The sequence below is a fragment of the Loxodonta africana genome, chromosome 11, assembly GCF_030014295.1.
Source record: "Loxodonta africana isolate mLoxAfr1 chromosome 11, mLoxAfr1.hap2, whole genome shotgun sequence".
NCBI classification, from domain to species: Eukaryota; Metazoa; Chordata; class Mammalia; order Proboscidea; family Elephantidae; genus Loxodonta; species Loxodonta africana.
The window spans coordinates 22,056,046-22,128,134 of NC_087352.1; the positions used below are offsets into that span (position 1 = coordinate 22,056,046).

At 40.5% G+C, this 72,089-nt stretch overlaps 2 protein-coding genes and 1 pseudogene across 2 annotated transcripts in view; 2 read left to right on the top strand and 1 right to left on the bottom strand.

Annotated features, from left to right (window-relative positions):
- The window catches only part of LOC135227218 (zinc finger protein 677-like), a 17,213-nt gene extending 9,916 nt beyond the window's left edge, over positions 1–7,297 (top strand). The window contains 2 exon segments of the mRNA XM_064294211.1: positions 4,078–6,129; positions 6,132–7,297. Of these exon segments, the coding sequence (XP_064150281.1) occupies positions 4,078–6,129; positions 6,132–6,214 (2,135 nt within the window). The 3' untranslated portion in view covers positions 6,215–7,297.
- Positions 7,298–28,129: 20,832 nt separating this feature from the next.
- Positions 28,130–56,171, top strand: LOC100657900 (zinc finger protein 160-like). Its single transcript, XM_064294212.1, has 6 exons — positions 28,130–28,189; positions 31,672–31,854; positions 32,844–32,929; positions 39,491–39,617; positions 40,237–40,332; positions 50,303–56,171. Exons 3-6 carry the CDS (start codon positions 32,876–32,878, stop codon positions 52,069–52,071), a joined length of 2,046 nt encoding a protein of 681 aa, XP_064150282.1. The 5' UTR covers positions 28,130–28,189; positions 31,672–31,854; positions 32,844–32,875; the 3' UTR covers positions 52,072–56,171.
- A 12,451-nt stretch (positions 56,172–68,622) lies between these two features.
- LOC100671163 (vomeronasal type-1 receptor 4-like) lies at positions 68,623–69,804 on the bottom strand (annotated as a pseudogene).
- Positions 69,805–72,089: the final 2,285 nt, after the last annotated feature.

Here is a 72,089-nt window from a genome sequence, read left to right on the forward strand (position 1 = left end):
CCCATGAAGGCTGTTTTGTTCCTGTCTTCCTTTTAAACTGGATACTGTAAAAATTCTCCTGATCCTTACTGATTTAGATCTCAGTGCTCTCCTGTTTTGCTCTGACTGTTATTGGCTCCTTACGTGGCTGACCACCTCTCTGCGTAACAAACTCTTCCATGGATCTCTGTGGAACCACCTGCAATTGTTTCCACACTTCACTGCTGCTGCTAACACTGCCCTTCAAAAACAAGCCATTTCGCACTCTGGGTCATTTACCTGCCCCTGAAGTTTATTTACATTCTCCTTACAATCTTTGTGAAGTCAGAATTTATTAATTTTGGAAAAATGCACAGTAATTCCCATTTATTCATAGTAACTGTTGATTTACTAATACATATAGTCAGGACACCCTTCCCCTCTTATCTCTTTTATGTCAGGGATTGTGTTAAGAGTTCCAAAGACATGATTTCAGATAATTAGAGGAGCCAGCAAAGGTTGTTACTGTTGTTAGTTACCATCGACTCAGTGCTGACTCATGGCGACCCTGTGTGTGCACAGTGGAAATGTTCCATAGAATTTCCAAGACTGTGACCTTTTGGAAGCAGATTGCCAGACCTGTCTTCAGGGTGCTTCTGGGTGGGTTTGAATTGGCAGTCTTTTGGCTAGTAGTCAATTGCTTAACTATTAATTTTTTTCCTTTTCTCTTTTTTTCTTTTTTAATACGGTATGTAATAAAATTTTTTAAAAAAGTGTAATATCCACGCAGTACAGCCCAAGAATATAATGAACACCCTTGAACCTGGACCTGACACAAGGGTATAATATCACTAAATCTTGCATATATCTATGTGTGTAAAAATGGCATGCAGGGGCGTCTGACCTCCTCTAATCTCATGAGGGGAAAGGAGACTCAAGATCTATAGCCCAAAGCTGATTCCTATAAGGTGAAGGCCAGACGCTGTCTTAGTTATCTAGTGCTGCTATAACAGAAATACCACAAGTGGATGGCTTTAACAAAGAGAAATTTATTTTATCACAGTCTAGTAGGGTAGGGTGGAAGTCCAAATTCAGGGTGCCAGTTCAGGGGAAAGTTTTCTCTCTCTGTTGGCGCTGGGGGAAGGTGCTTGTCGTCAGTCTTCCCTGGGTCTAGGAGCTTCTCTGAGCAGGAACCTCAGGTCCAAAGGATGTGCTCTGCTCTCAGTGCTCCCTTCTTGGTGTTATGAGGTCCCCTGGCATCTCTGCTCTCTTCTCTCTTTTCTGTCTCAAAAGAGATCGGCTGAAGACACAATCCAATCTTGTAGATTGAGTCCTGCCTCATTAACATAACTGCCGCCTATCCTACCTCATTAACATCATAGAGATAGGACTTATAACACATAAGAAAATCACACAATACTGGGACTCATGGCCTAGCCAAATTGATACACATATTTTTGGGGGACATAATTCAATCCATGACAGATACCCTCCAACCATTTTACCAATTCAGACACCAGTGGTCCCTCCCACAGCACCTTCTACTACTCTGCTGAGTTCAGTAATTCACTGCAATGGCCACGGAGGGCTCACAGGCAATACTCATGATTATGGGGTTTATTAGGGAAGTAACAAGTTAGACTTCAGGTTGAATAACGCTCAGAATACAGTTCTTTGATCAGGACAGCCTTTTCTAACCTTGGCCACAGGCATGCCTCTCTCTGGCCCTTGGCTCCTTGGCCTGGTGTTACAAAACTCTTTTAGCTCTGCCAATTAGTACCCAGAGGCACCTTACTCCGACAATAATCCTTGGCCCAAAGATGCTTAGCTCTAGTTCTGTGGGTTGGCAAACCTAGATCCACCAAGTGCCCTGAGGCACCCTACTCTGCCAGCAAGCCTCTTGCCCGAAGGCACTCAGCTTTCTCGCTCCTTGGGCTCAGAAGCCCACTGCACCGCCTTGAGCCGGTTTCCTGCCTCTGCAGTTGCGGTTTCTCTGCTGCTGTTTGGTATTGCAGCTCTCTCTATCGGTCTCCTGGCTCTAGGAGCTTCTCAGTGCAGGGATCTTGCGTCCAAAGGACGTGCTCCACTCCTGGTTCTTCTTTCTTGAAAGTGATGAGATCCTCTCCTCCTGCCTCTGGGATGGCTCATTTGAAGCCTAGCGGGATGGCAAAACTGACCAATCCCTTTGTTAGGGTTCCATACACTTTATTTGCATAGTCCCACTCAATCACTGTGTGTGAGTCATGAAGATTATGGCTAGAAGGGCTATATTAAATAATTCATTGTACCACAGTGTGCTCTTTGCTTCCAACTCAGTCATAATCACCCTCCTCAATTCTGGGTTGATCATTCCCTTTATTAATTTTTCTTAAGTGCTTTATAGCCTATATACACCTGTTTATTTTAATTTACCATTTTAAGTGTACAATTTAGTGGCACTTAATACATTTTTTGCTATTGTTGTTAGCTCCTGTTCAGTCATCCCCCGACTCATGGCAACCCCAAGTACAATGGGGTCAGACTGTTTTCATGGAATGACCTTTTGGAAGTAGATCACCAGGCCTTTCGTCCTAGTCTGTAAACCATTTATTAGTTTCCAGTATTAAAGAAGTTGATTTTGACTTTTTTTGGACTAGTTTATTCACTATTTTTGTGGAAGGATGTATTTTAGGAGTTTTCCTACTCTGCAATTTTTGCTGATGTAACCTTTCCTCAATTCTTAATCTTTATAATACTTTTTATAATACTATGGAGGAGTCTGGATGGTGCAAGCAGTTTGCTGTCAGCTGCTAACCTAAAAGTTGGTGGTTTAAACCCACCCAGTGGCTCTGTGGAACAGAGACCTCGTGATCTGCTTCTGTAAGGGCTACAGCCAAGAAAACTCTATGGTGCAGTTCTACTCTGTAACCCATGGGGTCGCCATGAGTTGGGGGCTGACCTGATGGCAGCTTACAGCAGGACAACAATAATACTATATATTTACCTGAAATTGTTATTTAAAAAATCAGTGATTCTGAACATATTTCCCAATTCTAATTTTGTGTGCTCCTTCTGGAATGTAAGTCTTTTGTACTTAAGGAAGAATTATTTAGAATTTTACAGGCTGTAATTTTGAATAATTTGGTTACTTATTATTTACCTGTTGGATTCATTTCCAGTTACTAAAGTGTTTTATTTATTAATTTTTATGATTTACATGTGGATAGGTTTTTCAGTATCTGAGTTGACTGCAATGGGTTTGGTTTTTTTCTTTTTTTTGGTTATTATGGAATAGAACTGCAAAGCACCAATTGTTAGTGTTGTAAAATGTCTAAACTGCATGGGTATAGGTGGATTTCTAACATGTTTAGAAGAATATTTTGCTATTTTTCCAATAGTGTTAAATTCTTCTTGACTTTCCTATTAGAATTTTAGCTTTACAATTCTGAACTGCCATTTATCTTATTCATTAGAGAAATTTCTTTGTGAGTTATTTACCATTACATCATATAGTGCTGTGCTTTAGCATTTATGTACGAAAATTATACAGTAAATACGTGTTAATGTTTCTTCAAATATGAAGCATCCATTTGTGTACTGCCAATTAGAGTGTGTTTTGGGGTGGTGGAAGGATCCCTGGTGGCACAGTGGTTAAAGCACTTGGCTGCTAATTGAAAGTTTGGTGGTTTAAACCCACGAGCCACTATGTGGGAAAAAGATGTGGCAGTCTGCTTCTGTAAAGATTACAGCCTTGGAAACCCTGTGGGGCAGTTTCACTGTGTCCTTTAGGATCACTGAGTTGGAATTGACTTGATGGCAGCGGGTTTGGTTTTTGGGTTTGGGCTGGTGGTGGAAAAATCTTCCTTCTTTCAAGGCTTACGTGTGTCTAAGCAGTGTGAGTGGTTTAGTCAGAGTCTTTGAAACCAAGTTTTTCTTAAAATAATATGAATTACATGTACTCACCCTTTATTAAAGAATCCTATTTCTTTGGTGTTCCCAAACATTTGAAGGCCGTGGTCGAGAAGTTTTATAAACTTGTTCGTTATGAGTATTACTTTTGGTATAATATTGTTTTTCAATATAAAATATTCATCTTCTAACTCTAGTTAATAGAAAGTTATGCTTCTTTATATCTTTCAGGTATCTTTGCTAGAAATGTTGTAAAGAAATTATTACCAAGACAGGACAATAACAAAGGAAAATTATATCATCCAGTGGTCTTAGAAAGACATGAAATCCATGGTATTGAGGATTTTGACTTCAGGGATGTCTGGGAAAATATGCATGAATTTGAAAGTCAGTGGGAATATGATGAAAGGAACTATAAAGGAATGACTGCAACTGAAAAGAAAAATCTCACTGGTAGAAAAGAACAACATTACAAATCCTGGAATAATTTACATCTAAAACAGGATATTTCTGTAAGAAAAAGTACATACGAATATTTGAAACATGACAAATCATTTATAAGAAATCTGTTAAAGCTGAAATATAACATAGGCTATGCAGGAAACAAGTCTATAAAACATTTTGAAAATAGGCTTGAATTAAACTTTCCATCACATTTGGCTGAACTGCAGAGATTTCAATCTGAAGAGAAATTTTATGAATGCAGTCAAGTTGAAAAGTCCATCAAAAATTGTTCCTCAGTTTCATCACTTCAAAAATTTCCTTCTAGTGTTGAAACAAACATTTGTAATAAAAATGGGAATGGTTTTATGTCTCCATTGCTTACACAACTCCAGATGACACACATTAGAGAAAAACCTTACAAATGTAGTGAATGTGGGAAGACTTTTAGCCAATGCTCAGTGCTCACTAAGCATGAGAGAATTCATTCTGAGCACAGGCCTTACAAATGTAATGAGTGTGGCAAAGCCTTTAAGCAGTTCTCCAACCTCACGAGACATCAGAGAATCCATACCGGAGAGAGACCATATAAATGTAATATATGTGGTAAAGTTTTTAATCAGAATTCCCACCTTGTAAGTCATTGTAGAATTCATACCGGGGAGAAACCACACAAATGTAACGTGTGTGGCAAGGTCTTTAATCAAAATTCCCACCTTGCAAGTCATTGTAGAATTCATACTGGAGAGAAACCTTACAAATGTATGAAATGCGGTAAGGCATTTAACAAACGTTCATACCTTTGGGATCATGAGAGAATTCATAGTGGAGAGAAACCGTACAACTGTACTGAATGTGGCAAGGCCTTTAGGCAGTGGTCTAGCCTCAGGATTCACCGAAGAATTCATACTGGAGAGAAACCTTACAAATGTAATGAATGTGGCAAAGCCTTTAAGCAGTGCTCACACCTCACTAAGCATCAGAATATACATCCTGGAGAGAAACCACACAAATGCAATGTGTGTGGCAAATCTTTTATTCACAGTTCAAATCTTGTAAAACATCAGAGAATTCATACTGGAGAGAAGCCACACAAATGTAGTGAATGTAGTAAAGCTTATATGCAAAGTTCAAGCCTTGTGGAACATCAGAGAATTCATACTGGTGAGACACCTTACAAATGTAATGAGTGTGGCAAAACTTTTACTGTACATTCAAGCCTTACAAAACATAAGAGAAATCATACTGGAGAGAAACCTTATAAATGTAATGAATGTGGCAAAACCTATACTCAATTTGCACATCTTACTAGACATCAGAAAATACATTCTGAAAAAAACCATTGTGAATCAGATGTATGTGGCAATACTTTCATCCAAAGCTCAAGCCTTGGGGGTCATCAGAGAGTACATAGAAGAGAGAAACCTTACAAATGTAATGAGTGTGGCAAATCCTTTAACTGGTCTTCACGCCTTACTCGACATCAGAGAATCCATACTGGGGAGAAACCATATAAATGTAATGTATGTGGCAAGGCCTTTAGTCAAAACTCAAACCTTACAACTCATCAGAGAATTCATACTGGAGAGAAACCATACAAATGTAATGAATGTGACAAAGCCTTTAAGCAGTACTCAAGCCTCACTAGGCATCAGAATATACATCCTGGGGAGAAACCTTACAAATGTAATGTGTGTAGTAAGGCTTTTATCAAACGTTCACACCTTTGGGGTCATGAGAAAATTCATACTGGAGAGAAAACCTACAATTGTATTAAATGTGACAAGGTCTTTAGGCAAAGGTCTGACTTCAGGATTCACCAAAGAATTCATACTGGAGAGAAACTTTAGAATGTATGGAGTGTGGCAAATCATTTAACCAAGTCTCCAATGGACTACACTTCAGAATTCGTACTAGGGAGAACTAAGTCTACTTCTCAAAGTTTAATCAGCCTCAAATGTTAAATCCTACACAGCAATTAAAAGTCAAAATCATTTAAAACTCATAAATGATGGGTGTCAATGGAACAAGATCCCTGGAAAGATACAATTCCTGCATTTTATAATGTATTTTTTTCTGTTATTTGATATTTCTTAAAAAGGCTACATTACTATTGATGACTTTCAGCCTGAGGTTTGAAATCTGTTGATGTTATGCCTGTATCACAAGCCTTTCATATGTCACCCTGATGGTCTCTGTGAAGGGATCAATGAGATGAAAGGGCCTACTTCATTATGTGAGGTTCAGTGATATCCATGTTTGCTAGAAGAACAGGGGCACTTAATTTTAAGGTGCAATATTGTATGAGTTTGAATGAGGGCATGGGGAAACGCAGGAAGTATATGTAAAACTAAGATGTAAATCATGATAATTAATGCATTCAGGGTCCTTCTACTCATTTGACAGAAAGCCAGTAGATTACTGAAACAGATCGCTCTACCAGCTGACCATGAAACAGTGGAAAGGCCAGGACATTAAGAAATTGAGATTTTGATGGAAGCAGAATGATAATTTGTCTGGGACTGCTTGTGTGGTAGAAATAACAGAAATGTTCATAATCTCCTTTAAAAGAAACTAGCTTTGTATATCAAAGATTATTATATTTGGAAACTGAAGAAAAAACAATTATCAGAAAGGAGAGCTTAATCAAAAGAACCAGGATACAGTGTACATTTGTAGAATTCACATTTTGTCACAGATAAATATGCACTTGGGTGTATTCTTATATGGAATGAATCATAGTTAATCATGTTTTAATAAAATTTAATCATATTTTTATAACCAAATGAATCATGTTTCTTCTATCAGTTCAACTCTATCCTATCTCATTGGGGTACTTCATAACACTGTTGTTGTTAGGTACCAGCAAGTCAATTTTGACTCATAGTGACCCTATGTGTCAGAGTATAACAGCCGCATAGGGTTTTCTAGGCTGTAATCTTCAGGACAGCAGATTGCCAGGTCTTTCTCCTATGAGAGCTGCTGGGTGGGTTTGAACCTCCAACCTCTCACTTAGCAGCCGACTGCTTAACCATTGTGTCACCAGGGATCCTATAACAGACACCAACAATACATCTTCAGGCTCTCAAAAGTTGAATGGCATCCGTAACCACTTCTTTGTGTTGTGGAATCAAATAACATACAGTTTGAGGAATGTAGACTAATAATTTGCACTTAAATTATTCTCTGTTCATTCTGCCCCTTTGGGTATTTATGTAGCTATAATTTTTTTTGTTATAATTAAAATACTATAAAATTAGTGCTGTTGCATTGAATCTGACTCATGGTGACCCCATGTGTGTCAGAGTAGAAAAGCTCTCCATAGAGTCTTCATGGCTGTGACATTTCAGAAGAAAGTCACCAGGCCTTTCTTCCAGAGTACCTCTTGGTAATCTAAACTGCCAACCTTTCAGCTAGTAGCCTAGCACTGAACCATCTGTACTACCAGGACTCCTTAAAATACTATACTAGTGCAACTTTAGACTGCCTTCCTAACACCTGTGTCACTCTTTGACTATATTCCCACATGCTCTCTTTTGTGCCTAAATGAGACTTATGGTTTGCACTGGCCTTGATTTACATGAGGTTCAAAATACAAATACATTTAAGTATATAAAAAGTGTTTGGGGAGGCGGGGCCAAGATGGTGAAATAGATGCTTCCGGCGAGCCCTCTTACAACAAAGACCCGAAAAAACAAGTGAAACGTGTATATTTATGACAAGCTAGGAGCCCTGAACATCAAAGGAAAGGTTAGAAAATGAACTGAGGGGCAGGGGCAGAAAGAGATGGTTCAGAGGCGGAGAGGAGTTACCAGACTTGAATTGCTGGGACCCCTCAGGCACCATTCCTGGGAGCGGCTGTGCCAGAGTGGTACTAGCATTCCGCAGCAGTTTCCTCAGAAGCAGCCAGCCACACAGCCTACGCACACCTCCGGAACCAGAGAAGAACTGCGCTCTCAGCAAAAGCTAAGTACTTGTGTATATTTTATCATGCCCCCCACCCCCAAGCAGGCTTCAGCAGCTGTTGATTTCCCTGGGCCTGAGAGAGGCCCTGTTGAGTGCCTACAGCCATCCTCCAGGCCCTGGAGAAGGAATAAATTTGAAACTGGTGGGAACAGATAATTTGCCAGTTCCACTAACCAGGGGAGCTCAGGACAGAAGTGGATTCTGTCCAGCCATGAACACTCTGTGCACTTTGAGTACCTTTCCCCTCTGCATGGACTTATGTGGGGTCTATTTCAGGAGAACAGACCCTTGTTGGCAGACTACAACTGTTTCAGTTATGCAGTGGAGAGGTGGGTGTTTGATGTTTGATACCGCTTTGCCTATTAAACAGGGTCCTCACCTACCATATCAGGGGCCTAAGGACTGATGGCTCCACTCAGGTCACCAGACACCCAAGAGAGGGGTCCAAGGATAACTGGTACCTCCCAGTCCTTACAACCAAAAACATTGGGTGCCCATCATCCGTCTGCAGAACCCACCCACCTGTATGCTCTAGGGAATAGGGATACGCTTTCCTCAGAGACACTTGGGGGACAATTTTCAGCTCCCTGCCTTGTTCAGAGTGTGACCCCCTGCTGCAACCAGATACTGGTACCTACACCAATCACCCCTGCCCCTCTAAGAATGTAGGACAGAGCCTGTATCATACACTTGATGATCAGCTACCTGGACACCCGAGCTGAATTCATACAAGAAAAGTGAATGGACTCCTAGACTGATATACCTGATAACAGCTCTAGACACCTGGGGACAGGACGTCAGAGCTCCAAAGGCGAAAATAATCAAGGTAGCTCACTCAAGCAACCCATTTGGGCATATCAAAACAAAACAAAGCAAGAACCTACGATACAGTAAGCAAATATAAACTAATACAATAACTTATAGATGGCTCAGAGACAACAGTATCAAGTCACATAAACAGACCATGATTGCTTCAACAAGCTCTCAAAACAAAGAATCAAGGGATCTTCTAGATGAAAGTGCCCTTCTGGAATTACCAGAGGCAGAATACAAAAGATTAATATACAGAACCCTTCAAGACAATAGGAAGAAAAACAAGCAATGCACAGAACAAGCCAAAGAACACATAGATAAAGCAGTTGAAGAAATTCAAAAGGTTATTCAGGAACATAGTGAAAAATTTAATAAGCTGGAAAAATCCATAGACAGCAATCAGGAATTCAGAAGGTTAACAATAAAATTACAGGATTAGACAACTCAATAGAAAGTCAGAGGAGTAGAACTGAGCAAGTGGAAGGCAGAATTTGTGAACTTGAAGATAAAGCACTTGGCACCAATATATTTGAAGAAAAATCTGATAAAAGAATTAAAAAAAATGAAGAAACCTTAAGAATCGTGTGGGACCCTCCTATCAAGAGAAATAACCTACGATTGGAATACCAGAACAGAGAGGGATAACAGAAAATACAGAGAGAATTGTTGAAGATTTGTTAGCAGAAAAGTTCCCTGATATCATGAAAGATATCTATCCAAGATGCTCACTGAACTCCACACGAGGTAGATTTTAAAAGAAAGTCACCAAGACATATTATAATCAAACTTGCCAGAACGGAAGATAGAGAATTTTAAGAGCAGCTAGGGATAAACGAAAAGTCACCTACAAAGGAGAGTCAATAAGAATAATCTTGGACTACTCAGCATAAACCATGCAGGCAAGAAGGCAATGGGATGACTTATATAAAAAACTGAAGGAAAAAAATTGCCAGCCAAGAATCATATCTCCAGCAAAACTATCTCTCAAATATGAAGGTTTAATTAGGACATTCCAGATAAATAGAAGTTTAGGGAATTTGTAAAAACCAAACCAAAACTACAAGAAATACTAAAGGAAGTTCTTTGGTTAGAAAATTAATATCAGGTATCAACCCAAGACTAGTACACTGGGCAGAGCAATCAGATGTCAACCCAGGCAGGGAAATCACAAAAATAAATGAAGATAAAAAAAGTTCAAAACAGGGAAACAGTGATGTTACGTAAAAGAAGACAACATTAAAACAATAAAGAGGGACTAAGAAATGTAGTCATAGATCTTTCATATGGAGAGGAAGACAAGGCAATACAAAGAAATAAAACTTAGGTTTAAATTTAGAAAAATAGGGGTAAATGATAAGGTAATCAAAAAGGAAACAAAATGGCCAACACATCAAAATAAAATACAAGAAAAAAAGAGACTCAGCAGAAAGAAAATCAACAACAATGAATATGAGGAAAAGTCAATATATGAATATAATCTAAGCAAGAAAAATTAAGTGGGAAAAAGAAAGTGTCAACACACAAAAAAAGACATCAAAATGATGGAACTAAATTCATACCTATCCATGATTATGCTGAATGTAAATGGACTAAATGCACCAATAAAGAGACAGAGAGTGGCAGAATGGATTAAAAAACAAGATCCGTCCACATGCTGCCTACAAGAGACACACCTTAGACTTAGAGACACAAACAAACTAAAACTCAAAGGATGGAAAAAAATGTATCAAGCAAACAACAATCAAAAAAGAGCAGGAGTGGCAATATTTCTGATAAAATAGACTTTAAAGTTAAATCCATCATAAAGGATGAGGAAGGACACTATATAATGATTAAAGGGACAATTTACTAGGAGGATATAACCATATTAAATATTTATGCACTCAGTGATAGGGCTGCATGATACATAAACTCTATCAGCATTGAAAAGAAAGATAGACAGCTCCACAATAACAGTAGGAGACTTCAACACACCACTTTTGGTGAAGGACAGGACATCCAGAAAGAAGCTCAATAAAGACAAAAAAAAAAAAAAGACATGGAAGATCAAATGCCACAGTCAACCAACTTGACCTCATAGACATATACAGAACAGTCCACCCAACGGCAGCCAAGTTTACTTTCTTTTCTAGTGCATACGGAACATTCTCTAGAATAGATCACATATTAGGTCATAAAGGAAGCCTTAGCAGAATCCAAAACATAGAAATATTACCAAGCATCTTCTCTGACCATAAGGCCATAAAAGTAGAAATCAGTAACAGAAAAAGGAGGCAAAAGAAATCAAACACTTGGAAACTGAACAATACCCTGCTCAAAAAGACTGGGTTACAGAAGACATTAATGATGGGATAACGAAATTCATAGAATCCAATGAGAATGAAAACACTTCCTATCAGAACCTTTGTGACACAGTGAAAGCAGTGCTCAGAGGTCAATTTATATCAAAAAACACATACAAAAAGAAGAAAGGGCCAAAATCAAAGAATTATCCCTACAACTTGAACAAATGGAAAGACAGCAACAAAAGAAACCCTCAGCCACCAGAAGAAAATAATAAAAATTAGAGCAGAACTAAATGAAATAGAAAACAGAAAAACAATTGAATTAACAAGAACAAAAGCTGGTTCTTTGAAAAAAATCAACAAAATTGATAAGCCATTGGCCAATCTGATAAAAACAGGAGAGGAAGCAAATAACCTGAATAAGAAATGAGATGGGCGATATTACAAAAGACCCAACTGAAATTAAGAGAATCATATTAGATTGCTATGAAAAATTGTACTCTAACAAATTTGCAAACCTAGAAGAAATGGATGAATTCCTAGAAACACACTACCTACCTAAACTAACACAATCAGAAGTAGAACAAATAAATAGACCCATAACAAAAAAAGAGATTGAAAAGGTAATCAAAAAACTCCCAACAAAAAAAAAGCCCTGGCCGGGACAGCTTCACTGCAGAGTTCTACAAAACTTTCAGAGAAGAGTTAACACCACTACTACTAAAGGTATTTCAAAGCATAGAAAATGATGGAATACTACCTAACTCGTTCTATGAAGCCAGCATATCCCTGATACCAAAATGAGGTAAAGACACCACAAAAAAAGAAAATTACAGACCTGTATCCCTCACGAACACAGATGCAAAAATCCTCAACAAAATTCTAAAAAAAATTCAACAACATATCAAAAAAATAATCCACCATGACCAAGTGGGATTTATACCAGGTATGCAAGGTTGGTTCGATATTAGAAAAACCATTAATGTAATCCACCATATATATAAAAGACAAGAATCACATGACTCTATCAATTGATGCAGAAAAGGCATTTGACAAAGTCCAACACCCATTCATGATAAAAACTCTCAGCAAATAGAGAAAATACAAATAGAAGGAAAATTCCTCAACATACTAAAGGGCATTTATACAAAGCCCACAGCGAACATCATTCTAAATGAAGAGAGCCTGAAAGCATTCCCCTTGAGATTGGGAACCAAACGAGGGTGCCATTTATCACCACTCTTATTCTACATTGTGCTGGAGGTCCTAGCCAGAGCAATTATGCTACATAAAGAAATAAAGGGCATCCAGATTGGTAAGGAAGAATTCAAAGTATCTCTATTTGCAGATGACATGATCTTATACACAGAAAACCCTAAGGAATCCTCCAGAAAACTACTGAAACTAATAGAAGAGTTCAGCAGAGTATCAGGATACAAGAGAAACATACAAAAATCAGTTGGATTCCTCTACACCTACAAAAAGAACATCGAGGAGGATATCACCAAATCCATAGCATTTACAGTAGCCCCAAAGAAGAGAAAATACTAGGAATAAATTTTACCAGAGATGTAAAAGACTTATACAAAGAAAACTACAAAACACTTCTGCAAGAAATCAAAAGAGACCTACATAAGTGGAAAAACATACCTTGCTTATGGATAGGAAGACTTAACATTGTAAAAATGTCTATTCTACCAAAAGCGATGTATACATTTAATGCAATTCTGATCCAAATCCCAACGACATTTTTTAATGAGATGGAGAAACAAATTACAAACTTCGTATGGAAGGGAAAGAGTCCCCGGGTAAGTAAAGCATTTCTGAAAAAGAAGAAGAAGAAAGTGGGAGGCCTCACTCTATCTGATTTTAGAACCTATTATACCGCCACAGTAGTCAAAACAGCCTGGTACTGGTACAGCAACAGACACATAGATCAATGGAACAGATTTGAGAATCCAGACATAAATCCATCCACCTAAGAGCAGCAGATACGTGACAAAGGCCCAAAATCAGTTAAATGGGGAAAAGACAGTCTTTTTAACAAATGGTCCTGGCATAACGGGATATCCTTCTGTAAAAAAATGAAACAAGACCCATACCTCACAGCATGCACAAAAACTAACTCAAAATGGATCAAAGACCTAAATATAAAATTTAAAACAATAAAGATCATGGAAGAAAAAATAGGGACAACGTTAGGTGCCCCAATAGGTGGCATAAACAGTATACAAAACATTACTAATAATGCAGAATAAAAACTAGATAACTGGGAGCTCCTAAAAATCAAACACCTATGCTCATCCAAAGACTTCACCAAAAGGGTAAAAAGATTACCTAAAGACTGGGAAAAAGATTTTAGCTATGATATTTCCAATCAGCGCCTGATCTCTAAAATCTACATGATACTGCAAAAACTCAACTACAAAAAGACAAATAATCCAATTAAAAAATGGGCAAAAGATATGAATAGACACTTCACTAAAGAAGACATTCAGGTAGCTAACAGATACGTGAGGAAATGCTCAGGATCATTAGCCATTAGAGAAATGCAAATTGAAACTACTGTGAGAATCCATCTCACTCCAACAAGGCTGGCATTAATCCAAAGCACACAAAATAATAAATGTTGGAGAGGTTGTGGAGAGACTGGAACACTTACGCACTGCTGGCGGGAATGTCAAATGGTACAACCACTTTGGAAATTGATTTGGCTCTTCCTTAAAAAGCTAGAAATAGAACTAGCATACAATCCAGCAATCCCACTCCTTGAAATATATCCTAGAGAAATAAGAGCCTTTACACGAATAGATACATGGACACCCAGTTCACTGCAGCACTGTTTACAATAGCAAAAAGATGGAAGCAACCAAGGTGCCCATCAATGGATGAATGGATAAATAAACTATGGTTTGTTTATATTCATACAATGGAATACTATGCATCGATAAAGAACAGTGATGAATCTATGGAACATTTCATAATATGGAGGAAACTGGAAGGCATTATATTGAGTGAAATTAGTTGCAAAAGGACAAATATTGTATAAGACCAGTATTAATGGACCTCGAGAAATAGTTTAAACAGAGAAGAAAATATTCCTTGATGGGTATGAGAGGGGGAGGGACGGAGGGAAAAGGGTATTCACTAATTAGATAGTAGATAAGAACTACTTTAAGTGATGGGAAAGACAACACACAACACAGGCGAGGTCAGCACAACTGGACTAAACCAAAAGCAAAGACGTTTCCTGAATAAACTGAATGCTTCGAAGGCCAGCATAGTAGGGGCGGGCGTTTGTGGGCCATGGTTTCAGGGGACATCTAAATCAACTGGCATAATAAAATGTATTAAGAAAACATTCTGCATCCCACTTTGGAGAGCGGCGTCTGGGGTCTTAAATGCTAGCAAGCGGACATCTAAGATGCATCAATTGCTCTCAACCCACCTGGACCAAATGAGGAACACCAAGGACACAAGGTAATTAGAAGCCCAAGAGACAGAAAAGGCCACATAAACCAGAGACTACATCAGCCTGAGACCAGAAAAACTAGATGGTGCCCAGCTACAACCGATGACTGCCCTGACAGGGAACACAACAGAGTACCCCCTGATGGGGCAGGAGTGCAGTGGGATGCAGACCCCAAATTCTCATAAAAAGACCAGACTTAATGGTATGACTCAGACTAGAAGGACCCTGGTGGTCATGGCCCTCAGACCTTCTGTTAGCCCAAGACAAGAACCATTCCCAAAACCAACTTTTTTAGACAGGGACTGGATTGGACAATGGGGTAGAAAAAGATGCTGGTGAAGAATGAGGTTCTTGGATCAAGTAGACACGAGACTATGTTGGCATCTCCTATCTGGACAGGAGATGAGAGGGCAGACGGGGTTAGAAGCTGGTGAAATGGACATGAAAATAGAACGGAGGGAAAGAGCAGCCTGTCTCATTAGGGGGAGGAATTAGGAGTATATAGCAAGGTGTATATAAATTTTTGTATGAGAGACTAACGATTCATAAACTTTCACTTAAAGCACAATAAAAATTTAAAAGAAAAATGCAATAAAAGAGAAAAAATTTTTTAAAGTTTGGTTATATATTATATATGTATTCTGGGTATTAGGTCTTTATCACGTACATTATCTACAAATATTTTCTCCCATTCTGTGGAAGTCTTTTCACTTTCTGATAGGGAAAGCCCAAAAAGTGAAGCACAGATTTTTAATTTTCATGGAATGCAATTTATTATTGCTTTGGTTTTTTGCTGTTTTGGTGTCTTAGCTAAAAGACCATTGCCTAACCCACGGTAATGGAGATTTATACCTATGTTTTCTTCTGTAGGAATCCCTGGTGGTGTAGTGGTTAAGTGCTATGGCTGCTAACCAAGAGGTCGGCAGTTCAAATCCACCAGGCATGCCTTGGAAATTCTATGGGGCAGTTCTACCCTCTCCTGTAGGGTCACTATGAGTTGTAATCAACTCGACGACAGTGGGTTTTCTGGTCTTTTTTCTTCTAAAAGTTTTACAGTTTTAGCTCTTACATTTTAATTCTTTGATTCATTTTGAGCTAATTTTCTTTTTTTTTTTTCTTACGAGGTAGAGGTCCAACTTTATTCTTTTATATGCAGGCACCCAGTTGTCCCAGCTATTAAGCATCAGAATTACTTCGATTTGTTCTTGTTAGCTGTTATTGAGTTGGCCTGACATAAGTATGACCCCGTGCACGATGGAACAAAATGCCACTCCCATGATCAGTGGCAATCAGACTATTGTGATCCTTAGGGTTTTCATAGGCTGATTTTCAGAAGCCAATCTCCAGGCCTTTCTTTGCAGTCCATCTTAGTCTGGAAGCTCTGCTGAAACCTGTTTAGCATCATGACACCACGCAAGCCTCCACTGATAGATGGTGGCTGCACATGAGGTGCAATGTCCAGGAATAGAACCCAGGTCTCCTGCATGGAAATCATTAAAATAATTCTCCCGTTGAAATCAAATGGACCACTGGACTAATACATTAATGCTGTTGGGATTATTAGCCTTTGAAAACAGAGAAAGAACATTCTGAGGGACTGTACCAGTCTGTGTTTGATCAGGAAAACATACATACAGTTACTTTGAATATAAGAATGTATATAAATAAAGGCAAGAATTTGGGAGGAATGTGAGCAATGAAACATGAAAGCCTGAAGCTGAAGGATCACAGAAATAGTCACTGGTAACTACATCCTGAATCTCCAAGAAGGTAGAGAAACCAGAGCTCATAGAGATGTCTGAGAAGTTACTGCTCCTGGTTGCCTTGACATTAAGGATTAAGGCCTCAGAATTCTGTATCTGGTCACTATGTTCTGAGATTAATGGCTTCTTCTTCATTTCTGCCTTCTAAATTCCATACAGGTTTCTCTCACTGGCAAACTTTAGCTAGAGCCATACAGAGAAGGGTCTTCTGGAAAACAACTCCCACTATTCAAATTCACTGGTCATAGTGCCAAGTGAATAAAGGACAACGCAGCTCCAAAAGGTCGCAGAGAAATATTGATATCAAAGTTGGAGAGGGTTTTTGAAACAGAGAATTAGAATGCAGCCCTGTTATGGACTGAATTGTGATCCCCCAAAATATGTGTTGTAAATTCTAACTTCTATGCCTGTGGTAATAATCTCACGTGGGAATGGGTTGTCTTTGTTATGTTAATGAGACAGGATTAGTGTAGGGTGTGTCTTGAAATAATCTCTTACGAAAAATAAAAGGAGGAGTTTAAGGAAGCATAGATGGGGTGAGATAGATACCAAGACGCATGGAGCTCTCCAGTGAGCCAGGAAGCAAAAGCAGAATATATGAGGACCTTCCTCCAGAGCTGACAGAAAGAAAGCCTTCCCCTAGAGTCATCACTCTGAATTCAGACATCTAGTCTCCTAAACTGTGAGAAAATAAATTTCCCTTTGTTAAAGCCACCCACTTGTGATATTTCTGGTATAACAGTACTAGATAACTATGACAGACCCCAATTTATTTGTTCAAGTAACTATGGTATTGTTATGGATTGAATTGTGTCCCCCCAAAATATGTGTCAATTTGGTTAGGCCATGATACCCAGTATTGTGTGGTTGTCCTCTATTTTGTGATTGTAATTTTATGCTAAAGAGAATTAGGGTGGGATTGTAATACCACCCTTACTCAGGTCACCTCCCTGATCCAAGGGAAAGGGAGTTTCCCTGGGGCGTGGCTTGCACCACCTTTTATCTTTCAAGAGATGAAAGGGAAGCAAGCAGAGAGTTGGGGACCTCATACCACCAAGAAAGCAGCACAGGAGTAGTGTGTCCTTTAGACCCAGGGTCCCTACGCCTGAGAAGCTCCTCGATCATGGGAAGATTGAGGACAAGGACCTTCTTTTAGAGCTGACAGGGACAGGAAGCCTTCCCCCTGGAGCCGACACCTTGAATTTAGACTTTTAGCCTACTTTACAGTGAGGAAATAAATTTCTCTTTGTTAAAGCCATCCACTTGTGGTATTTCTGTTATGGCAGCACTAGATAACTAAGACAGGTATTATCCTTTTTTAAGACGGCAGTGACAAGAATAGACTGGAGTCTTGAGGTATACAGTGAATGTCTAAAGAGATCGGCAGTGGAAACTTGACAGTGGTTTAGAGCGATTACTGAGTGGCACTGAGGAACTGATAATGTTGGAAGACCACTTATTGCCCTTTACTTCAAGCCCATCTTAGTTATTGTAAGATTTGCATGGTGTCTGACCTCTAACTTCTTGGGAGGATTGGGAGTCACCATCAGCATAAGCCCAAAGCTGATTCCTATGAGGTGGAGGTCAGACGTACCTCCTCTTTCCAACCTTTTTACCAATTTTGACACCACTCATCCCTCCCACACACTCTACTCTTCTGCTGGGTTCAACTAGTTCATTGCAGTGGCCACACAGAACTCACAGACCATACTCACAGTTATAGAGTTTATTAGGGAAGTGATAGGTTACAATTCAGGATCAGGAATTACTTAGGATACAATTCTTTGGTCAGGACAGCTTCTTCTCAGATATGCCCACAGGCTGGCATCTCTCTAACCCTCAGCCTCTGCCCTGCTTGAGCAAGTGTTACAAAAGTCTTTAGCTCCTCCAGTAAGTGCCCAGGGTCATCCCATTCTGCCAGGAAGCCTCCTGCTTGAAGGCACTCAGCTTTCTAGCTCTGTGGATCACTAAGCCTAGTTCCACTGACAAGTGTCCAGAGGCACTCCACTCCACCAGCAAGCCTCCTGCCCAAAAGCACTCAGCCTTCTCCCTCTGTGGGCTGGGAAGCCCCCGACATGGTCTCCTGTTTCCTGGTTCTGCTGCCACTGTTTCTCTGCCTCTGCTTCTTGCCATCTCTGGTGCTACAGCTCTCCCTCTCTGCTCTAGTTCTGCTGCCTCTGCAGCCTCTCTGTCTCCCATGTTACAGTTGCTCTCTGTGTGTGTCTCTTCTTAAGCCTAACAGGATGACAAAAATGACTGATCCCCTTGTTAGGGTTCCATATATCTTATTTGCATTGTTAGCAAGCTATCTAATCCCCTTGGTGGGCCACGAGCACCTCATTTGCATAATCCCATCCAGTCATTTGGTGGGAGTTAACAAAACCATGGCAAGAAAGGCCATATAAAAGTGATCCATTGCACTGTAGTTAATCTAGTGTGGCTGTAATAAAAATACCATAAGTGGGTAGCCTTAATGAACAGAAATTAATTTTCTCACAGTTTAGGAGGCTAGAAGTCTGAATTCAGGGCACCCACTATAGGTGAAGGCTTTCTCTCTTTCTCAGCTCTTGGGGAAGTTCCTAGTCTCTTTTCAGTTACTGTTCCTCAGTTCCTTGGTGATCTCCACGTGGCATCTTTCTTCTCTCATCTGGGCTTCCTTGCTTCTATTCTAACCTCTTTCAAAAGAGACTGACTTAAGACACACCCTACACTAATATGCCCCTACTAAAATAAGAATAAAAAATCTATTCCCAGTGCTGTATCACCACTCTTATTTATCATTGTGCTGGAGGTCCTAGCGAGAGCAATAAGAAAAAGAAATAAAGGGCATCCAAATTGGTAAGGAAGAAGGGAAAGTATCCCTATTTGCAGTTGACATAATCTTACACACAGAAAACCCCAAAGAATCCACAAGAAAACTGTTGAAAATAATAAATGATTTCAGCAAAGGATCAGGATATGAGATAAATATACAAAAATTGGTTGGATTCCTCTACACCAACAAAGAGAACTTCGAAAAGGAAATCACCAAATCAATACCATTTATAGTAGCCCCCAAGAAGATAAAATAGCGACCCTATACTTAGGAATAAATCTAACTGGAGATGTAAAAGACCTATACAAAGAAAACTACAAGACAGTGCAAGAAACCAAAAGAGACATACATAAGCGGAAAAACATACCTTGCTCATGGACAGAAAGACTCAACATTGTGCAAATGTCCATTCTATCCAAGGCAATCTACAGATACAATGCAATCCTGATTCAAATTCCAATGACATTTTTTTAACAAGATGGAGAAACAAATCACCAACTTCATATGGAATGGGAAGAGGCCCTGGATAAGTAAAGTGTTACTGAAGAAGAAGACCAAAGTGGGAAGCCTCACGCTACCTGATTTTAGAACTTATTATACTGCCACAGTAGTCAAAACAGCCTGGTACTGGTACAACAACAGATACATAGACCAATGGAACAGAATTGAGTATCCAGACAAAAATTCATTGGGCAGCTGATATTTGACAAAGGCCCAAAGTCTGTTAAATGAGGAAAAGACAGTGCTTTAACAAATGGTGCTGGCATAACTGAATATCCATCTGCAAAAGATATGAAACAAGACCCGTACCTCACTCCACGTACAAAAACTAACTCACAATGGATCAAAGACCTAAATATAAAATCTAAAATAATAAAGATCAGGAAAGGAAAAAATAGGGACAACGCTAGAAGCCCGAATACATGGCATAAACAGAATACAAAACATTACCAGCAATGCACAAACACTAGAAGAAAAACTAGATAACTGGGAGCTCCTAAAAATCAAATACTTATGCTCATCAAAAGACTTCACAAAAAGAGTAAAAAGACAACCTATAGACTGGGAAAATTTTTTGACTACAACATATCCGAGCAGGGTCTAATCTCTAAAATCTACAAGATACTGTAAAACCTCAACAACAAAAAGACAACTGTTTTAATCATCCAGAGCTGCTATAACAGAAATAACACAAATAGATGGCTTTAACAAAGCGAAATTTATTTTCTCACAGTCTAGTAGGCTAGAAATCCAAATTCCGGGAGTCAGCTCCAGGGGAAGGCTTTCTCGCTTGGTCGGCTCTGAAGGAAGGTCCTTGTCATCAATCTTCCCCTGGACTAGGAGCTTCTCTAAGCAGAAACCCCAGGTCCAAAGGATACTCCCAGCACTGCTTTCTTGGTGGTATGACGTCCCCATGTCTCTCTGCTTGCTTCTCTCTTTTATATCGCAAAAGATTTTGGTTTGGAATACTATCTAATCTTGTGGATCTCATCAATATAACTGCTGCTAATCCATCTCATTAACATCATAGTGATAGGATTTACAACACATAGCGAAATCACATCAGATGACAAAATGGTAGACAATCATACAATACTGGGAATCATGACCTAGCCAGGTTGACAGATATTTTGGGGGGACACAATTCAATCCATGACATAACTGAATGAAAAAAATGGACAAAAGATTTGAAAAGACACTTCACTAAAGAAGACATTCCGGTGGTTAAATAGATACATAAAGAAATGCTCATGATCATTAGCCATTAGTGAAATGCAAATCATGACTACAAAGAGGTACCATCTTACCCCAACAAGGCTAGCAGTAATCCAAAAAACACAAAATAATAAATGTTGGAGAGGTTGTGGAGAGACTGGAACACTTATACACTGCTGGTGGGAATGTAAAATGGTACAACCACTTTGGAAATCGATTTGGTGCTTCCTTAAAGAGCTAGAAATAGAAGTACTATATGATCCAGCACTCCCACTCCTTGGAATATACCCTAGAGATGTAAGCGCCGTCACCCGAATAGATATATGCACACCCATGTTTATTGCAGCACTGTTCACAATAGCAAAAAAGATGGAAACAATCTAGGTGCCCATTAACAGAAGAATGGATAAACAAATTATGGTACATACACATAACGGAATACTGAAAAAAAAAAAAAACCAAACCCATTGCTGTTGAGTCGATTCCGACTCATAGTGATCCTATAGGACAGAGTAGAACTACTCCATACAGTTGCCAAAGAGCACCTGGTGGATTTGAACTGCCGACCTTTTGGTTAGCAGCTGTAGCTCTTAACCACTACGCCACCAGCGTTTCCAGTGGAATACTAGGCAATGATAAAGAACAATGATGAATCTGCAAAACATCTCATAATATGGATGAATCTGGAAGGCATTATGCTGAGTGAAATTAGTTGCAAAAGGACAAATATTGTATGAGACCTCTATTATAAGAACACAAGAAAAGATTTAAAAACAGAAGAAAACATTCTTTGATGGTTTTGAGGGCAGTGAGGGAGGGAGAGGGGAATTCACTAACTAGATAGTAGACAAGAATCATCTTAGATGAAGGAAAGGGCAACACACAATACAGGAGAAGTCAGCACAACTGGACTAAAACAAAATCTAAGAAGTTTCCTGAACACAACCAAACACATTGAGGGGCAGAGTAGCAGGGTCTGGGGACCATGGTTTTGGGGGACATCTAGGTCAACTGGCATAACAAAGTTTATGTTCACTTTGGTGAGTGGCGTCTGGGGTCTTAAAAGCTTAGGTGTGGCCGTCTAAGATGCATCAATTGGTCCCAACCCACCTGGAGCAAAGGAGAATGAAGAACACCAAAGATACAAGGAAAATATTAGCCTAAGAAACAAAAGGGCCACATAAACCAGAGACTCCATTGGCCTAAGACCAGAAGAACTAGATGATGCCCGGCTACCACCAATGCCTGCTCTGACAGGGAACACAACACAGAGTCCCTGACAGAGCAGAAGAGTGTGGTACAGGACTCATATTCACATAAAAAGGCCAGACTTAATGGTCTGCCTGAGAATGGAGGAACCCTCGAAGCCATGGCCCCTGGACACTCTGTTAACACAGAACTAAAACCATTCCCTAAACCCACTCTTCAAAGATTAGAGTGGACTATGAAACATAAAGGAAACCCTGGTGGCATAGTGGTTAAGTGCTATGGCTGCTGACCAAAGGGTCAGCAGTTCAAATCCACCAGCTGCTCCTTGGAAACTCTATGGGGCAGTTCTACTCCGTCCTATAGGGTCGCTATGAGTTGGAATCGACTCGACAGCACTGGGTATGAAACAAACTAATGCTCGTGAAGAGTGTGCTTCTTAGCTCAAGCAGATACATGAGACCCGGTGGGCAGCTCTTGTCTGGAGGCAGGATGAAAAGGCAGGAAGTGACATGAGCTGGTCGGATGGACACGGGAAATACAGGGTGGAAAGGAGTGTGCTGTCACATTATAGGGATTGCAACTAGTGTCACATAACAATATATGCGTAAATTTTTGTATGAGAAATTGACTTGAGCTGTAAACTTTCACCTAAAGGACACATACACACACATAAAAACCTATTCCCAAATGGGATTACATCCACAGATCAAAACAAAACAACAAAAAAAACTAACCAAACCTGCTGCCTGTTAGTCGATTCTGACTCATAGCAAACCTACAGGACAGAGTGGAACTGCATTGGTTTTCCAAGGCTGTAAATGTTTTTGGAAATAGGCTGCCACATCTTTCTCCCATGGAGTGGCTGGTGGGTTTGAACCACTGACCTTTCAGTTAGCAACCGAGTGCTTTAACCACTGCACCACCAGGGCTTCTTACATCCAGATAGTGGTTAGGATTTACAACGTATTTTTGGGGGTACACAATTCAATCTGTAACAGGGCCTCTATCTGTGGCGGTATGAAGTGAGAGGAGGTATTGATAAAGCAAGCTTTGTGGGTTTTGCTTTCACAAGTCCATGGGAAGAATGTGATAGAGGCAGGTATATTCTATGGTGTCTGGAAACACAAAGTCAAAACAACAAAAACAAAAAACAACACAAAAAACCCAGAGGTTTAATACATATAAATATTGTTTTCTCTCAGTTTCCCCGCTCTGGGTTGGTTGAGCCTGTAGGGCTTCTGAGACCCAAGTGGTAAATCAGCGAGGCAGGTGCTTTATATCATGGTTTCTCTGTCTAAAAAATGATCTCGTATGGTCATTATAGGGTCCCTGGGTAGCTCAATAATTATGCCCTCAGCTGCTAATCAAAATGTTGGAATAAATCCATAGTAATACAAATGTTTACCTATTGAGGAAAAGAAACAAAAAAGAAAAATAGAAGATTGGAATAGAGATTCTCTGAGTATATACTTTAAAAATAATTGTAAGTTTTGACAGTCATAAATATTTTATATGTGGAAAACAAATAAAACAAACAAAAAAAAGAGTTGTCATCAAGTTGATTCGGACTCATGACGACCCCGTGTGTTTAGGAAGCAGATTTCCAGGCCTTTCTTCCCGGGCACTGCTCAGAATAAGAAAGATCTCCAAATTGAAAATTATGACAAAGAATCATTTCAAGTTTTTTTGGGAACAAACATAGCATTAAGATAACAAATCTAAATGTACATCCTAAATTGAGTATATTCTAAGTCCATGAAGAAACCTTATTGAAGTCTCTTGCTTCACCAGAAATGTCAAATGTTTCTTGTTATAAAAGTCTTTCAGTTATGATAGGAACATTACAGGTATTTTACTGTCTTGGCTTTAATACTAAAACACACTTAGAAATGATATTAGAATATTTCATAATCTACAATCCTTTTGCATTTATCAGCCACTTTAAGGTGGGATGGTGTTGAATGAAAAACAGCTCAAAATGGATTCCTTCTTTTTTTCTTCCCTGCTAATAGAATCTGACTTTCTGAATTAAGTCCACTAGGATTTTCTCACTTATTTGGATTCATGGCCTTGAATCCTAGAGCTCTGAGGAAATAAATCTGTAAAATAGGAAACACTAAGGATTGCTTCATTAGTAATTTTTCTCTCATTTGGGACACCCAGGAGACTGACTCCGTGACTGTGAAATGGGACTAGTAATAGTAGCTTTAGAACCTGAGGATAATTCAAACCACCATTAGCACAAAGCTAATTCCCAGGAGATGGAAGTCAGACATATCTCCACTCTCCAACCTTTGTATCAATTCTGACACGAGCTGTCCCTGCTGCCTCTTTTCCTGTCTAAAAAACCTCAGATGGGGCTGGCTGCTTATATACACACCTCCGAAATTCTCTATTTCTCTTCTGGGTTCAATAATCCATTGCAATGGCACAGAACTCACAGACCATACTTACAGTTAAGTGGTTTCTTAAGGAAGTAACAGGGTACAACTCAGGATCAGGACTGACGGGCTACAGGTTAGCACCAGAAGGCATGTAGGCAAAGTTGCCCTTCTTCAGTGCAGGACAGCTCTCTCAGCTCCTCTCGACCCCTGAGGATAGGCTCCTCTCGGCCCCTGAGGGCAGGCTCCTCTAGGTGCCCTCAGGACAGGTTCCGTTTGGCCCCCTCAGGACAGACTCCTCTTGATCCTGCATCCGTCACCACTGATTCTGCTGCAGAACCTCTTCTGGGCCTCTTGCTATCTTCAGTGTTACAGCCCTTGACCTGTGTTATAGCTCTTGTAGGAGGTTCCTGGCCTTGTCTCTCTCTCTGCTTCTTCTCTCTCCTTTCTTCCTTCTGCTGCTTCTCTTCCTGCTTCTTTCTGTCTGAAAAACCTCTGAGGGTGTGGTTGCTTATGTACATAACTCCTTGTCAATGTACGGCCCCTCCCAGCAGGGGGCCACGAGCTGACCAATCCCCGCTCGGTAGGCCACAACACTTCATTTGCGTAGTAGGCTACAGACACTTCATTTTCACAGACTATTGACCAATCCTTCCAAGGTGCATACCAATCATAGGGCAGGCTGCAGCCCAGGACCAGATAAAAAGGTATCAAACCAAGTTGTGTGCCGCTTACTCAGGAAATGCCTATTAACCTGGACAGAAGTAACAAAACTTCTGGGGTAGAACCTAGGGCAAAGGTAACTCCTCAGGGATTAGGGGGGAAATTAAAAAAAAAATGTTTTTCCAAAGAACAATACAAAAGGCCACATAAAGGAACTCATTTCACCACAGTGATACTTGGAATGTTAGTTAGACTCTCAGGATAAACAACAAACTCTGTTGACACCTGTCTCTTTCCATAATTATGCTAAACTACTCTAACATTTAAATAGCGGTAGTGCAAGGGTTATTTTGGGGTCCCTGTGTAGTGCAAGCAGTTAACATGCTTGGTTGCTAACTGAAAGGTTGGAGATTCTAGTCTACCCAAAGGTGTCTTGGAAGAAAGGCCTGGTGATCTAAAAAATCACCCAGCGCTCTTAAAAAACCAAAAACCAAACCCATTGCCATTGAGTCCATTCTGACTCATAGTGACCTCTTAAGACAGAGTAGATTGGCCCCATAGGGTTTTCAAGGCTAATTTTTAAAATCGTATTTTAGATGAGGGTTTACAGAGCAAATTAGTTTCTCATTAAACAATTAATACACACATTGTTTTGTGTCATTGGCTGCCACCCCCCATGATATGTCAACACTCCCCCCTTCTCAACCTTGGGTTCCTGTTATCATCTTTCCTGTCCCCTCCTGCCTTCTCATCCTTGCCCTATCCAAGGCTAAATCTTTATGGAAGCAGACTGCCACATCCTTCTCTCAAGGAGCGGCTGGTGAATTGGAACCACCGACCCTTTGGTTATAGCTGAGAGCTTAACCACTGTGCCACCAGAGCTCCTCCAGTGCTATTACATGGGGAAAAATCAATCACTGGGGCCCCAGTGTCTCTTTTTGTGTCTCAGGGTCTAGCTGGTTTCCTCCCATACATGCACTGTCTGTCATCCTGAGCTTGTCATCATAGCAGCAGAAAGTAGTTGGTGAGTGCATGTAACATAAGGCTAATTTCCAAAATGCAAAGATAACTCATATCCCCACTTTCCCACTTCTCCATCTCTTACACCAGCCACCCACATGGCATTTTCTCTCTCTGCTCCTTGTGGGTTCAATAATCCGCTGGAATGACTCACAGAACTTATGGAGCCTACCTATACTTTCTATTACCCATTTATTATAACCAGAAAGGATACAAGTGAATAGACACATTAAGCAAGGTCTGGGAGAGGTTGTGGCTCTCCCATGTGTGGATGTTCTTGCCACTCTAGCAAGCCCTAAAAAAGAGCTCCAAGGTCCAGGGTCCCTTATGAGTCATTGAGAACTCAATGTATATGCATGACTGGGACCTCAATACACATGCATGAATCAATGAATATGTACGATTGATTCCGTCATGCCTCCCCTCTTTCTTAAGTTTGCTGCCAATGTGGGGCCTGTGCAGCCCCTACTCATTTACATGTTTAAGTGTTCACTCAGCTGCTAACTCTAAGGCTGGCGATTTGAACCCACCCAGTGGCTCCGTGGGAGAAATATATGCTTCCGTAAAGATTACAGCCAATCAGACCCTATGGGGGCAGTTCTACTCTGTCACATGGGATAGCTATGAGTCAGAATCAACTCAACAGCCCCCAGCAAGTATTGAGTGGGCTATTTTTTTTCTCCAGTTAACTTTTTTTTTAGTACACATTTTTTTTTTATTGTGCTTTAGATGAAGGTTTACATGTCGGCACATGTGAACTTGGGTTCCCCATTTCCATTTGTCCACCTTTCCTGTCCCCTCCTGCCCCTGGGCTGGTGTGCCCATTATACGTGGTTGAGCTACATGTATTATTGTTTGTTTTATGGGCCTGTCTAATCTTTGGCTGAAGAGCGACCCTCAGGAGTGACCTCACTACTGAGTTAAAATGGTATTTGGGAGTCATATTCTCCAGGTTTCTCCAGTATCTGTCAGACCAGTAAATCTGATCTTTTTTTGTGAGTTTAAATTTTGTTCTACATTTTTCTCCAGCTCTGTCCTGGGCCTCTATCGTGATCCTCATCAGAGCAGTGAGTGGTGGTAGCCAGACACCATCTAGTCGTGCTGGACTCAGTCTGACAGAAGCGGTGGTAGTTGTGGTTTTTCCCTTGTGTCTTTGGTTTTCTTCATTCTCCCTTGCTCCAGATGGGGTGGGACGAGGGGAGTATCTTAGCTGCTCACACACTTTTAAGACCCCAGACACAACTCACATAAATAGGATGTAGAAATTTTCTTTATCAACTATGTTATGCCAATTGAGCTAGATGTCCCTGCCTGAGCTATTTTATAAAATAAAGGTCCGTTGTTTTTCTGGCACATTTCAAGTGCTGTTTTCAGAAACTGGAGACAAAAGGCCAATTAAGTTATTATACTGAGTCAAAAATAGCTTTTGACTGAAACTGTCTTCAAGTTGTTATGAGGAAAGCATCGCAGATGCCAACATATGCTTCCCACACAACTTTAACTTTTACCTTAAACTGTCTGATACACTAATTTAAAACAGGCAGAAAACAACCCTCCTACAAAGGATTCAACTGCTCGCATACCTAGAGTAAGAAAACATCCTGGGAGGGACTCGAAAGGTAGTCCCACCCCAGCCCCGACCCACCTTTCCGTTGCTTGGCCCGTCTATTGGCCCCTCTCATTGGCTGTGCGTCCCGCCCAGGCCCCGCCCCCACGTCGCCACGTCGCTTCTCGCCGCGCGCCTGCGCAGTTTATTACAGACGCGGAAGCGGTTTACGCGGAGCGAAATTCGTAGTGAGGTGAGTTTCCGTCTTTCTGGTTTAAATCTGCGCATCGCGGCCCCCGGTCTTCCACACTAGAGGTTCGGGGTCTCTCCGGACGTTAGAATCCCCGCACCTGCTTTTCGTTATACATCCGACAAATCCCGTGAGACGTTCCGGCCCTCGGGCTCCGCCGCTGGCCGGGCATCCGAGTCGGTTTCGGTGCAGTATAGCACTGAGGCGGGTTCCAGCCCCGGCTTTTCTACCCCCAGGCCGTGCAGACGCCTCCTGCTGCGTCGTTTTCCTGCCTATAACTCTTCCTCGACCCCCGCCCCCCCTGCCCCGGGTTAAGTGTCCTCACCCCGAGATGGATTCACGGCCTTTCCCCCTGCCCCCCGCCACTGTCACCCTTTTAGGGTAACCCCGGCGCCGCTGCTCCATAGAGAGCCCTGGTTCTCTCCCTGGTCCTGGGACTCTGAGAACCCACCTCTTTCCTGAGACCCCGTCCTCGCGTCTTTCCCTGGCCTCCTCTTCGCAGTCCCCACTTACTCCCTGACCCCGCCCCCGCCCCGTGTCGGGAGAGGGGATCTGGGTCTGCCCTGTGACACCCCGTGTTCTTCTGTCCCCAGTCCCACACCTCTGGAAGCTTCTCTTTCCGGACAATGGACATCTGATTTCTGTGTACGTGTGGGCGAGGGTATGGGGGAAAGAGACAGGAGCAACTGAGAAGTAGAAATACTGAGAGAAGACTGAGGGAGAGCCATTAAGAAATGGCTAAATAGAGGATAGAGGGGCCTGCAAAGAGACCATCAGAGTGAAAGAGAATAAACCGAGAGAGCAGCAGAGTAGAAAATAGAGAAATCGAGAGAAAAGGGGCCTCTCCAGAGAGAAACGGGGCCTCTCCAGAGAGAAAAGGGGAGCAAAATAGGGAGAGAGGCCCTTTAGTCTGCAGTAAGACGGTGGGGGCTGGCGGGGGGGAGCATATCGGACAGAGAGTTGGGGGAAGAAGATGGAAGAGTTGGCACCATGGCAGACAGAGTGACTTGGTGCAGGAACAGACAGGGGTGCAAGGGGTGAAACGGACATGGAGATCAGAGAGACAAACAGTAGGGAGGGAACACAGGACTGTGGTTGCCAGAGAGTGGGGCTGAGGAGGTGTAACAGGGAGAGAAGAGGGAGAGCAAAGATGAGGGAGAGAGAAGCAGGAATAATAGGGAGATGGAGGGCAATCAGATGGGAGAGCAAGGGTAACAAGAGGTGAAACAGGTTGCAGGAGTGGGGCTGAACAGGTGTTGGAGAAGGTGAGAAGCAGCTGGGAAGGAGAGAATGGAGAAGGAAATGAGCAGAAACTGAGGTGGGAAAGGAACAAGAATCAAAAGAGGAGAGAGCTAGAGGAAAGAAAGACAGTGAGAGAGGGAAACACATAGTGGTGCAGAAAGATTGGGACCCAGATCCAGATGAGTTGGGAGTTGAGGGGGTACAGATGATTAAATTGTGATGTATTGATTGGTGCCTTTATACTCTATAATTAATTTAACATTAAAAAAAAAAATCATACAGGTGAGAATGAGAATTGCAAATCTCCTGTGTATTAGGCTTGTACATTTTATCATTATTTGCATCAGAAGATAACTTCCATGGCAACTGCTATACAGACAGAGGACAGTGACTTGTCACAGTCCATTTTGGGTCACCATCTACCCTTTTCCTGGGACAGGTGGGTAGAGGGATAAAATGGGGCAAGAAATTACTGACTTTCTGTTATTACATGCTGCCTTTTTAAAGGAAGATTAGAAGTGTGATTTTTTTTTTTTAGTGGATTTACTTCTCTTAATTCATTCTTCTTTTCAAGCTTATTGAGATAAATCTTCATTTATTGAATTTAGTTTTTCTCTAAATAACCAACTTTTGAAACAAGCTTTGGTGGCATCCCATAATCAGCCCATGTCATTCTTTTCTAAATATATATACTAGTTTTTTTTCAATTTTACCCAAAAACAATTATTAAATTTTTTAAATTTTAATTTGCAAATTGTCTTTTCATATATCTGTTTCTGGTTCACATTTGAGGTCTGCATGCTTTTTACTCTTTCTCCTATGTTGGAAACATTCTTTGTTACCCAGTAAATAATTTTAAGACTATTGCAATGTGTGATTTGTAGGGATGTGGGTGTCAAAACTTATTAACCAGTTAGTCTGATATTCAGTTTTCTTCCCTTATGTGATCTGTTAATGTTTTGAGCTGTAAGCCGCTAAGTAGATGTTGTCTTCAAGTCCCGCTTGTCCTTTCTCTGCAAATGTTGAAGGGTGGTACTTGGACTGTGCAAACTGCTGTACTAAAAAAGGGGTAAGGTAGGCAAGCCCTGCCTTTATCACTAACTGCGTGGCAAGGATCAGCATGAATGTAATTCCTGTTTGAAGATGGATTCAAGCCATACCTTCCCACTTCTCTATACCTCATTAGCCACTTTTGTGGCAATTCCCCTCTCCCTTTCTCTCTAGCCCCATGGGACAAGGTCACAAGCTAGAAGGACTCTATCCTCCTTCATCAACCGCCCATGCAGCCTTTCCTTAACCATGAGCCACCCAGATCTGGGCCTACACAAATTGACTCTGTTCTGCCTTGCCCTGCTGGCTCACTGCCGCTGTGGGTTTGTTAATTCTCTAGAATGGCTCACAAAATTCATGGAGACTGTAACCTATGGTTACAGCTATTCATGTATTATAATCAGAAAGGATACAAGTAAAAAGACACGTCAGGCAAGGTCTGGGAGAGTTCCTGGCATGGGGCCTCCCTTGTCCCTAGGGACATGCTGCTCTGTCTCCCATGGGTGGAAGTTCTCACGTATCCAGGAGGTCCCAACGAGTGTACTCCAAGGTGCCCTAGTCATTGGGATCCCAATGAATATGCATGACTAGAGGAGCCTTCATGCATAGTTATGATCGATCTAATCAGCGAATATGTGTGACTGCACCGGGCCCCCTTCTTTCCTGAAGTTAATGTCCCAGGTGTGGGGTCTGTGTAGCCACTACTTGCTTGGCTTTTTACAAAGAGTACCTTAATTGCTTGGGCTGTTTTCAGAAACCGGATACAAAAGTCAAATCTAATTCTTTGTCCCATAGTTGGGCTGAATTGACTTGGAACCTTCTTCCAACGGAGCCCATCTATTCACAGTGAAGAAATTTGCTCAGAGCTTCTTTCCTAAGCTGAACTCGCATTCGGTCAGCAGCGTGTTGCATACTTGATCACACCTTTTTTTTTTTTTTTTTGGAAAAACGTTTTTCATACTTTCCAGCAGATCACCGTGTTCTTTAAATATCTGCCTGTCTGTGTATTTCTTTCATTTTTCACTTTTCTTCTTGATCACGTGTCAGTTTCCTCTGGTTTCTCCTGGTCTCTGAAGGAGGGAGGGCCCCAGGGTGCAGCCCTTGTACTTCTTCTCTGTCTACACCCAGGGCCTTCCCATGTCGTCTCATCTCACGGTTTTAAATACCCTGACATCTCCCAATTTCACCTCCAGCCAGACCTCTCCCCTGAACTCCAAACTCATGTATCCAGCCAGCTCCTCGACATCTCTGCTGTGGCCTCTCACAGGCATCTCTACCTTAAACCGAGCAACACTGACCTCCTGAGTTTCACTAAAGGTGTCCATGGCTCTGTGAAGGGCGGCCCTGAACCTCCTGGGGCTCTGGTGAACATCTCGGTAAGCTTTTCAACTGTACAAGATACTACATCATTTGTAAGTGTTTTAAATTATGATAAATAATTAGATACGTGGGGGAATACATGGTTTTCAAAGTTCTTTTAGGGTATAGGAGAAAAGGTTTGAAGACTCCCCCTTTTCCTGAACTGCTCCCCCAGGGCCTCCGTGGCCTCATCTCCTTTTGGCCTCTCCATTTGCTCAGGCCTCCTTATCTTTCCTTGGGCAGGGACAGTACTGTCTCAGAGCCTTCACATGGGTGGTCCCTCTGCCTGGAACTCTCCAGTCCCTCATGTACACGTGGCAAACACCCTTCCTTCCTCACCTCTTTGTTCTCAAGGGACCCTTCTCTGAACCCCATTTAGCATTCCAGCCATACCCTCGCCCACCCCAGCCCTTAATGCTTGCTCGGCATGTTTCTCTCTGCTCCTGCCCCTTCCACTCTCTGCATCCAGGTGATAGCTCAGCCCAAGGGGAGAGTAGAGCCACAGGTGGGAGGTGTACTGGGCTTGCCTACTCTGAGCTGGCTCAGCCCTGGCTCCACACTGAATTGTCGAGGCATTTTGCTAACGCCTCATGTGCTCCCTCCCCAGAGATTCTTAAGTTGAGGGCCCAGCCTCTATAAGTTTAATTGGCTTGGTTGGTTCTAAACGGCATCTAGCTTTGGGCTTAAGGCTCTGGGTCAATTTTTTTCTGAAGACTGAGACCAGTTTGCAGTCTGGCGGGAGGTGAGGGAACTCTCCTCTGCATGGGGTGTGTCGTCAGGGCCGGTCCATCCCAGATCCCCCTGCTGCAGCTTAGTGTGAGGTTCACCAGTGGGGAGGGCAGTAAACTCACCCGTTGGTCTCTGTGTAGGAGGTTATTGTCTCTGAGTCCCTCCTGGGACAGTGGGCAGCAGGGACTGCCTTTCCCCAAGTGAGGTCCTCCCTGTGTGTGTGGTTATGGCACAGATGCTGATTCTAAGAACTTAACAGCATATTTTCAACACTCAGGATTGACTTCTCAAGACCAGTCTTGCCTGAGAATGAAGCCAGGAGGAAGAAGAAAGAAAGAGGTGTCCGAAATGGCTCATTGCCAGGTAACAGTCATTTTCGTGGTTGGTGGCTCTGTCCTCTCCTTCCTGAAATGCTGTCCTGAGGATTTGCTCATCTCGTGTGACTGATGTGTCCTGCCCAACGTGTTCACTCGAACTCACCAGGGGCTCCCTCATCTCGTCTCACCTTCACAGAGATTCCATCTCATGGTATAACCCGATAACATGGAACTTGTGAAGTGGCTCTGTTTGAGGGGCATTCTGGAAAGGACTTCACACCAGGCCTAGGTGGGAGATGGGAATGGGCCCTGTGGGGACAATGAGGGTGGGCAGCAGGGAAGGTTTAGGGGCCACATCTGGATGCTGTATCAGCTCTCTGTGGACCAACTTGAAATAAACTGCACATTTGTATGTCCCATTAATGTACAGTAGCATCTGGAAAATTCTGGAAAAAGAGACTGATAAGGGGAAACCTGCTCTGCCTGATTATAAATGCATTCAGAGCTAAACAAGTGAATCATTGTGTCACTGGTTCCTCTCTAGGGGGAGGAATTACCATCAATCAGCAGCCTGAGGCTGATCCTTATGAGGTAGAGGTCAAACATACCTCCAGCCTCCAACCTTTTTATGACTTATGACACCAGCCTTCCCTCCCACAGCACTCTGTATTTCACTGCTGGGTTCGATAATTCTTTGCAATGGCTACAAAGAACTCACAAACTGTACTCACAGTTACAGGGTTTATTGCAGAAGTAACAGGTTACTACTTGGGATAAGGATCAGGAAGCATGTAGGCAAAGTCACTCTTCGTCAGTGCGCAACAGTTCTCTCAGCTCTTCTTGGTTGTGCAGGTTTCCTCTCAGCCCCTTCAGGACAGGCCTCCTCTCTTGGTCCTTGCTCCCAGCTCGGGCCTGTCCTCTGCCCTGCTCGGTCAAATGTTACAAGAGATCTTCAGCTCTGCCAGTAAGAGCCCAGAGGCATCTCACTCCTTCAGGAAGCCTCTTGCCAAAAAGTGCTCTGCTCTCTCACTCCATGTATCGGCACTCCCACTATAGCTGCCTTGCTTCGTTGGATGGGAAGCCCACTGCACCTTCTTGTGCTGGGCCCCTGGTTCTGCTGCTGCCATTTCTTTGCCGGGCTTGCTGTGGCTTCTTACTGTATTGTGCTGCCTCTGGTATTACAGTTCTGTCTGTCTCCTGAGTCTAGGAGGTTCTCAGTGCAGAGACCATGGGTCCAAAGGATGTACTCCACTACTGTCTCTTCTTTTTTGATGGCAGTAAGGTCCACCCTCTGCTGTGGGATTGGCTGTCTTTTTAAGCCTAGTAGGGTGGCAAAATTGACCAATCCCCTTGTTAGGGTTCCATACACCTCATTTGCATGGTCCCACCCCCACAGGTTTTCCATGCATCTTATTTGCATTCTTAGCAGGCTGTCCAATCCACTTGGTTGGCCACACACTCTTTATTTGCTTAGTCCTACCCAATCAGTGTGTGGGAGTTACAAGACCACGCATGGTTAAAAGGGCTGTGTTGAATAATTCACTCTACTGCAGTCCTAGAATACTAATGATTTGGAATGGAATGGAAAGTTCAGTAACAGACATTAGTAATAAAAGATGCTTTATTTCATAATTGATTCTAAGCTAGGGAATTAACCTAAATTCCTGAAAGTAGACGGTTATTTAAATCACGCGCAGCACATCTATTTCATGGACACGGTGGTGTTCCCTCAGGGCCTCCAGCGCAGCAGGTATTTTCAGTAAAACTGGTTAAAGGAACAGAACTTCATCGTCAAAGAGGATAGAGCCAAATTCTGGTTCCACCTTTGTTATTAAATTTATTTTATTTTAAACATCACATGCTGGGTATATTTGTTTTGTGGTAAAACTCCAAACAGTGGCACAGCACAGGGACTAAGGGGTAAATACTCTTCCCCGCCACGTCCTTCACCATCACGTGCTGCCTCCACTGGGAACCACTTATGTCAGCTCTGTGGCAGGAGTCAGTGCAGGCCTTGTTAAAATGAACCGTTAACGCGATTTTAGAAAGACTCCTCAGTGAATGAGTTGTTACGTCGAGTTATTGTCTTAGTTATCTAGTGCTGCTATAGCAGAAATGGCACAAGTGGGTGACTTAAACAAATTAATTTTCTCACAGTTCAGGAGGCCAGAAGTCCCAATTCAGGGCACCAGCTCTAGGGGAAAACTTTCTCTCTCTCTGGGCTCTGGAGGAAAATCCTTGTCTCTTTTCAGCGTCTGCACTTGGGTGATCTTCGTGTGGCCTGGCATCTCTCTTCCCCCATCTCTGCTTGCTTGCTTGTTTAACCTGTTTTGTATTTCAAAAGAGATTGACTTAAGACATACCCTAAGATGATACTGTCTTATTAATATGACAAAGAAAACTCATCCCCAGTGGGATCATAACCACAGGTATAGGGGTTAGGATTTATAACACATGTTTTTGGGAGACACAATTCGAACCATAACAGTTGTCCTTCAACTTGTGACCATTTAAACACCATATGTCTTGGAGTTGTTTTCATGTTAATAAAAGTAGAACTACCTGTTGCCGTCTAGTTGATTCTGACTCTGTGACCCTATAGGACATAGTAGAATTGCCCCATAGGGTTTCCAAGACTGTAATCTTTACAGAAGCAGATTGCCACATCTTCTCCTTTTGGAGTCACTGGTGGATTCGAACCACTAACCTTTCATTTAGCAGCTGAGCGCTTAACCACTGCACTGCCAGTATAGAGCTGACTTGCTCTTTTAGATTCTCAATAGAGCATTCTCATAATGAAGACAGATGGGGCATTTACAGCCTTCTCCCTGTTACAAAGAATGTTTAGTAGCTGCCTTTCTAGTTAACCTGTAAAAATGGCGTGGGGGCAGTGTCTGACTTCTATAACTTCACAAGGACGAAGGAGAATCAAGATCAACAGCCCAAGGCTGATTCCTGTGAGGTAGAGATCAGACATGCCTCCTCTCTCTGCCATCTTTACCAATTCTGATGCCAGCTGTCCTTCCCACCGCATTCTCTACTTCTCTGATGGGTTTGATAATTCATTGCAGTGGCCTCACAGAACTCACAGCCAATACCCATGATTATGGGGTTTATTAGGGATTGTAACGGGTTACAATTCAGGTTCAGGATACAGTTTTTCCATTGGGACAGCCTCTTCTCGGCCATGCTCACAGGCATGCCTCTCTGGCCCTCGGGCTCTGCCCTGCTCAGGCAAGTGTTACAAAGTTCTTTTAGCCCCTGCCCATAAGTACTCAGAGGCACTCTACTCTGCCATAAGTTTCCTGCCCAAAGGCACTCAGCTTTCTTGGTCCATGGGCTGGGAATCCCACCATGCCATCTCCTGGTGTCGTTTCTTTGCCAGCGCTTATCAAGAGCTCTCTCTGTATCTCAGCACAGGGATCCCAGGTCCAAAGGACATTCTGTCTGCTCCTGGCTATTCTTCCTTGGTGGTAGTGAGACTGTCTCCTTTCCACCTCTGGGGTGGCTCACTTCAAGCCCAGTGGGATGGCAAAACTGACCAGTCCCCTTGGTAGGCCACAGTTACCCTATCTGCCCAGCCCTGCCCATTCATTTGGGTGAGAGTTAGAAGACCATGGTGAGAAAGGCCACACAAAAGTGATCCACTGCACTGTATGTATATGTATATATTGATGCAGTGGTTAAGCTTTCGGCTGCTAACCAAAAGGTCAGCGGTTCAAACCCACTGCTCTCCATGGGAGAGAAGACCTGGGGATCTGCTCCTGTAAAGATTTACAGCCTTGGAAACATTATGGGCAGTTCTGTCTTGTACAGTTGCTATGAGTCAGAGTTGACGCTACGGACACAAAACTATATTCTCTGGTATTTATTTTAATTTATAATGTTTTTACAGGGAAGCGTAAATCATTTTTCCTTCATTGTCTTTGCTTTTTTACCTTGCTTTGGAAGGCCTTACCTATTGGCCTGATTATAAAATATTATGTTCCATTTAGTTTTGATGTTTCATTATTTTAATAAAATGATGTTTATATCTCTCTTTATTTCATATTTTTCATGTATATCTCGTTGTAGCTATTTTATTAATTTTAAAGTTCCAGACTTAAAAAAAAGCCATTGCTGTCAAGTAGATTCCGACTCATAGCAACCCTATAGGACAGGGTGGGACTGCCCCATAGGGTTTCCAAGGCTGTCATCTTTACAGATGCAGACCTCCACTTCTTTCTGCTGTGGAGCAGCTGGTGGGTTCAAACTGCCAACCTTTCACTTAGTAGCTGAATGCTTAGCCGCTGTGTCACCAGGGCTCATTAGAGAAGAAAAAACACAAGAAAACTCAAACCTGTTGCCTTTGAATTGATTCTGACTCATAGCAACCTTATGATTGCTATGGAGATGGAGAAGAACTGCTCCATGACTTTTCCACGTAATGTATGTAATAATAGGTTTATATGTAGTTTGAAAAGCCCCTTCATTTGGTTTTTTCTTTTCACAATTTTACTGGCTCTTTGACACATGGCAGGTTTTTATTGAAATGCCACGTTTCCTTTGAGTGTGAATTGCCCCTGCGTTTCTGAAGTCACTGAAGCCTCTATGTCACCACATAATCCAATAAGAATTAGGTTTGTCAGTCTTTGATCATGTCTTCGTTATGGCCTTCAGTAAAGTTTTATAATTTATTCACATAGGTCTGGAAACGTGAATAGGTAGCATGGTATGTTTGCTAATGAAAACGGAGACTTTTTCGTGTGTGTGCGTGTGCGCGTGATTATTTATTATAAGTAAAGAGAAAAGATTGTTTTCAGAATATTGTTATTAGTTTTCATAGTTAAAATACATTCTTCTTCAAGGTTGCAGCCACGTTATCTGTGAATAGTAAAATAGTTCTGGCTCTTCTCCTTTTTTCTATTTCCCTGGCCCCACCAGGTGTCCCATGCATTGGTAAATGGCAGGACCCCTAACCCGTTGTCAGTTTGATCCTGTGTAGATAGATCTTAAAAGAGCTCAGGGCTCAAGGCAGACATTCTTTACTTATTAAGCTAAACCATTGTTTGGTTTTAAAAAGACTTTAGGGGATGTTTTTGGTTTAAGGTTTAAATATTATCTTAGGGCTGTAGTTTGGGGATGTACAGGTCTTTTAAGAGTCTAGTATAGAATGATGTAGACAAACAAATTTAGATTAAGTACAGTTTATACATTTTCTTTGTACCAAAAATGCTAAAATGCACATGGGTAAACATGATAATGAAAAGTTCGTTCAAAGAAACTGTCATTTACAGACAACCACTTTTATTTCAGTTAATTTCAATGTGTGTGTGTGTGTGCCTATATGCATGTATGTGTAAGACTGTACTTTTATAACAGACCCCTTATTTCATAAGTTGTATTTTTTTAACCCTTGAAAATATGTCTTATTTTACTTGTTATGTTTTTTTATTCTCTAATGTTAATAAGTTAATACAACTACCTATAAGTAACAGGTCACGTTTATGTGTGTGTGCGTGTGTGTTTGTGTGTGTGTATTTTAAAGACTTTTTGTCCTGTTCCAAGTTTTCTGTTTCAGATTCTTCTGTCAGCGTACCCTTAATGCTTAACCCTTAATGTACCTGTTTATTAACTATTTCATTCTTTAGGTTCAATTTTAAAGCCTGACCACCTGTGTTCAGGTACTGGCACTATCATTTATTAACTGTTTGACCTGTGGTGAGTTTTTTAGTCTTTGTAACATAATTTTTGCCTCTGTAAGATGGGAATAGATCTCTCTCTAATGGACTATTGTTGTTCCATGTGTCGATACACATCAAGCCTTTAGAATAATTCTTGTTGTTGCGTGCTGTTGAGTCAATTCTGACTCATAGCGTCCCTATATGACAAGAGTAGAACTTCCCCATAGGGTTTTCTAGGCTGTAAATCTTTATGGGAGCAGATTGCCAGGTCTTTTCTCCCACAGAGTGGCTGGTGGGTCTGAACTGCTGACCTTTTGGCTAGCAGCTGAGTGCTTAACCGTTGTGCCACCAGGTCTTAACCAAAAAAACCTGAAATCCGTTGCTGTAGAGTCTATTCTAATTCTCAGTGACACATAGGACAGGGTAGAACAGTCATATAGGGTTTCTAAGGCTGTAATCTTTCCCGAGACTTTATGTTTTTCTTCTTTATTTTGAGGAGTAGGTTTGTTAACTTTCTTTTTAGTTAACTTGAAATTTACCCTTATACTTCCTAAGTTTGAACCAGCCTTTTATAACTTGGTACTGCCTTGCCTTCCTCTCCATTTGAAAGTTCTATGTGTACACTGTTTATTCCCTCTTTTATTGTTCTGATGTTGTTGTCATTTACAGATTAACCTTTCTGGTTCCCTGTTGTAGATCTTTTTTAGTTTTGATGAATCTTTGAGAGTTCATTACCTAGGTTGGTATCTGGCTGATGTGGTCTTGTGTCCTGGATTCAGGCTGTTGTCTAATGTCGTTTGTTCTCGAACCGAAGGACTCCGTTTAATAATTCTTATAATAATTCATGTCTCACGTTTATTCTTATACCTCTTTCTTCCTCTCATTTTGTGTGAAAAGATGAACTCTTTCCAAATCTACTTGATGAGATGTGTTTTTCATTACAGGAGCTGTTGACATTCAGGGACGTGGCCATAGAATTCTCTCAGGAGGAGTGGGCATGCCTGGACACTGGTCAGAGGGCTTTGTATAAGGACGTGATGTTGGAGAACTACAGGAACCTGGTCTCCGTGGGTGAGGATAATTTCGCTCCAGAAATTGAGATCTTCCTTTGTGTATCTTGGCGTTTTCCCTTGTGAGTCTCCTGGAAGCTCCTGCCCCCCTTGCTGGAGTTTCACATCCCTGTTCATAAGGCAGGGACTGAAGTTGATTCAGACGTGAAAAACCTCCTAATGTGGCTTCTGGACTTTAACCTTCCCCTTTGTTCAGATGACCTTCCTGCTTCACCCATTATCAGTGATGATTTCAGAGCTTGAATAAAGAAAAAACCTAATGGCAAACTTTTAAAATACCTAATTCTCTGGTTTTTCTCCTTTGGTTTTGATTCAGTAGTTCTTGGAAGAGAGCTGTTGTTGTTGTTGTTAGGTGCCATCGAGTCAGTTCCAATTCGTAGCAACCCTGTGTACAACAGAATGAAACACTGCCATGTGCAGCACCATGGAAGAGTGCTACATATATGCATATTTAAAATATTCCCTAAGCATTCTGAAGGAGGCAGTCAGTGGGTGAGGTTTTGAAATATTTTTCTAGACCCATCTATGATGTTCTCCTCTCTTAGCTGAACTAACAGCTTGGATATTATTCTGGAAAAGCTAAGGCCCGTCATGCCCCCCCCCCCTTTTTTTTTAAATAGGAATCTCAGTTCCTGAGCTGAATATAATCTCTGTTTTGGAACAAGGAACAGAGCCATGGACTGTGGAGGAGAAGGAGAAAATAACAAAACACCCAGGTAGGTGTGACTGTGCTGAAATATGAATGAGGTAAGAGCTCAGATATAAGAGCTTATGAAAAGACCCATCATTTCATAAGTTGTATTTTTTTTTTAATAAATATTAATTTTTTGGTGAAAGTTTACATAGTAAATTAGGTTCCCATTTAATAATTTCTGTATATATTGCTCAGTGACATTGGTTACATTTTCCACATTGTGTCAACATTCTCCATATTTCCATTCTGGTTGTTCTGCTTCCATTAATCCAGCTTCCCTGTGTCCCCTGACCTTCGCATCTGTGCTCTAGGGTAAATGTTGACCATTTGGTCTCATATAGATGATTATTTATTTATTTATTTAAAAGGAGCACAGGACTCACAGATGATATTGTTCATTTTATGAGCCAATCTGTTACTTAGTTGTACTGTATTTTTACACAAATAACGCACATCTTCCAGTGTTGTTTGCCAACTGATCCCTTCCCCTGCGAGGTATTTTCGTAAGTGTGCTGGTAAAAAAAATTAGCATAGTGCGCTTATGAAAATACCTCATCCAGGGAGGGAGCAGTTGGCAAACAAACATAAAAGGCACACGTTACTGTAAAAATATGGGTGTTTCAGTACAGAATTTAAAGAATTTCTCAGGGCGATAGTCTGGGGGTTCCTGTAGTCTCTACTGGTCCAGTAATTCTGACTTTTTTAAAAATCAGAATTAGAGTTTTGTTCTACAGTTTTCTCCCATTCTATTGGGACCATCTGTTGTGTCCCTGGTTAGAACGTTTGGTACTGGAAGCCAGGCGCCGTCTAGTTCTCCTGGTCTCTGGATAGATGAGGCCGTGGTTCACATAGGCTGTTAGTCCTGTGGGCTATATTCTTGTCTGAGTCTTTGGTTTCCTTCTTTCTGTTTTGCTCCAAACGAGTAGAGATCTATAGTTGTCTCTTAAACCAAAAACCCAGTGCCGTCGAGTCGATTCCGACTCATAGCGACCCCATAGGACAGAGTAGAACTGCCCAGTAGAGTTTCCAAGGAGCGCCTGGTGGATTCGAACTGCGACCTGTTGGTTAGCAGCCGTAGCACTTAACCACTACACCACCAGGGTTTCCTAGTTAGATGGCATAAATTGTATTTTTTAACCCTCCAAATGTCTTTTTTTCTTGGCGTTACGTTTTTTTCCTACACTATAATGTTAATGAGTTAATACTTCTAAGTAACAGGTCATGTTTATACATGGGTATGTGCGTGTGCACGTGTGTATGCGTACTGAATGACTTTTTATCTAGTTTCAAGTTGTTTAACTTGTTTCAAGTTTTCTGTTTCAATCCCTTTTGTAAACATACCGTTAATGCTGTATGAAAGGAAGTCTGCTGTAAGGCAGAGAGGAAGCCACACCATTAAATATTCTTTGGGAAATTCTCCCCAAATGGGAGGGGGTCTGGGAAAAGAAAAGTTGATTTCTTGTGAGCTCCCAAAGGGAATTTTTCTCCTCCTCTGCACCCTCAGATATCACTCACTTCTTCAGATGTATAAAGGTTCATCCTCCCGTCCTCCAGTGGTGCTCAAACTCAAGGAAAGACAAAGGCAGAGTCTTAGTGTGACACTTAGAACAAGGTGTTTTCTAGTCCCCGCGGCCTCTTTGGTGCCTTGGCTTTGAGGGGAAAAGGAACCCATTGCTGTCGAGTTGATTCTGACTCATAGCGACTCTATAGGACAGAGTAGAACTGCCTTGTAGGGTCTCCTAGGGTGTAATCTTTACAGGAGCACGTTACCAGGTCTTTCTCCCATGGAGTGAGTGGTGGGTTCGAACTACTGGCCTTTCAATTAACACTTTAACCATTTTCCAGGCAAGGCTCCTTGGTCTTTGGCCATAGTTCTCATATGCCAGCATTTGGAGCATTACTCTTTCCCCCTTAATTTACCACTGTTTGGTTATCTAGAGCAACTTCTTCCTTAGGCCAGTCATATCACATCCCGAGGAGGCTTTAACTCTGTTTCCTAACACATTCGACTAACATTATCAGTATTATAATCTCATCAGCAATGCCAGTGTTATTCCATTACCTGAAAAATAAGAATCAGAAGATACTGGAATTTTATTTGAACCCCGAACAGTGATCCGCAATTAGTCCAGTCCATCATGTCGTATGAATAAAACATCTCCCAGGGTGAGGCCACTGAGATTTATTACCGACTTCATTCTATCTTGTGAGGTTCCAAAAGTTGGAGTTGTTTCAGCAATATATGGCTTCACCCTTTTAAGCATCTAGTATAATTGAGCTAAGAGACAATACCATCTATTGCTCTGAGTCTCTTTTGAGGTGTTAATGTAATTTTTGGATTTCCCTCATTGTGTAATCCATGTATTCATTCCTTTGCCATCAGCTACTATTCCTCCTCTCCATTTACACACAAATATTCCACCTTTGAAAGGGACGTTACACTTAGCCACTCTACTGGAGTAGAGTGCTGACAGCAATACGAATCTAGTAAGTGCCTCCTTTCAGTCCACATTCACCGTTATAGTTTATTGCTTACGAATCATCTCTGCTTTCGTTACTCAGTTACAGCACTTGCCCTGGAACTGTTGCATTAGGTAGGAGAAAAGAAAGTTGAGGGGATGGAGGGAAAAAAAAAAAAAAAGGTGATATGGGGAAAAATCTTACCCACCCCCTCTTCCCCACTTCCACCAGAAAATGGGAGGGCTCTATCCACTGGGGATTCTCCCTTGCCTCCCCCTTCCCCTTCCTGTTGAGTGTGAGCACACTGGTGAAGATTCATATTGGAATTCAAACAAATCCCACTTCTCACACCAGACTGCAAGGTCAAGTCAGTCCAATTCAGTTCTGTTACACTTCTGTTCCAGCACCAGCTGCATATGCAGCAGTTCTTCCTCTGACCCTAACCACCCAGAGCTAGGCCAGATCTCACAAGTTAAAGGACATGGTCCTCCAGACTGCCAAGTCTGCCCAAGACGGCAGACACTAGCCACAGGCTTGGGAGTCCCCACGACACTTCTGACCTGCTGGCTACAGAGTCAAGGGTTCCCTGTGCTCCCACAGGCTACCAGCCATAAGCTCAAGGGTCCCTGGTCACTCTCACTTCTGATCTGCTGTCTCCTACCACTGCGTTGGGTTCAGTAATTTGCTAGAATGACTCACAGAACTCAGTGCTGTGTTTACGATTTTCATTATAGCAAAAAGGAAACAAATAGGATGAGGCCTAGGAGGATTCCCAACATGGAGCTTTCATGTCCCAAAGAAAGGACTCACTACCCTCCCGTGTGGGTTGATGTCTGTAAATGACCAGAAAGCCCATGGAGCTGTCGTGTCCAGAGCCTTTATTGGAGCTTCCTTATATAGGCATGTTTGATTGTATTATGCCTTCCACTCCTTGAGGCCAGCTAATATCAAGTGGTGAGTCTTTCTGGCCTGTCCAGCCCCCACCCAGGAGGTACCTTATTGCATAAACACCTAGCATAGGTGTGGTCTGGAAACCTCACCAAAGACATATCAGTCACTGGGGAAGTCCCAAGATTTTAGAGGTTATCTTTCGGGAGCCAAGGAGAAAGAGAAAATTCTTTGGGTACAGTTAATATAAGCCATACAACAGGTAAGCCAGCCTTTCATGTATTTATCTGCCCCCTGTTTTAGACAGCAATATTTCCACTGCCCATTCCTATTCTCTATCAAACTGTTACTCTGAGGATAAAAGTATGTTCCTTAGTCTGGAGAAATAATGACTTGGGAGTCTAAATTGATGCAGAAACTTTCTGTTCTGATTTTGTTGAAGTTTGTTAAATTTGCATCTTCCACTGGGTAAGCAAAGCCCAGTCCAGACTAAGTGTCTGTTCTGTCAAAGCCTGTTTGTAGTCTCTTAGGCTATGGACTTCAACCTGATTTGCCAGCTATGTGCAGGCCCTTCCCCAGGGAGAATCTGCACTATAACTGTCTGCAGTGTCTCTCTTGTTGGCAGACAGAACTGTTCTGACTTGCATTTTGTGCCTCAGAGTGTACAAGAGGAGTATATCTAGGTTCAGTTCATCTCTGCATTGTCGCACCTTACCCATTTGTATTCATCTCACGGACCCAGGTGGTCACTTCAAGTGGACATACCAGGGTATTGACTAGCCGGCTTCAGTTAACTTTCGCTCCTGGAAGGGGGTTCTTCTGGTGGACATTGACATGGCCTACTTTAATGCACCCCTCAAATTCCCACAGTTCTCCATAGGGCCATGTCCCATCCGGGCATCCCTTTAATAGGCCAGTTTTCCATTGCCCACTTGCCTGACCCTGTGGCCAGCCCATTGATCACTGCCCATGTATCAGTAAAAACTCAAATACAGGGACAAACAGCATACAATTCAGCCCATTGAGTTGATAGTTTTTACTTTCTTTAGAGTGGCAGCCTTCCAAACTGGAATCTGTCTGTTTACCTTGGAGCTGTCGTCTATAAACTATGCAACTCTTTGGTCAGTGAAGAGCTGTTTATAGGGCACCACTCAAGTGGAAATAGGGTCTGGCAGCTCCTCTGGTGATTCCAAAGTTGGCCCTCTAGGGAAAAAAGGCTCCCTGGTAACATGTTCCTGTATAAACCATTTCTGTCTTACTATGGAATTCTCCTGGGCATTGCCTCCCCAGTAGAGCGTTTCTCTGGCATTGCCCAAGATATCCTGGGAAGTTCAGCTTTCAAGATTATTTTATGTCCTTTAATTACAATGGCAGTCTCAATCAGTGTCCAATACCCAACTGATAATTGTCTTTCAAATGGAAATCTCCTGGTCCAAAATCCCAGGGGTTGTGGCTGAATGATGCTCACAGGCTTTTATCATAAGCCTTGGTCTACGTTCCACGTAGAGTTATTGTATAAAAAATTTATGTTTGTGTCACCATCCCAGCTTTAATTATATCCTGTTACGGAGTTTGGAAACCCTGGTGGCGTAGTAGTTAAGTGTTATGGCTGCTAACCAAAGAGTCAGCAGTTCAAATCCGCCAGGCGCTCCTTGGAAATTCTGTGGGGCAGTTCTACTCTGCCTATGGGGTCGCTATGAGTCGGAATCGACTTGACGGCACTGGGTTTTTTTTTTTTTACAGAGTTAAGTCAGTTCTTCTGTTTTCCAAAGTTAGAATTTTAGCTGCCCTAGCACGGTCATGTTCACATAGATTTCCAGGCCTCAAGCTCTGCTCTGACATTGCCCATTACTTCCTACCCTCCATTCTTGCCTTTCTGAATACTAGTCCAGATTGTACTTGGTCAGGAGGAGTTACACTGTCCCTTCGCTATGAGTCAGAATCGACTCGATGGCACTGGGGTTTTTGGGTTCCCAGCATATTAACTTTTTAAATACACCTACTCCTCACTTATTGACTATCTAATTATTTGACATTTCACATTTATGACAGTAGTAAAAAACTGCTATCTATCTTGTGCATTAATGAGGCTGTGGGCATGGTGGCAATGACTGCGGAGCACCCCTTCCCTCAAGGAGGGTCTCCGGCCGGCCTCCAGGAAGCTGGGCCGCAGTGCTCTGCATCCTCTGCTCCTTCGTGCTGACAGGGACGCCATGTCCAGCTGTCGCACAGGGCCGGCCATCCCCATGGCCACGGCCTCCAGGCAGATGCACAGACCGCACTGAGCTAGCGGGTGCCTGTTCTGGGTTCTCAGCTCGTATGTGGGCTGAGGCCCTGCAGCTTAAAATTGCTGTGGGGTGGGAAGGGAAGAAAGAGGCATCAGAGAGGGTGTTTGGAAGAAATATGTACGAGTTTAATGACATCTCAAAGTGAGCCAAAATGGGTCTGAAGCCTCTGCCTTGGTGGGGCTGGGCATGTGGCCAGGTTCCCAGCACCCTTGCTGGAAGCCCTGAGCTTCCGTGACTTGCCAGGCTTGGAGCACAAAGCAGGCTCTGGGGATCATGAACGTAGGGCTTGCAGGGGTGAAGTTGGAGTCCTGGAGGCAGCTCCGTGAGGGGTTGTCTGACCCAGCACAGGAGGAAGGTGAGGTGGTTAAGCCATGGGCCCTCCAGTCACACAGTCTGGCTTTATCCAACTTTGTCTCCTTCAAGCCTACTTTTTCGCAGATATAATCTCTAACTGAACTTGTGACAGTGATATGCACATCAGTAAATCTTAGCTTATTATTTCTATGATCGTTGTTTTCTAAATAAAAAAATCAAACGAATGGTCTGAAAACCGAAACAATTCTCCATTTTCACATAATGTTGATTTTCGTGTTACAACCTGGTCTTTGGGACCTAACCATGTCAATAAGTGAGGAGTGGGTATAATGTATTTTATTTTTGTTTTCGTTGAAAATACACACAGCAGCACAACACCAATTCAATAATTTCTACATGTACAATTCAGTGATGTTAATTAAATTGTGACTTGTGCAGCCATTCTCACCCTCCTTTTCTGAGTTGTTCCTTCCGCATTAACATGAACTCACAGCCCTCTCAGTTTCTTGTCTCATCTTTTGAGTTGCTGTTGTCAGTATGATCCCGTGTAAGTAGATCTTTAAAGAGCACAGTGCTCAAGGCAGACCTTCCTTACTAGTTAAGCTAAACTGTCGTTTGGTTTTTAAGATGACTTCAGGGGATGTTTTTCTTTAAGGTTTAAAGATTATCTCAGGGCAGTAGTTTCAGTTCATCCACCCTCCATGGCTCCAGAAAGCCTAGAGTCTGTGAGAATTTGAAATTCTGTTCTACATTTTCTCCCTTTTGTTCAGGATTCTTCTATGGAATCTTTTATTGTGATATTCAGTGATGGTAGCTGGGGACCATCCAGTTCTGGTCTCATTGCAAAAGAGGTGGTTGTTTATGGAGGCAGTTAGCCTCACATTTCATATCCTCCTCCTGTTCCTGACTCTCCTTCTTCCTCTCTTGGTCCAGGTGAATTGAGACCAGTTGTCGTGCCTTAGATGGCTGCTTGCAAGCTCTTAAGACCCCAGGCATTATGCAGTGAACTAGGAGGTAGAACAGAAGCAATAAACAACGTTATTAGGCCAGCTAACTGGGATGTCCAATGAAACCATGATCCTAACCCTCCAAACCAAGGAACCAAATCTCATAAGGTGTTTGGTTGTACATAAGCAGCCTTAGCAGCTACTCTTTGTTGTAATAAATATATCACACAACTTTTGCCAGTTCAACTTTTTACTGAGATGCAACTTACTGATAGCAATTACTTTAATTGGTTGTACAACCATATCTTTAATCAGTGCAGTTTTTCCATCATCATAAACTGAAACTCAGTACTCCATAAGCAAAAACTCCCTTCTTCCCCTTCCCTCCTGCCCCTGGTAACCTCTAAGAAACTTTGGTCCTTATCATTTGCCTGTTCTTATCTTTTTATGTAAGTGAAAACATACAGTGTTTGTCCTTTTGTGGTTGATTTATTTCACCCAGTATGCCTTCAAGCTCCAGCCATACTGTAGCATGTATCAAGACTTCATTTCTCCTTCTGAGTAATAGTCCATCATATGTGTTTACCACATTTTGTTTAACCGTTCATCCATTGATGGACATTTAGGCTGTTTCCATCTTATGGCTATTATGAATAGTGCTACAGTGAACTTCGGTGTACAAGCATCTGTTTGAGTCTCTGTTTTCAGGTCTTTTGGGTCCAGCTTATTAGTTTTGAACCCCTGAGCACTCCAGTTGCCATAGGACCCTCTCAACCACGCCACACTGCACACACCGTATAAGGACTATTCTTCCACAGGACATCTGGCTCAGAACAGCATCCTAGTGTGGTCACTGTCTAAATCAACACATTCAGGAAGTGATGCCTCATGTCATCCAGAGGGGATGACTGAGTAACACTATCAGACAACTCAGGCCCTGTGTTCCCCTTAAAGTATTTCTTTCTAATTTCTTGGGATTTGCTGTGACCTGTGATAATCTGTACTGCCTGGTTGGACAGTGGCGCTTAGTGCTTAAGAACATGTCTGAGCCTGCTGACCATGGTTCAAATCCTGCTTCTCTCACTGGCAGTCTGCATGAAGTGGGGTTAGATAGATAACCTATGTGAGCCTACTGTTATAAAGTAGTGATAATTTACCTGAAAGATTTTTTAAACAAGTTAATGCTGTTAGCTGGCTTAGTAAATCCATGTTTTATTAGGGCTCAAATGGCACCTTCTTAAAATAAGGTATATCAACTTGTGTTACATTTATTATGACAGTGACCTTTGCCTGCTTTTATCTTGGGTTTTTATTTTGCAATTTGATCCATATCAATGTTAGCTTTGACCTTAGATTATAAACTTTCAAAGCACACATTCTGTATTACATTTATTTTCTGGACAAAGAACTAGGTAATTAGAGGGCATTTCATAATCAGGGAGTTGCTCTATTTACTGGCTATTATGTAACTGGAAACTCTATGGGGCAGTTCTACTCTGTCCTGTAGGGTCACTATAAGTCGGAATCGACGCGATGGCACTGGGTTTTTTTTTATGTAACTGTAGACACAAAATCATCAAAATCAATTGTGATCATGAGACAAGAAGCCAAATTCTCTCAGCTTGTACCTGATAGCGAGGAGGCCATTAAAAAATGACACCAGTTGCTAAACTTGATTACCCCAAATATCATTCCCTTTGGATCAGAACCTGAACACATGTTAGCACACATGGAATGTAGCTTTTACAGTTAGAACGAGAAACAGACAGCACACAAGACAAGCAGTCCTCCTTGGGTGAAAAGCTGTCCAGGTGGCGGTGACAACTCTTGCACCTGCGCTGTACTCTGTGCCGTGGGTGATGGACTTAAAAAGGGGATGCCTATCTTCTGCCCGCCCTCCCTGGCCAGGTAGGCCTATTTAGGTGGACTGTACATGTACTTCCACCTCGTACCCTACCTCAGAGGGCCTGGGGCAGTGGAAGCCTCATTTTGCCTCCTCCCTTCCTGAGGCTTATTGTCAAGGTGATGCATTGGGCTCTCCCAGTTCACTTAACACATGTTTAAATGTGCCTGCCTGTTTTACAAAGATAAAATGTACCTTAATCACTCAGGCTATTTTCAGGAATCAGAGACAAAAGGCCAAACTGAATTCTTTGTGCGCCAGTCCCTACTCTTTATAGCATTAGGTGTTTACGTGAATGTGGTATTTGAAAAGTGAGGGGGTTTTGACATATTTTCCATTGCTCATACTGTGCTTCTTCTTGAACAGAATTTCTTTCTTTTGTTCTTAAGGGAAAATTTCTCATAACTCCACAGACTGTGATTTTGTATAATTGTAGTTAATTATTGTGTACCAGCTGGATTTATCAAGAGTTAAGGGAATGTTTTATTCATTAATTTCCAGATGATGATTTTTCAGTAATCTGTTATGGAATATAACTGCCATGCACCAATGATTAATGTTGCAAAAAGCTGACTGCATGGGTAGAAATAGTTTTATAATGGGTACAGCTAACAAGGATAACACCAATTCAGAAGTATATTTTGTTATTCTTACAATGGTATTATAATTTTTCCTGATTTTCTCAGTGCTGTTTTGATTTTACAACTCTGAATTGCCATTTATCTCATTCATTTGATAAGTTTGTTGTGCATTATTTACCATTTCATTATATAGTGTTGTGCTTTAGCATTTGTTTTTATACAGTAATTATACAGTAAATATGTACAATATTTGTTTCTCTTCAAACATGAGAAAGGTGCATGGCTACTGATAGTTGGTGTATACTTTGAGGTGATGATCCAAAGATACCCCCTTATTTCAGTGCTAACATAACATTATGTGTTGTGAATTGTTTGATTAGAGGGTGTTTGAACCTAGGCTTTCTGAAAATAATTTCATGTAGTCATTCTGTCTTTATTGAAAGATTCTGTTCCCTTTGTATTCCTAAATATTTGAAAACAATGCTTGAGAAGTTTCATAACTCTTTGCAGTATAAATATTACTTTTGGTGTAACACTGTGTCTTTCAATATAAAATATTTGTTTTCCAGTGGCCATTAATAAGAAACCTGTGTTTCTTTATGTCTTTTAGATGCTCCTCCTATGTGTGTGAGTAAGGCATTATCTGCAAAAGAGAACGTTAATAAAGGAGAATTACTCGAAGCAATGGTGAATGGCATTGAGGATTTTGACTTCAGGAAGGTCAGGGAAAATATGCATGAGTTTGAGAGTCAATGGGGAGATATTGAAAGAAATTACAAAGGAGTGACTAGGACCTTTAACAAGAATTTCACTTGTAGAAAAGATCAATGTGATAAAACAGATTTGGGAAGCAAGTATATGAAATGTTTTGAAAATACGATTGGATTAAGGTTTCAGTTACATCTGGATGAAATACAGAGTTGTCAAACTGAAGAGAAAATGCATGAATCTAATCAAGATGAGCAGTCTATCAGTAATGGTTCTTCAGTCTCACCACTTCAAACAATTTCTCCCAGTGTCAAAACCAACATTTGTAATAAATATGGGGAAGTTTTTATGCATCCTTCATTGCTTACACAACACCAGAAAACACACATTAGAGAGAAACCTTATAATTGTAATGAGTGTGGGAAGGCTTTTAGCCAAAGGTCAACTCTTGTTAACCATCAGAGAATTCATACTGGAGATAAACCATATGAATGTAATGTATGTGGCAAGGTCTTTACACAAAATTCAAATATTGCATTTCATCTGAGAACCCATACTGCGGAGAAACCTTACAAATGTAATGAATGTGGTAAGGCTTTTATACATAATTCGAGCCTTGTGGATCATCAGAGAATTCATACTGGAGAGAAACCTTTCAAATGTAATGAGTGTGGCCAGGCTTTTATCAGACGTTCACAACTTTGGGATCATGAGAGACTTCATACCGGGGAGAAACCTTACAAATGTAATGAATGTGGCAAAGCCTTTAATCGTGGCCCAAACCTCACTACACATCAGAGAATTCACACTGGTGAGAAACCATATAAATGTCATGTATGTGGTAAAGTCTTTAATCAAAATTCACACCTTGTGATTCATCAGAGAATTCATACTGGAGAGAAACCTTACAAATGTAATGAATGTGGTAAGGCATTTATTTATAGATCAAGCTTTGTCAAACATCAGAGAATTCATACTGGAGAGAAACCTTACAGATGTAATGAATGTGGCAAAGCCTTTACCTGTGGCCAGCACCTCACTAGACATCAGAGGGTCCATACTGGAGAGAAACCACACAAATGTAGTGTGTGTGGCAAGGCTTTTATCCAAAAATCAAAACTTGTGCGACATCAGAGAGTTCATACTGGGGAGAAACCTTACAAATGTAATGAATGTGGTAAGGATTTTATACATAGTTCCAGCCTTGTGCAGCATCAGAGAATTCATACTGGGGAGAAACCATACAAATGTAATGAATGTGGCCAGATGTTTTTTACACACTATCAACTTTGGTATCATGAGATAATTCATACTGGAGAGAAACCTTACAAATGTAATGAGTGTGGCAAAGCCTTTAACCTTGGCTCAACTCTCAATACACATCAGAGAATCCATACAGGAGAGAAACCATATAAATGTAATGTATGTGGCAAGGGCTTTATTCAGAAATCACAACTTGCAAATCATCTGAGAATTCATACTGGAGAAAAACCTTACAAGTGTAATGAGTGTGGGCAGACTTTTTTTACAGGCTCTCAGCTTTGGTCTCATGAGAGAATTCATACTGGAGAGAAACCTTTCAAGTGTAATGCCTGTGGCAAATCATTTAATCGGAGCTTACAACTCACCAGGCATCAGAATATACACCTTGGAAAGAAACCACACATGTAAGGTGTGCCCCAGGGCTTTTTTCCAGAGATCAATACCTGTGGAATAAGAGAATTCATAGTGGATAGAATCCTTACTAATGCAGTGAATGTATCAGATCATATATCCTTGAGAGAAACTACATGAAAATAACGTGTGTGGCTTGGCTTTTATCCAAAGTTCTGGCAATGTGGAACAACAGATTTGATATTGTAGATAAATTTTAAAAGTATAGTGAATGTGGTAAGGCTTTTCTTGACTATTCATACTTTAGGGGTAATGAGAAAATTCATACTAGAGAGAAGCTTTAAGAATATTTATGAAGGTGCCAAGGCCTTTAAACGGTGGTCTGACCTCAGGGTTCACCATGAATTCATAAAGGAGAATAACCTTACAACTGAATGTGGTAAATTATGTAACCAGTTTTCACAATGAATTCATACTAGGGGGAACTAAGTTTCTAGTTCTCAAAGATTAATCAACCTCAGATGTTACATTCTACTTTGTAATTAAATTCCTAAATCTGTTAAAACTCATGAGATTATGTGTGTCAAAGGAAGAAGTACACGGTGGAAAGGTCCAGTTATCTTCAATTTGTAAAATATTTCTATTTGTGATTTCCTGAAAAGACTACATTATTCATGACTTTCAACCTGAGGTTTGAAATGTGTTGATATCATGCTGTCACTGCTGACCCTTCATGCGTCACCCGTGATGCTCTTCAGGAAGGGATCAATGAGATGAAAGGGGCTACTTCATTAGATGAAATTCACTCATGTCTATATTCCCTGGAAGAACAAGGATACTGGATTTTAAAATACAATATGGTGGAAGTTTGTATGAGAGTGGAATGGGGTGGAGAATAGATGAAAAGCTGTGATTTGTCTCATCATGATTAATGTGTCCAAGAACACCTCTAGAGGGCTACTGTGAGTTATAGGAAAGAAGTGCTCTACCAGCTGACAAATAGAGCAGACCAGGACATTGAGAAACAGATTTTGATGGGAGGAGAGTGATAGGTTACTAAGAACTGCTTATGTGGTAGAAATGTTGTTAGGTACCATCGAGTCAGTTCTGACTTACAGTGACCGTATGTACAACATTTCAATGTTGAAGTGACATATATAACATTTTCCATGATGAATTCATACAATACACAATTCTGGGAATATATCTTCAGAGTTTGCACTTGAGTCATTCTGCATTTTGCCTCTGGATATTTATGTGGATATAATGAAAATTCCATAGCAGGGCAATTTCTTACTCTTGACTCCCTGAAACCTCCCTAACTATTGATGGATGTTCTGTATGCAGTACAAATAATGGAGGGGAAATGAATTTTGAATTCACTTGAATTGCAATAGCTGTTGTATAGCAAAGATTAATGAAAAAATGTTATTCTTGGAAACTGAAGAGGGAACAGTTATCGGAGAGGAAAGTTTAATCAAAAGAACCAAAATTGTGCATGTGCAGGATTCACGTTTAACCACTGGCATTGCATTTTGGTACTGTTTTATTCAGAATGTATAGATTTCATGTTTAATAAAATTTAATCATTTTTTTATTACCCTGAATGGATTATGTTCCTTTTACCAACAGTCATATCTTACTTCGGTAGGTTATTTCGTAATAGACACTAACGGTGCACCATTAGGCTCTCAAGGTTGAAATGGCGTATATAACAATGATTTCCATGGTAAAATCATACAATTCTGAGAATATATACCCAAAATTTACACTTGAGTTATTCTCTCTGCACTTTGCTTCTGGTTAGTTATGTGGATATAATGCAAATTCCATAATGGAAAATTTCTTACTCTGACTTCCTAAAACCTCCATCACTATTCATGGATATTTACTGTATGATTATATTTCCACATGCCCTTTATTGTGCCTAAATAAAACCATGGCTTGCATTGGCCTGTATTTATATGAGGTGAAAAATGTATTAAGCATATGAAACTTGTTAGGAATAAAAGAAAATACCTAGAATAACAAATTAATATTTTGTCTCCTTGGAGTGCTCACTGAAATAATATGAAAAGATCATGTTCATCAGTTTCCCCTTAAGAAGATAGAGTTTTTTTTGTTTTTTGTTTTTAATACAGACTTTTACAAACATACCTTCCCAACCATTTTTTTGTTAAATTCCCTTGGTTGCCAATGTGGAATAACAGGATGAACTTAGATTCCTCGAGCTGCCATAACAAAATACCACAAACTCAGCAGAATTTATTCTCAGTGTGGAAACTGTAAATGTCGTGGTGTGTTGTCTGGGTTGGTTCCTTCTGGAGGACTCTGCAGGAGAGTCTGTTCAATGACTCCTAAGTTTCTGATTTTGACCTTTGACATTCCTTGGTTTTTAGATGCATCATTCCAATCTCTATCTTCATGTAGTGCTCTCGTTGCTTGTCTCTCTTCTAAGGACACACAAAGAAAGATTGGGGCCCACCCTAATTTAAAAAAAAAATTTTTTTTAACCCCATATTAATTACATCTGCAGTGACCGTCTTTCCAAGTGGATCATGTTCATGGGTACTGTCAGTTAAAAATTGAGCACATTTTTTGGGGTCACACAATTTCAACCTATTAATAGACCTACAGCCAAAATTTGGTTTGGATGTTGAGATTGGTAGTGCCACACACCAAAGGGACATGAGAATGTTTATTACACACTGAGAGCAGGGCAGCCTTCCCAAGAAGGTACCAAAATGGCTTGAGGTTTTATGGTTGGTAGGGAGTGGGGTGCTATGAAGGGCACTTGTGCATGGTTTGAACTTTCTACCAAGTGATAAGGGAGGCTTTTTTTTTTTTTTTAAATCAAATTGCATAGATGTAGGCAGAAGGGAAAGAGAGATGAGGTTTAAAAGCTGCCAGTAGCCCAAAGTCAAAAAATGGAGACAGACTTAAAACACAACACTGAATTTAGGGGTCTTGAAGCTCATGACTTCTTGCGGGAGAAAGATTACAATTTTTCTTCATGCAAGTAACATGCCTTTCCTACTCCCCACAGCAATCTTTGCGCTATATGATTGTTCCAAGTGCTTGGCAAATATGTTTAGATAAATTACCTAGGATTCTTTAATAGTTCCACAAAAATGAATGTGTGGAAGTGTTTATCAGATGAAATATTTAATTTTACTAGAAGGGCAGTTTTTCAAAGGCTATAAAAATGTCAGTTTGAGGTATGGTAATATGTTTACATCATTCTTTTAACTAGTAAACTGAAAAAAAAAAATTGTCCTCACCATTACTTTTTTTTCACACGTTTTAAACCCAATTTATATGTTTAATTTACATTTCTTCCCCATGTTACTCCAGTGAAAAATAGAGGATACACAAATAAGAGCTTGTTTTGGGTCTTGTGACATAGGGCAAGCACAGGTACAAAGCAGGTGTTCTATAAATATGAAGAAAGTCCCATTAAATCTGTAGTTAAAGAACAGGGGAGTTATAATAAACTACAACATGTAATGCGGAGAAAGGAGACCATTAAATCTCATACTGGGATTTGGGGAGCAAAATGCATTTATTTTACCTTCATATTATCTGTCCAGTTCCTCCCATTCTTGCCATTGTCATTATCATGATCTCTTGCTTTCATCAATGCAATGGAAATTGTACCCTGGATCTCAAGGTGTTTTTGGTCAGCATAATTATTAGAAGAAAAATTTGGAATTTACTTGTTATCGTAGAAATACAGGTTACAAAACATTTGCCATTTCCACCATCTTCACATGTACATTTCAGTGACATTAAGTATGTTCATCATGTTGTTCCACCATCACACTTACCTGATCCCAGGTTTTTCCATTGCCTTTAACAGAAGCACAGTGTCTCTCAAGCATTCTGTCTTCCTTTCCCCCTCCCTCCCACCTATGTCTAGTAAGCACTGTGGGGTCTGGAAACAAAACAATCCTAGAGACTTTATACACAAGTGAACTGTTTTCTCTCAGTTGGCCTACTCTGACTTGCGTGACGTTGCAGGATGTTTAATGACCATGCAGTAAAGTTGGAGCCCAGGTGGTACAGTGGTTGAGAGCTCCCTGCTAACTAAATGGTCAGCAGTTTGAATCAGCCAGCCACTCCTTGGAAACCCTACGAGGCAGTTCTACCCTGTCCTGTAGGTGCTGTGGGTTGGAATCATTGGCAACGGTTTTTTTTTTTTTGTATGTGAAGTCAGGATTGCACATGCTTACATTTTAATAGTTTCTTCATCTCAAAAGTGGGAGGTCACACTTTGGCTTCAAATGGTTTGGCCTGTAAGTGAGAAATTACTTTCTCTTATACCCCATTCGACAAAACTAGTTACATGTACTTGCCATCATTCAAGGTGCCTTCCTTAAAAGGTTAACACAAGGTTATGTACAACGAAGCTGTTAAAAGAATGAAGAAATTACATTCTAATGTGGACTGCTCTCCACTGTATGTGAAAAAGTAAGGTAGAGAATATTGTATAAAGCATTCTTGTTCTTAGTTACCATCAAGTTGATTCCAACTCATGGTGACCCCATGTGTGCAGAGTAGAACTGCTTCATCGGGTTTTCAAGACTGACCTTTTGGAAGCAGATCACCAGGCCTGTCTTCTGAGGCATCTTTAGATGGGTTCAAACTGCCAACCTTTCAGCTGGTAGTCTAGTGTATAACTGATTGTGCCACTCAGGCACTCCATATATGGTGTAATAAATCAGAATAAATCTGAAACTAAAACCAGTGTTTACCTCTTGAAAACACAAAGGGAGAAAAGGTAGATTTGAAAGCTGTATGTTTTTAATGTAATTTTGATTTTTAAGACTTAAATATTTTACATTTGGAAAATGAAATGAATAAAAAGGAAAAAAATTTCAAAATTATAACAAGAGAATTATTTCAAGTTATTTGGAACTAAAATAACATTTTAACAATTTTAAGTATGCATTCAACTGAACATATTCCAAGCCCCTGGAGAAACCCTTTTGATATCTTTATTGCTTCACTGGTGGTGTTTAATGTAGTGTTCCCAGGAATGAAAGTCATTGAGTTACGATAGTAACTTTACTAACAGTTGTAGTCTAATATGAAAATACATTTGGATATGATGGGAGACTTTTGCACAACAAAAATCCCTTTGCATATCTCTGCCACTTTAAGGTGGAATGGCATTAAATGAAAAAAATCCCAAAATGGATTTCTTTTTTTTTTCCCTCTAATAGAATCTGAGTACATTAAGACATGGAGAATTGTTTTAATTTGTTTAGATTCCGTTACCTAGAACTGCAAAGTAATATATCTGTACATTAGAAAATACTGAGGATTGCTTTATTACTAATTTTTGTCTCTCACTTTGAACACCAGGAGACAGCCATGGTATATGTGGTTTATTATACACTCAGGATAAAGAAAAAAGTCTGTTGGTATAATCTGTAAATATGGTATGGGGATTATTTTAGTTTAGTCTCCATGGTGTTTTATGGATGTCTTTCATTTACCTTCCTCTGCTCTAGAGGTGTTTATATGTAATTTCACACCTGTCATCTTTCATTAAATTTAGTGTAGCCTTTTGTATAGAACTAGCCAATAATATATGGAAGTCCTTGGGTTTTTTTGCTTCTGTGTAATGTAAACAAAGCCTAGTATGGAAAAAGGATTTGCCCTCATCATTCTTCTTTGATATAAAGCAGTCATCTTGCCACAGTGGAAACGAGTGGTACGTGCTAATGGAGATAGAGTAGGCAGAGAAAAAGAGTCTATCTTTAATGAAGTCCCAGGATACTTATCACATTTTTTTCTTTACTGCTTCTGGACTTCCTATTATGTGAGGATGATACTTTAGTCACCATTTTCCAGGTGGTCTGCCACTCAGAAACAAGAACTTTCCAAACTGATAAGATTCAGAGTAGAGAGCAGCATTTAAGAGGTAATAATTTTGAGGCTGAGAAAAAAATTCATGAAAACCATAATCCAATCCTATTTTCAAAACATTTCATATGCTTCTCTCTTCTGTACTCTATGTTAGTTTTAAGCTTAAATAAATTCATTATAAATGGCTTTTCATGTTTATAATATTGATATGTATTTTTTTGCACAGGAACACTCTGATTTGAGAGAGATTACTCCAGAATATGCTATGTGATTGTTATTTTCTACCAGTGAGATTTTTGTTATGGGTTGTGGTCTCTGCTTTTTAATTTTTTTCATCATATCCCCCCTTGACTCTCAAACTTACATATTTTTTTCATACTTCTCTGAAGTTAAAAACTTTGATGCCATGCTTTCATGCCTTACCGACATCACCATTTGGAATAATTCTCCTTCACTAATGTCCTCTTTTGGTGATAATTCCTTGATCACATATCTAACAGGGATATCTGAAAGTTATAAAGAAGCATACAGTTCCTGTTAAATGTTGGACAATGAATATTTTGTATCAATATTACACCACAAGTATATTTACAATGAACAAAGTTACGACCTTTCTCAATCATGTCCCAACTAAAAATCAAAGGATTAATTTGAATTTTATATTTATTTAATTACAAAAGGAACCACTGTTCATTATTGATTCAACAAAAAATAAGTATGTAGGACTGTGGTAGCCATTCAGTGCTCTTGAACTGAGTAACATGACTTCTGTCTGCCTCCAGGGATCCTGGAAAATAAACAGCCTCTCCCAAATATATCAATGGTCTCCACAGAGATGCTAATGAGAAACTTGAAATTGTTTTTGGTAATTAGCAACTAGAACAAAAGTTTTTCAGAAATATTCCAACCCCCCCAAGTCTGCTGTCACACTTCTGCTACAACTGAAATGATAATTGCATTTCTTTGGGAAGATGAGATCACGGAATTACAAACCCACATCTCAGGGTCTGGCTTTTTCCTTCCCACTCATGTACTGACCATCATGACCATGACACTGAGCCCGCCATCTTGGCACCAGGAAGGAGTTGGTTGAGTATCTTCTAATTCCATCTGGGAGGAAGTGTATAAGGAAATGAGGTTTATCAGGACTCAAGGTAAGAGAACGTATCAGAAAAAAGGACTCTTCTTGGTTTGCAGCTGGTCCAGTGCCAAAGACACACAAGAAGGAGAGATAACACCTGAGGCATGAGCTGAGCTAATTAAGAGACCCTGGTTGCTCCTAATGTATTTTAGATAATCCTCAATGGCAATGATTATTGGTGTTGAACCAAGTGATAATGAGACATTATTTTTAAGGTACTTAAAGAATGTAGTTCTAAAATGAATCTGCTATTCAGTCTACCTTACAGAAATCATAGACAAAATTTCCAGGATCACTAAAGTTATGCCTAGAATATCTGCATATTTGTAAATAAAAGCAGGGTGAATCTATAAGAATTAATTCTGTGAAGAAACAATGTATACAAATGGCGATTGCTAGAATAAAAATGCTTTCTCTAACTTTGAGGGTATGATGCAATTAATGGAGGCAGATCCATGGTCTGTTGATTATGGTGAAATGGTTTTCCCTCTTGAAGCTATGGAAGCAGCATTTAAGGAAAAGGTAACTTTATAATTATGAGATTCAGACAGCAGCTGTCTGGATGAAATGTGTCTTGTGATTTATTATGTGGCTTAAATATATTCTAATATCAATCAAAAAAGTCTAATATTTCAATGCATGAAATGCACAAGATTTCATGCCTCACAGATTCCAATTAACATATGTGTCTTATAAATATTTTACACAATCTTGTCTCATTGCTAATAGTGTTACTTGACTCAGGTGTTGATAAATAGATACATAGATGATCTAAAATGAGTAATAATTTAGTTTTTGCTCTACACTATTTTATCACTCAGTATTGTTTCATGACCCATAATTTGGGCATAACATAAGATTGTCCAATAGATGCCACTGTATTTTTGTTTCTGGTGTAAAAACAACTGAGTCTTTCTGTTGCTATCCTAACACCGAGCCACTCTTGCACTCACTAAATCCAAATTGGTCATGGAGTAGGTTCCTGTAGTATCTGCAGTAAGTGTATCTACATTTATTAAAGTATCTGAAACTGTATTCATAATTGATATTGACATGTTGAATAGATCTTTGCACATAAGTGGAAAGTTGGTACAACCAATATTATGAAATAAACTACCACTCATCCAAAATAAAATGACAAGCTGTAAAAACAAAACTAAAAATAGATCTGAATTTTTTGAAGAACATAGGTAACTAGATTTTTAGTATAGTATGGTGGCCCTGAGCCAGAATCAACTTGACAGCAATGGGTTTGGTTTTGGTTTATGGTGGAAAAGTGAACTGTTTTTTCTAACCATCTCAAACAAGTTCAAGACCCACTCTGCCCCTAATCAGCATGTGAATTAAGACAAATCACTTAACCTCTGTGTTTGAGTTCTCCTTATCTTTATAATGAACATTATAGTAGTGACTGCCTCGTAGATTTGTGAAGAACAAGAAAGTTACCACATGTACAGTCTTCATGGCAGTAATTACTACATAACAAGTACTCTTTAAAAGTTGTACATCCAACTCTTAGAAACCTCTTAATGAAAGAAAAACTTTTAAGTCAATGTTTCGAAGTGGGAATTAATGGTAGATGGAGCACAGTGAATTTCAGTGGACATGATACATGTGGCCCATGTCTCATCTTCCCATGCAGGACTGTCTGACTCTGAAGACAAATATCAGTCACCAGAAACTGAGAGAATGTCCTCCAGGGATGATCTTATCACAGACTACAATTTCTGTATTCTCTACCATTATCTCTTCCTCTACTTCACTGGGTGCAGGATAAAGTCCACAGACTTGATTCTCAGGCACCTGACTGTGGCCAACTCCTTGGTCATTCTCTCTATAGGAATCCCCCAGACAATAGCAGCTTTTGGATTGAATGATTTCTTCAATGACTTTGGATGCAAATTGATTTTCTTTGTTCACAGAATGGCAGGGGAGCATACATTTATACCACCTTCCTCTTGAGTATCTTCTAGGCCATCACCACCAGCCCTAGGAACTCCAGGTGGGCAGAGCTTAAAGGAAAAGCTCCCAAGTATATTGGCATCTACAATATTCTCTGGTGGATCCTGCACATGCTGGTAAATATCCTAGTTCCTATCTATGTGACTGGTAGATCAAACAACAAAAACATCACAAAGAAAAAAGGATTTCGTTACTGTTCTTCTGTACTTCTTGACAAAACTACACACTCACTCTTATGCAGCATTGTCATAATTCCCTGATGTCCTGTGTTTGGGACTTATGGTCTCAGCCAGTAGCTCTATGGTTTTCATTGTACACAGACACAAGCAGTGGGTTCCACACATTCATAGGACATGTGTCTCCCCTATATCCTCCCCTGAGACCAGTGCCTTGTTCATCCTTGTCATGGTGAGCACCTTTGTATCATTTTACACCTTTGGGTTTTCCTCCATCTTGGAATTTGCTTGGTTTTGGTCAATACTCCCAGTTGGTTTTTGAATATTTCTGCATTAATCATTGCATGTTTCCCAACAGTCAGCCCCTTTGTTCTCATGAGTTCTGACTCCAGTGTATCTATGCTAAGATTTGCCTGAATAAGGAAGACAAAATCCCCAAATCTTATCAGAAATATGCATGTTACCATAATCTTAAAAATATATATTTTTGCATAGTATTTAGTTGTTTACTCATAACCCACATGATTTGAAACACAATTGTGAAATAGTCACTTTTCAAGAAGGTGGTGGCCTGCACACACAAATGCATTAATTTGTACAGTATAAATGTGTGTGTGTCTACCAGTCAGATTGTTTGTTATCCATCAAGCAATAATATTGGGAAGTTTATAAATTAAGAAATGTAAAATAATACTAATTACAACAATAATAAACTTCTTTATGAGTCAGAATCAACTCTGTGGCAGTGAGGTTTTAGGTAGCAGTAATTGCAAACAAGGCCCTTTTCCAGGTGCCGTATCTGTACATTTGGGATTGTACTTCTTTTATTGGTTCCATTCATTAACACATCTCCTTCCTGAATACACACAGATTTGCACCTCATAGATACTCATAAGAAACTTGGAAGTGTTTACGGAGACCCCCACCTTGGCTCTGGAAGGCAGTGGTAGCTTCTGTACCAGAAATGGAGTCAGAATCAACCAGCAGCTTGATGCCAGTCAGTCTCTTCAGAGAAGAGGGCCTCACCATGCTCTTCTACATGAGTGGTCCAGGTAGTTATATCAGCAGCTGAGATTTGTTTCTACAGTTACAGCCTCAGAGACGGGTGTCCTCTATGTTGTTGTTAAGTGCTATCATGTTGGTTCCTACTCATAGAGATCCTATATACAACAGAACAAAACACTGCCCAGATCTGCATCATCCTCACAATTGTTATGCTTGAGCCAATTGTTGCATCCACTGTGCCAATCCATCTTTTTGAGGGTCTTCCTCTTTTTCACTGACCCTCTACTTTACCAAGCATGATGTCCTTCTCCAGGGACTGGTCCCTCCTGATAACCTGTCCAAAGTATGTGAGACGATCCTTGCTTCCAAGGAGTACTCTGGCTGTATTTCTTCCAAGAAAGACTTTTTTGTTCTTCTGGCAGTCCATGATATATTCAATATTCTTCACCAACACCATAACTCAAAGCCAAGTTTTCTTTGGTCTTTCTTACTCATTGTCCAGCTTTTGTATGTATATAAGGTGACTGAAAACACCAGAGCTTGGGTCAGGTGCACCTTAGTCCTCAAAGTGACATCTTTGCTGTTTAACACTTTAAAGAAGACTTTCACAGATTTACCCAACGCATGTGTCATTTGATTACCAGATTGCTGCTTCCGTGGTCATTGATTGTGGATCCAAGTAAAATGAAATCCTTTACAACTTCAGTATCTTCTCCTTTTACCACTATGTTGCTTATTGGTACAGTTGTGAGGATTTTTGTTTCCTTTATGTTGAGATGTAATCCACACTGAAGGCTGTGGTCTTTGATCTTCATTAGTAAGTGCTTCAAGTCCTCTTCACTTTCAGTAAGCAAAGTTGTGTCATCTGCCTAACACAGGTTGTTAATGAGTCTTCCTCCAATCCTGATGCCCCATTCTTCTTCATATGGTCCCATTTCTCAGATTATTTGCTCAGCATACAGATTGAACAAATATGGTGAAAGGATACAACTCTGATGCACACATTCTTGACTTTAAACCACACAGCATCCCATTGTTCTGTTTGAACAACCGCCTCTTGGGCTAAGGACAGGTTCCTCATGAGCACAATGAAGTGTTCTGGAATTCCCATTCTTCGCAATGTTATCCATGATCTGTTATGATCCACACCGTTGAATGCCTTTGCATGGTCAATAAAACACAGGTAGATATCGTTTTGATGTTTTATGTTTTCTGCCAAGATCCATCTGACACCAGCAATGATATCCCTTGTTCCACGTCCTCTTCAGAATCTGGCTTGAATTTCTGGCAGTTCTAATGTACTGCTGCAGCTGCTTTGGAATGATCTTCAGCAAAATTTTACTTGTGTGTGGTGTTAATGATATTGTTTGATAATTTACACATTTTGTTGGACCACCTTTCTTGGGAATGGGAATAAATACAGATTTTTTCCAGTTGGTTGGCCAGATAGCTGTCTTCCAAATTTCTTGGCATAGATGAGTGAGTGCTTCCAGTGCTGCATCTGTTTGTTGAAACATCTCAGTTGGTATTCCGTCACTTCCTGGAGTCTTGTTTTTTTGCCAGTGTCTTCAAGGCACTTTGGACTTCTTCCCTCAGTACCGTTGGTTCTTGATCATATGCTGCCTCCTGAAATGGTTGGAAGTCTACCAGTTCTTTTTGGTACAGTGACTCTGTGTAATCCTTCCATCTTATTTTGATGCTTCCTGTGTTGTTTAATATTCTCTCCTGGAATCACTCAATATTGTAACTTGAGGCTTGAATTTTTTCTCCAGCTCTTTAGGCTTGAGAGACGTCGAGAATGTTCTTCCCTTTTAGTTTTTGCAGATTTCATTATACATTACTTTCTCTTCTGACGCCCTTTGGAATCTGCTGTTCAGCTCTATTTTTCATCATGTGTTCTGCTCCCTTTAGCTATTCCATGTTCAAGTGCAACTTTCAGAGTCTCTTCTGTGGCCCATTTTGGTCTTTTCTTTCTTTCCTGTCTTTTTAATGACCTCTTGATTTCTTCATGTATAGTATCCTTGATGTTGTTCCACGGCTCGTCCGGTCTTTGGTCATCAGTGTTCAATGCATCAAATCTATTCTTGAGATGGTCTCTAAATTCAGGTGGGATATACTCAAAGTCATGCTTTGGCTTGAACTTGCATATGAACAATTGATGGTCAGTTCGGCAGTCAGCCCCTAGCCTTGTTCTGACTGATGATATTGAACTTTTTCATCGTCTCTTTCTGCAGATGTAGTTGATTTGATTCCCGTGTATTCCATCTGGCAAGGCCCATCTGCTGCTGTTTATATTGTTGAAGAAAAATATTTGCAACGGAGAAGTCATTAGTCTTGCAAAATCCTATCATGCAATCTCTGGTGTCGTTTCTATCACCAAGGCCATATTTTCCAACTAACAAGCCTTCTTTGTTTCCAACTTTGCATTCCAATTTCCGGTAATTATCAATGCATCTTGATTGCGTGTTTGATCAATTTCAGACTGTAGAGGTTGGTAAAAATCCTCTATTCCCTTATCTTTGGCCTTAGTAATTCATGCATGAATGTGAGTAATAGTCGTATTAACTGGTGTTTCTTGTAGGCATATGGATATTATCCTATCACTGACAGCGTTGTACTTCAGGAAAGATCTTGAAATGTTCTTTTTGATGACGAATGCTACACCATCCTTCTTCAATTTGTCATTCCTGGCATAGTAGACCATAGGATTGTCTGATTAAAAATGGCAGATGAAACAGCTAGAACATGGAAAAGGACCCCAAGCCCCAAGTTCTTACCACTGAGTGTAGGAACCATCTCTGCTTTCAGTTCTGCAGGACAATGAGGCAAAGTAGTCACACCAGCCTACTGTATATTATAGGCTTCAGCTTAATTGAACCATTCATGAGACACAGCCAGGCATTTAGTGGACACTCTGTGGCAGACTCCATAGAGCCAGTGACTTTGCTTCAGGGGACAAAGAAAAGCATTAAGTTTCCCCCAAAAGAAACTGGAACCTTCACCCATTGCTTGTGGGAATGTAAAATGGTACAGTTATTGTGGAAAACAATTTGGCAGTTCCTCAAAAAGTTGAATGTAGAACTACCATATCACCCAGCAATACCCATCCTAGATAAATACCTATAAAAAATGAAAGAATGCAAGCAGAAACCTGTACACCAATGTTTATTGTAGTACTTTTAAAAATAGGCAAAAGGAGGAAACAACCAAAATGTCAATCAACAGATGAATGGATAAACAAAATGTGGTAAATACATGCAATGGAATATTACACAGCTGGAAAGAGAAAGAAGTCCTGACGCATGCCACAACATGGATGAAGCTTGAAAACATCATGCTGAGTGAAATAAATCAGTCCCAAAAGGACAAATACCGTATGATCTAACTTACATAAAATAAGCAAATATATACCAGAAACCAAACCAAACTCACTGCCGTCGAGTGGATTCTGACTCATAGTAACCCTAGGACAGAGGAGAACTGCCCCATAGGATTTCCAAGGCTGTAAATCTTTATGGAAGCAGAATGCTACATCTTTCATGTAATTTTAACCAATTCATCAACTAGCATGGTGATATAAATATTAGATAAAATAGAAATTAAGGTTAAAGCACTGTGTACTTGTTGGAATTAGAAGTGTTTTAATGTTTCTTCAAGAGGTGGCATATGATGAGGAACTGGTGGTACTGAAGGAAGAAGTCCAAGCTGCTCTGAAGGCATTGGCAAAAAACAAGACTCCAGGAACTAATGGAATATTAATTGAGATGTTTCAACAAATAGATGCAACGGTGGAGGTGCTCACTCGTCTGTGCCAAGAAATATGGAAGACAGCTTCCTGGCCAACTGACTGGAAGAGGTCCATATTTATGCCTATTTCCAAGAAAGGTGATCCAACTGAATGTGGAAATTATAGAACAATATCATTAATATCACACACAAGCAAAATTTTGCTGAAGACCATTCAAAACTGGCTGCAGCAGTATATTGACAGGGAACTGCCAGAAATTCAGACCAGTTTCAGAAGAGGACGTGGAACCAGAGATATCATTTCTGATGTCAGATGGATCCTGGCTGAAAGCAGAAAATACCAGAAGGATGTTTCCCTGTGTTTTATTGACTATGCAAGGCATTTGACTGTGTGGATCATAATAAACTATGGATAACATTGCAAAGGATGGGAATTCCAGAACACTTAATTGTGCTCATGAGGAACCTTTACATAGATGAAGAGGCAGTTGTTCCGACAGAACAAGGGAATACTGATTGGTTTAAAGTCAGGAAAGGTGTGTGTCAGGGTTCTATTCTTTGACCATACCTATTCAATCTGTATGCTGAACAAATAATACGAGAAGCTGGACTATATGAAGAAGAACGGGGCATCAGGATTGGAGGAAGACTCATTAATGACCTGCGTTATGCAGACGCACAACCTTGCTTGCTGAAAGTGAAGAGGACTTGAAGCACTTAACTAAGGAAGATCAAAGACCACAGCCTTCAGTATGGATTACACCTCAACATAAAGAAAACAAAAATCCTCAGAACTGGACCAATGAGTAACATCATGATAAATGGAGAAAATGTTGAAGTTGTAAAGGATTTCATTTTACTTGGATCCACAATCAACACCCACGGAAGCAGCAGTCAAGACATCAAAAGACACATTGCGTTGGGTAAATCTGCTGCAAAGGGCCTCTTCAAAGTGTTGAAGAGCAAAGATGTCACCTTGAAGAGTAAGGTGCGCCTGACCCAAGCCATGGTATTTTCAATCGCATCATATGCATATGAAAGCTGGACAATGAATAAGGAAGACCGAAGAATTGACACCTTAGAATTGTGGTGTTGGTGAAGAATATTGAATATACTGTGGACTGCCAAAAGAACGAAAAAATCTGTCTTAGAAGTACAGCCAGAATGCTCCTTAAGAGGCAAGGATGGCGAGACTGCGTCTTACATACTTTGGACATGTTGTCAGGAGGGATGAGTCCCTGGAGAAGGACATCATGCTTGTCGAAGTACAGGGTCAGCAGAAAAGAGGAAGACCTTCAACGAGGCGGATTGACACAGTGGCTGCAACAATGAGCTCAAGCATAACAAGGATTGTAAGGATGGCTCAGGACTGAGCAGTGTTTCGTTCTGTTGTGCATAGGGTTGCTATGAGTCGGAACCTACTCGATGGCATGTAACAACAACAACAACAATGTATAATATTATCCAATATTATTACCTGATAGAAAAGAAACATAAATCTGATTGACTATATATATACGTATTTTTTGAAAGAAAAAATTTATCAAGTCCATTAGAGTTAACAGGGCTTATTGAGCAAAAAAACTGTTTGTGAATAAGGAGTACCCCAAACTGAGAATGGTGAGGGGTTGAAGTTTACACTTACAATGCCCTTTTTTAAAGCTTAGATGAGTAAGTATCCTTCTCTTTGCTTTGATAGGTTAAGCATACTTAACTTTCGTTTTGTTTTGGAAAAGTTGGTCACTGAATGCTAAGCTGGTGTATCTTGTTTGGATGAGTGTTGCTAACTCATGCTGATGAGTATTGCTAACTCATGGTAACTCATGCTGATAAGGAAAACTTGCCTAAGTTTTGATTCTGCATAGAGTTGCTGTTTCTTGTAAATGGCCTAGTTGTTGTTAGCTGGCATTGCCTCCAACTCATGGTGACACCATTCCTGGGTTGCAGAGTAGAACTCCTCCGTAGGGTTTTCTTGGCAGTAATATTTATGGAAGCAGTTCACCAGGCCTTTCTTCCATGGAGCAGCTGGGTGGGTTCGATCTGCCAACCTTTGGGTTATCAGCAAATTGCACTACCCAGGCTCCTATAAATGACTTTATGAGTAATTTTTGTTTGTCTCTTGGTCCAGGCAAGCCATTTTAACTCTTGCTTCCATAAAAATTATTAACAGTATACACACTTGCACACACACATGCATATGTACACACCCACACTTACAAACACACTTATAAACATATACCATGTTTTATGCAAACAGTGCTCACCTTCTGCGTTTGTTTGCCAACTGCGCCCTCCCGCCAGGAGGCACTCCCACAAGTACCAACGTGACAATTCTTTTCCACATATTTTTAAAAAAAAATAGCATAGCACGCTTAGGAAAATTCCTCCCATGGAGAGGGCATGGCCAGCAAACAAATGAAGAAAGCACTTGTTATTTGCATAAAAATACAGTATACATATTCATATGTATGTGTATATATTTATACATGTATACATATACACATTTATGTATATGCAAATGTATGTATGTCTGTGTACATACCACTCTTATAATGTCATGTTTCATAATCGTGCTTATTATTCTGTGGAGGATAACCCAAAACTAAACCCATTGCTTTTGGGTCGATTCCGACTCATAGTGACCGTACAGGACAGAGTGGAACTGCCCCATAGGGTTTCCAAGGAGGGCCTGGTGGATCCCAATTGCAGACCTTTTTGTTAGGAGCCGTAGCTCTTAACCACTATGACACCAGGTTTTCCCTGTGGAGGATGAGTTCACAAAAAACTGATTATGGAGCATAAATGTACAATTTATATATTTCTGATAAAACTGAGGGATTTTGTCTAACTAATTCAGGCAAAGCAGAGTCTGAAGACACTAGAATCATAGCTCATGAGAACAAAGGGACTAAGAGTTGGGAAATATGCAGTGAATAGTGTAGAGATATTCACCAGCCACCAACTAGGATTACTGAAAAGAGTTAAACAAACTTGAAAGATGGAAGAGAGGGTGTAAAGAGATACAAAGGTGCTCACCAGAACAAGGATGGTTTGGATGGCTCTGGACTCAGGGGAGGATCTGGGGGAGATGTTGTTCCCATGAATGTGTTGGACCCGCTGCTTGTGTCTGTACAGAATGAAAACCATGGAGGCGCTGGCCCAGGTCATGAGTCCCAAACACACAACATCAGGGAATGATAGCAATGCTGCATAGAGTGATTCTGTGATTTTTTTCATTAAGTACAGAATAACAGTATACAAAATCTTTTTTCTTTGTGATGTTTTTGTTGTTCCATTCACCAGTCACATACATAGGAATAACAATATTAATCAGTGTATGGACGATCCAGCACAGGAATATGGAGAAGTCTGTGTACTTGGAAGTTTTCACCTTAAGCTCTGCCCTCCTGGAGTTCCTGGGACCGATGGTGATGGCCTGGAAGAAACTCAAGTGGCAGGTGGTGCCAATGGACACACCCCTGGCCACTCTGTGAAGATAGAAAAGAAGTTTGCATCCAAAATCATTGAGGAAATCTTTCAATTCAAAGGCAGCCATGGTCTGGGGAATTCCTTTAGAAAGGATGACCAAAGAGTTGGCTATAGTCAGGTGCCTGAGAATCAAGTCTCTGGACCTTAATCTGCACCCAGTGAAGTGGAGAAATATATAACAGTAAAGGAGAAAGAAACTTCCCATGAATCCCAATGTAGTCTGTGATAAGAAGATCATTGCTACTGTCAAATTCCTAGAGGACATTCTCTCAGTGCCCAATGACTGATAGTTGTCTTCAGAGCCAGAAGGTCCTGCATGGGAAGATAATACATGGGCCACATGAATCATGTCAATGGAAATCCAATATTCTCTAAACAATATTCTCTAAATATTCTCTACCCATCATTAATTCCTACTTTGAAACACTTCCTTAGTGCTTTTCTTTCACTAAGACATTTGCAAGACACTGAACAACGTGTGTAGAAATTGTTGAATGGGAACCCAGTAAAGTAATATTAAAAAAAATAGGTTTACAAGAGTAGAATGCATAACCTTTAAAGAGTAGTCGTTACGTATGAATCACTGCTATGAAGACTGTACATGTGATAACTTCTTTATTCTTCACAAATCTAAGAGAGAGACACTACTATTATTTTCATTACAAAGATAAGGAAAACAGGCACAGAGGGGTTAGGTGACTTGTCTAAATTCACATACTGGTTAGAGGAATTTTGGGGATTTGAACTTGATTGGGGTAGTTACAAAGATAGTGCTCTTTACTACCATGATTTACTAACAGTCTAGCTAGCTGTGTTCTTCAAATAACCCACATAATCAAGATGTTTTCACACCCTATCATTTTCATTTGTATGAGTGATATTTTATTTCATAATTTTGGTTGTGATAGGTTTTCAATTATATGTAAAGATTTACTCAACATGCTAATATCAGTTATGAATACAGTTTCAGATATTTTAATAAATATAAATGCACTTATTAAATAATACTACAGGAACCTACTCCATAAATAAATTCAACTTAATGAATGTAAGAATGGCTCCTTAGGATGACAACAGAGAGACACATTTACTTTTATGCCAGAAGCAAAAGTACAATGGCACCTATCACAGGAATTACTGGACAACCTCATGTCATGCCATAAATTATAGGACAGGAAACAGTACTGAGTGATAAAATCGTGTAGAGTAGAAACTAAATTATTACTAATTTCAGATAATATACTTATTGTCATGGACTGAATTATGTCCCCCAAGAAATGTGTGTATCAATTTGGCTGGGCCATGATTCCCAGTGTTGTGTGGTTATCCTGTATTTTGTGATTGTAATTTTATGTTAAAGAGGATAGGGTGGGATTGTAACACCCTTACTAAGGTCACATCAGTGATCCAATGTGAAGGGAGTTTCCCTGGGGTGTGGCCTGCACTACCTTTTATCTTATAAGAGATAAAAGGCAAGAGAAGCAAGCAGAGAGTTGGGGACCTCATACCACCAAGAAAGAAGCATCGGGAGCAGAGCATGCCATTTAGACCCAGGGTTCCTGTGCAGAGAAGCTCCCAGTCCAGGGGAAGACTGACAAGAAAGACCTTCCTCCAGAGCCCACAGAAGAGCAAGACTGCACTTGGAGCTGACACCCTGAATCTGGACTCCTAGTCTACTAGACTGTGAGAAAATAAATTTCTCTTCGTTAAAGCCATCCGATTGTGATATTTCTGTTACAGCAGCACTAGATGACTAAGACACTTATCTATTAATATCTGAGTTAAATAAAACTTAGCAATGAGATGAGCTTTTGAAAGATATCAACATTTAAGACACAATGAAAAATAGAATCTGTAAGATGTGAAATCTTGTGCTTTCTATGAATTGAAATTCCATAGATTTTTTGGATTGATTTTAGAATATTTTTAAACCAGAGAAAATATCACAGGATACATTTGAGCCTGACAGCTGCTGTCTGAAACTAACAATTACAAAGTACTTTTTCTTTAAATGCTGCTTTCCTAACTTTGGGAGAGCAAACAGTCTTGTCATAATCAAAAGACCCTGGATGTTTTCAGTAGAGACACGATTAATGTCTCCATTAAGCATGTCATACATCCTGAATTAGAGAAAACATTTCTATTCCAACTATTGCCATTTGGATACACTGCTTGTGCACAGGATTAGATGATTCCAATAAATTCATCCTACTCTTTATTATTAGCATAAATATATTATAGGCACACTTTCAGTAATCATGAAAATTTTGTCTATGATTCCTGTAAAAGAGACTGAACAACAGACTGATTTCAGAACTATAGCCCTTAAACACCTTAAAAATATGGTTTTATCAACACTTGGATTAACACTAACAATGACTGTGGTTGAGAATTATGCTAATTTACATTAGGCACTATCAGAGATTGGTGTAAGGTCTAGGATCCTCAACTCTCTTTTCTAGCTCAGCTCATGCCTCAAGAATTATTCCTCTTTCCTGTGTATCTTTGGCCCCAGACCAGATACAAACCAAGAAAAATTCCTTTTTCTGATATGATACTTACCCTGACTCTTGATACACCTCTTTCCTTATATACTGCCTCTCAGATGGAATTAGAAGGTAATCACCCAACTCCTTCCTGTTGCCAATATGATGAACCTCTTGTAAGGGTCATGATGGCTA

Bases quoted from the DNA above. Each gene is read 5' to 3' on its own strand.
- LOC100657900 (XM_064294212.1), top strand. From the start codon at position 32,876: ATGAAGCCAGGAGGAAGAAGAAAGAAAGAGGTGTCCGAAATGGCTCAT. The intron at 32,930-39,490 runs GTAACAGTCATT...TTTTCATTACAG, and splicing joins CCGAAATGGCTCATTGCCAG to GAGCTGTTGACATTCAGGGA. The intron at 40,333-50,302 runs GTAGGTGTGACT...TATGTCTTTTAG, and splicing joins GAAAATAACAAAACACCCAG to ATGCTCCTCCTATGTGTGTG.